Source organism: Argentina silus (assembly GCF_951799395.1).
Source record: "Argentina silus genome assembly, chromosome: 7".
NCBI classification, from domain to species: Eukaryota; Metazoa; Chordata; class Actinopteri; order Argentiniformes; family Argentinidae; genus Argentina; species Argentina silus.
Window position 1 is genome coordinate 9,754,314 of NC_139661.1, and position 58,673 is coordinate 9,812,986.

The 58,673-nt window shown below is 41.2% G+C and overlaps 5 protein-coding genes across 5 annotated transcripts; 1 reads left to right on the plus strand and 4 right to left on the minus strand.

Annotated features, from left to right (window-relative positions):
• Positions 1 to 3,505: 3,505 nt before the first annotated feature.
• On the minus strand, positions 3,506 to 6,244 carry tmem230b (transmembrane protein 230b). Its single transcript, XM_083672696.1, has 3 exons — positions 5,814 to 6,244; positions 5,177 to 5,299; positions 3,506 to 5,052 (listed from the first exon to the last, which is right to left on the minus strand). The coding sequence occupies exons 1-3, from the start codon at positions 5,907 to 5,909 to the stop codon at positions 4,912 to 4,914; spliced, it is 360 nt and encodes a 119-aa protein (XP_083528822.1). The 5' UTR covers positions 5,910 to 6,244; the 3' UTR covers positions 3,506 to 4,911.
• Positions 6,245 to 16,339: 10,095 nt separating this feature from the next.
• On the plus strand, positions 16,340 to 20,779 carry adra1aa (adrenoceptor alpha 1Aa; the record flags this gene model as incomplete). The annotated part of the gene is made up of 2 exons (XM_083673293.1): positions 16,340 to 17,237; positions 20,232 to 20,779. The coding sequence occupies 2 exons, from the start codon at positions 16,340 to 16,342 to the stop codon at positions 20,777 to 20,779; spliced, it is 1,446 nt and encodes a 481-aa protein (XP_083529419.1).
• Positions 20,780 to 23,504: 2,725 nt separating this feature from the next.
• Positions 23,505 to 34,141, minus strand: dpysl2a (dihydropyrimidinase like 2a). Its single transcript, XM_083673705.1, has 14 exons — positions 34,092 to 34,141; positions 29,508 to 29,596; positions 29,174 to 29,358; positions 28,895 to 29,059; positions 28,635 to 28,696; positions 28,066 to 28,146; positions 27,909 to 27,977; positions 27,498 to 27,618; positions 27,212 to 27,368; positions 26,930 to 27,071; positions 26,559 to 26,729; positions 26,277 to 26,456; positions 25,947 to 26,136; positions 23,505 to 25,724 (listed from the first exon to the last, which is right to left on the minus strand). Exons 1-14 carry the CDS (start codon positions 34,131 to 34,133, stop codon positions 25,633 to 25,635), a joined length of 1,746 nt encoding a protein of 581 aa, XP_083529831.1. The 5' UTR covers positions 34,134 to 34,141; the 3' UTR covers positions 23,505 to 25,632.
• Positions 34,142 to 36,299: 2,158 nt separating this feature from the next.
• bnip3la (BCL2 interacting protein 3 like a) lies at positions 36,300 to 41,966 on the minus strand. Its single transcript, XM_083673431.1, has 6 exons — positions 41,886 to 41,966; positions 39,278 to 39,548; positions 39,050 to 39,137; positions 38,830 to 38,936; positions 38,555 to 38,704; positions 36,300 to 38,330 (listed from the first exon to the last, which is right to left on the minus strand). Exons 1-6 carry the CDS (start codon positions 41,935 to 41,937, stop codon positions 38,282 to 38,284), a joined length of 717 nt encoding a protein of 238 aa, XP_083529557.1. The 5' UTR covers positions 41,938 to 41,966; the 3' UTR covers positions 36,300 to 38,281.
• A 388-nt stretch (positions 41,967 to 42,354) lies between these two features.
• On the minus strand, positions 42,355 to 50,447 carry ppp2r2aa (protein phosphatase 2, regulatory subunit B, alpha a). The gene is made up of 10 exons (XM_083673502.1): positions 50,213 to 50,447; positions 49,678 to 49,755; positions 48,326 to 48,423; positions 48,042 to 48,207; positions 47,778 to 47,890; positions 46,977 to 47,154; positions 46,563 to 46,727; positions 46,158 to 46,327; positions 45,692 to 45,783; positions 42,355 to 45,506 (listed from the first exon to the last, which is right to left on the minus strand). The coding sequence occupies exons 1-10, from the start codon at positions 50,217 to 50,219 to the stop codon at positions 45,227 to 45,229; spliced, it is 1,347 nt and encodes a 448-aa protein (XP_083529628.1). The 5' UTR covers positions 50,220 to 50,447; the 3' UTR covers positions 42,355 to 45,226.
• Positions 50,448 to 58,673: the final 8,226 nt, after the last annotated feature.

A 58,673-nucleotide genomic window follows, 5' to 3' on the forward strand; every position in this document is an offset into this window, starting at 1 on the left:
TGGTGACAGAGACAGGCCTGATAAGCAGTAGTATTACTTTCTTAGTAATCCTGGTTAATCCTGCCAGGGGGCATGGCCTTAAGAGCAGGTTGGCTGGGTTTAGGGAGGGGGGGGGGGGAGAGAACCACAAGTTCACAGGTCACAGGTGCAAAGAAGGAACACGTCTATAGTGGCATTGCTTATACAGCCTGAAGTTAAAGACATCAATCATTAGCCACTACATACAGAACAAGAATAATAGAAAGCAAAGATTTGAGCAAACAATAAAAGCCTTACTAACTTCCCCCGAATGAGAGAGTTGACCAACTACTTACAAGAGGAAGTTGAAAAGAAGGCATTGGGAGAAGAACATTGATGTGTTTTCCTCAAAGATTCATATTTCTTAAAAAGCAAGCCTCTGTGGAGTGGATGTCAGTCAAGTATGCGTGCAGTGTAACCCATTAGGTCTACGTCTAATGTACTGACATCCTGCTTTAATTCTGAGAGCCCTTACGAGTGGTTTGCCCCGCCCATGACCTTGAGTTCCAGTCCAGTCCTTACTTCTGACTCCACCAAAGCTGCTTAAACAAAGAGACTGGATGTAAGAAGAGACACATGAAGGGGTGGTTCCAATAGAAACACTTGAACATGCTGACAAGCAGTATCATGATGGTGGTGGTAAACACTGCAAAAGTGGAGATACTGTATACTGTATTGTAATTTAGCGCTGACAGGATACCCAACTGCACATTTTTGGTCGGCAATCCTTTGGAATAAAGGATGAATTTTGTGTTTTGAATTTTTTACAAAGACAAAAAAATTGCATTTTGTCACATTTGTGGCTATGTAGTGAAGACATATTCAGCTACTTTAGAAATGGGCTCGAAATTAGCTTGATTATTGAGATTCCGAAAAAACCTACCAATAAGGGACGAGTTAGTTTTTTTCCCCATTGGCAACCAGCGAGCCAAACTCCTGCCCTTGTCTGATTACCGGCCATTACAGGAAGTGCCTGTCAGAGAACACTCTCGGTTTCCATCCTCTCTGGCATAAAGACACTGACCTTTGGTGAACTGGAAGGGTCTCTTGACATAGATAACCAACTCCTGCACCTGAGTTACAATCTATATCTAACAGATATTGAAACATACATGTATAACATAGCATCTTGACTGCATGATCTTAGGCAGAGGCATGGGCAAAGACAAGGCTCAGCCTAAATGCTTTAGTTGATCCAAAGAAAGTTCATATAACACAAAAACAAACCTATCTGGTAATTAAGGAGCACAGTCAGAGTTTCCAACACAAGACTGGAAAAGCCATAAACAATGTTGCCATTTACATTGAAATACAGCTTTCCTTGCTCTTTCTCTAATCTCCTTTAGGTTTTTTCCAATAACTTTAAGCGGCTTTGTATAAAGTCCTTGCAAGAAACAAAAACTTCAAATTATACATGCTTTATTACACTTCCATGTTAAAGACAGTCATTACCAACATTAACAGTTAGAAGTTATTTTAAGATATTTGCAGGACATTGGAGCACAGTGACTGGTAAATCACTGAGGTCCATGGATGAACTGAGCTTTACAAATGGACTTTGGTCACAATAGTCAAAATCCTGAGTAAGCAATTGAAATCGACAAAATCAGCAATAACAAACAGCCCATCATTATGTTACAATGGAAGCTTTAGCTTTACTGTATTATTTAACAAAGGGTAGTATAAAAGTGTGTCATGAGACTTAGTCAAATGTCATGAAGTGCCACGATTCATGATTGACGATTCTGACTTCTATGCTCTATCTGTGCAAATCTATAAATTGTATCTGTATCAAGCAGGAGAACATCATCATGACCAGGATAAAGTCAGTCTCAATTTGCATTTGAAAAGCTGTCATGTTGCAGAACGGGCATTCCGAGGATAGAGTAAGAAAACATGCATCATATTTTGCCTCTTCTGTTGGATTTGTGTCTTTATGTTGGGGGAAGAGAACGGATGTTGTTCTCATTGATCAGTTTACAAACATGAAGAAACAATAAAGGAAATGGAGGTATTTAAATGCACATGAGTACAGGGTAAGTGTATAATCATACACCAAAATCTGAAGAACCTTAAAATTAATGTTTACTATAGAGCCCCATCAGTGTATCTAATAGTTGTTTACAAGGATGCTCCACATCACCATCTAGCCTACCTCCTATAACGCAGAACAGGTCCCTCTATTGTCTGACACGTCCCCAGTCATATGGGCTAATAGGGAAGAGACCCTGAATAAAAAATGACCATAAATATGCAGTGATTGACCAGTTCTCTGAATGCATTAGGTTAATGAACTGAAAGCACAGAATCTAACAGACTAATTTAATGTAGTCTATGAATTAACTACATTTCCAACGACTTCACCTGGCACGTGCAAAAAATAAATTGCACCTAAATCTGTAATACCTCTACCAGTGACTAAAAACATGAACAAATTTAATAAATGATAAACGAGTGAACACAATAAGTGGTGGAGTGCGTGTCATTATGTTCATGGTCCACTGAATCCCATGCAGACATAAATAGCCTTTACTACTGTATGTCATTATATTTGTTTGTCTAGAAGTAAGATGAAAGGGTAACCTTTTTTAACGACAAGGTCAGTCTGGAATTAATGCATAATATGTACATTTGCATTAAAGGTCGGTCCGTTGTGTAGCCTGTCATAATGATGTTCACGTGTTGGATGTGCCCGATTTAAAAGTCTTTACCTTACTTGAGGCACTTCTCTGAGTTGACCGAAATCGAATCAGTCCATCGATGGCCTTTTATTTTCTTTCAGTCGTCCTCCGTTACGTTATTGGGCGTATTTACGCTTTCATTACTCCTTTGGGGAAAAAAAACATAACTAATGAAAAATGCAGGTGTTCCTCAAAAAGCAGGTGGTCATATTCATGTAGCGCGCTGTCTTAAGTGATCCTCTCTTGACGCGTGGAGTCAAAAACTAATGCGTTCAATCTCAATGATGGACCTATAGAAATATCACTAAATGTTCACTGAATAATCGGATTCAACAGTATGGAATAGCCTAATGGAGTGCAATATTGGAAATCCCATTGAAAGTGTCCAAGCATACTTTCCTATGCTGTCCAGTCCATCGCGCTGCTTTGTCCAAACGTAGCCTACTCAAAGTGATGAAAAACAAGCGCTGGAGACCAACTTTAAAAATCCATAGTGCGCAAGTGTTGTTCAAAATATCCACGAAAACGTGTGCACCTTCGTTTCAGACGGTGATGATAGAGCCAATTCTCGATAGTCCAACACTAAAATGTTCTTCAGTCTCGTCCCTTCTTCGTATCTCCCTCCTCCCTACCACATGCACACACTGTTCGAGCGCCTCAAACAAAGCGCCCTTTCGTGGGAACGAGCAACATGAACTATAGGACGTTTTGGGGTCCCTGACAAAAGACAAACGCTCCGCTGTGGAGCACTTTGCAACAATGACAATAGGCATATCTCCTCAGTCATAAAAATTAAATAACACCGGTCCAGTTTAATACTGATATTTTATTTAGTCCCTATAAGTTCTAGTACATCATTTTCTCTTTTTATTACTTTTCACACAAAAATTCATGTGCCAAAAAACATAACCCTGAAGCTATAAAAATATCTGAATTCTCACTCAAATAACAAGCAAACAGGTCTGGGGTGGGGTAAACTGGTCTAAGAGCTGCGTTTAATAAACTACCTGGATTTAAAACAACCAACGGCTGCACCTGTGCTCCAATACAGGCTTAAAGTACCCAATCAGCACACAATTGATCTTTAACAAATCATGTTTTGTTTATTAGCTTTTTTTGGTTCAGACAATGTCAATAGAGGTGTGTATAATACTGTGTTTGTTTTTTTCCAAAGAAGCAAACTTTTATCATCCACAAGAGGGCATGAGTTGACCCAAACTGAATGATAATAAGTAGATATGGGCTCTGTCCAAAAACAACCCCTCTTCTCAGACACTCTACAATCAAGGTAGGCTAATCGGACTGGGGCAGATACCATGCAAAAGTGAAACTGAAGGTTGTTGATATAGTTGTTGTTTGAGCTAGTGCACAACCAGTAGGCTACACAATCATAAACGCTATTCAATTTCATAAGTGAGTACATTCCTTAGTCCATGCAAGTGACAACACTCTCAGTTAAAATGGATATCAAACAATTTGAACATAAGATTGTTGCATGACATTGTTGCTGTTCTGACTTAATTAACTTTACACTCACAGTCTAAGCACACCATATGGAGATCAAAGGATTGGCATTAATCACATAAGACACACCCACACTTCTGGAAAGCACAAGTGACATTTCAACCAAAACCAAAGTGCAAATTTGATAAACTAGCCATCAGTTGCACTGACCAGGTCTTGGGCTTACTGTTTAGCGGACAAGCAATACAACTCATGCATGCCTTCAGCAACAATGTTGTACAACAATCAGGTTGTTCAGTCAGCATAGAAATAATGTCCTTACCATTGTACAGTATTGCACTGTTTAGATAAATATACACATGAACTTAGAAATACCTCGATGCAAAAATGGACTCCCCAGTATTTTACTGCTATTTTACTGCTAAATAAAAAAAAATCCTGGGATAACATTTCATTGTTTAATTAACCGGTCAACAACAAATATACAACTTGCTTAGGAACAAAATGTAAAACAGATTTGTTGTTCATAGAAGTCATTCAATGACTTGGAGGGCGGCATTTCAGTCAGTGAAAAAAAGAAAGTAGATAATCCATGATAAACATTAGCATCAACGGTCATTTGCTTTAGGAGTAACCTGGGTGCAAGACTGTCTCATTCAGTGACACTGAAAAATTGCCAAACATGAGAACAACAAAGGAGTTGGCAAAATGAGAAAGAGACTGGAACCACAGCTAACATAGGATTGGCTCAGTCATCAAAGTCTGGGATATCATCATAGGAGTAACCACGGTAGCCCTTAGATGCATAGTAAGCTATCCGCAGGTGATAAAATCCAGGCAGGAAAACCAGGATTCCAATGATGAGGACAGGCACAGTTCTATCCCGATGCTGAAATGGATAAGAAAAACACAAATCAAGGCACACAATACAACAAAGACATTGAGAAAATGCACCTCAGTATACATCTGTTTCTCATGGTGTCAATATGGGCTCGGACATCCTTCATACTCACTGTGACTTCAAAGTATCCTGCCAAGAGGAGGGCCCCAATGGTGATTAGCAGAGAGCCAATCAAGAAGAGGACGGTGGCCAGGGCAATGGCTTTGTATGGAACTTTTGGTGGGCTCCTTTTGAACTGTGGGATAGAAGAGAAACTTTAGTGCATATCAATTCATATTTGTATTTTTTATCACCCATGTAAATCATGGCCTATTAACAGACAGTTTACAAAACTGATGTTAATTGTCATGAGGTCCCAGAAGCAAAGTACATTTTAAACATTTTACTTGAATTTCACAAATTGGGGTCACAGTTTACATTAAGTTGCCCCTATAGCTTTGTGTAATAACTTTAATTACACTAGCAACAACATTGTGTTAACATGGTGTTACATAGTACATTGTTAATTTATTTGTAATTGCATAGTAAGATGGAGATGAGCAGTTCATGTTATCACACTACTGTTCGTCTACTTGTGTAATAACACAAATCACTGAAATCCATATTCTATATAAATAACTAAGGACAATGTTAATACAGTTGTTTCTATAGTAATTAGGCTATAATGTTACTACAAATGGAATTTAACGTTAAGGGTTACCCAAAGTAGGATTCTATCTTATCTATTAGGCCCTCTTCAGCCCTCTTACCTGTAAATCAATGTAGCCGTCATCATCATTAGCTAATTTGGAATACCTAACCTTACTGTTAGGAATTCCGTTTGTTATAGTGTTGCGAGTTGGCATCTTTAGCAGGTGGAAACAAATGTATCAGACGCACTTGAAAACAGTATTATTATGTTAAAGCATTGTTTGCAGCTTTGACATTGTATCATTCCGGGAATGAATGATAGTGACGATTTGCACAGCTTGCTGCGGCTAATGTCCGTTCGTGATCAGTTACTCAGAATACAGTCTCTCAACTCTCTATAATTACTGAAACCAATAGCCCTATTCGAGTTCAAACTCGAATGACAGAAATATCAACAGTGCCTCTAAAAGTGGACAGCACGCATTACGATTATCTTCCGACAAAACGTGTATTCTGCTGTTCTCTACTTGTGCAGGGATAATCTCTTCCGTGTTTGTTTCCCCACTGTAACGCCTGCGCGATGCACTTGCATTATTTTAACGGGCCATAAACTAGCCTACTTAAAAATGCCCTCGACCCTAGTTTAGATTGATTTCACAATGTGACATGCACATTAACTGAATAAATACGATTTTATAAAACTTAAGACATTACAAGTTGATCCTGCATTTCAAGGAACATTTTATTGAATGCCTATTATGCACAATCATTGTAGTCTTGAAGTACAATTGCCACAGAGGGGCGCTGCCGTATCATACTCAAGCACAGTATGTCCTGTTGCACAAGCCAATGTCGCCTTTTTGACTGTATACAAAAAGATGCAGGTGCCTGCCTATCAAGGGGATGACGTGTGTTCATTACCTAGCCTTCTACCTGGTCAAACCAACAGAGGCCGACTGCAGGAGTTATTTTACAACAGACTGGCAGCATTACAGAAAAGCTCTCAGACTTCAAGCTATTTTACAGCCCACTATCATCTCTTGTTGAAGTGTGAGTAAAATGAAGTACATCTTCTGAAATAACAATAATAAATGGCCATGAAAGGGATCAAAATCGTTTCCATGTTTTTTTTTTAATTTGATCACATGTATGCACATTTTACTTGAGTTACTGATCGTTTCTGACACACAAACACGCACGCGCACACACACACACACACACACACACACACACACACACACACACACACACACACACACACACACACACACACACACACACACACACACACACACACACACACACACACACACACACACACACACACACACACACACACTAAAGCTCCTCACTAAACCAACACAGGCTTTTCATGTAATCAAGTCTCAAAACATGAAATAAAGACATACAGACATGCCCACACACAGAGAACATCACAATGAATACGTTAATATGGTTGTCTGAAATTGTTATCTAATATTGTTATCTAATACCAACATGCTTTGCCCAGAGGTAGTCAGAGGTACTCAGAGGCAGTCAGTGCCTCATTCTTTACATTTGTAATGTTGTTATCACTTTCTCCCTTATATTCATCTCTTGCTTAACTTACATTATGTCAGTCAGTTAAACAAAGACAAATAATACAGTATACAATTTAGAGTTCAATGTTTTTGAATGAGCAGTATATATATATATATCCACTCCCATGCTACCTGTTTTCATCAGATTGCCTCAGAATACACCAATCTTTACAGCAGGGCCAATCTTGTCCAGAACACTGTGGTCAATTTACTTTTGTTATTACATTTTGTCTCAGATTAAATGCCTCCATGTCAAAAACACTAAAGGCTATCGCCTATCGATATATTGAATACGTTGATGGTGGAGACAATGACTCTGTCTCAAACACACTGTGTTTAATAGACTAGAACATATTTAATTATTTGCTGGTGTCTGTCTGTATGGAGCTGTAGCTGATGAGTCTGCTCAGGTCAATAAAGTGAATGTAACGGATGTGGTGATTGTAGTCTGAATAGAGAAGGTAAAAGCTAGACTAATTTTATAACAGTTAGCTGATCATCTTTATCTGGTAGCATGAATAACATCAATGTCAATGATATTTTCACACCATATGGTGAATATGTAGTTATTAACAGTCTGCTTGTTTACAGTTAGCTAAAATGATCTCAAATGACATAAGAAATCCCACTGGTAATTACAGCTTGTGAACAAGTGAACAACTGGTAAACAAAACCTTGCCACTGTGTTCTCAGATTCCGTAGGCACACACAGAGCTGACACATTTGAATTGATGAACACATTGATGAATTTACTGTTATTTTTTTACATTCTTAGAAATAACAAATGATTTACTGCTATTAAACACATTTATTTTAATCTTTCGTGGATGTAGACGATGGGTACATTGTAATGTGGTGAATGGACCATAAAAAGACAAAGACAATTCGACAATGAGGATAACCATGATAAATGTCTTACTGTGAGGAAAGAATATCCATGATAATAACTATGTTTGGGAAGCCAGACACATGGGAAGTCCTCCAGGCAACTGGTCCAAAAGTTTCACTATGGGTGAAAGTGTGTGAGCAGCTGGTTGTGACCAAGGTGGCGTGAATGATTTTATGCACTTTATTGTCATCTCTCTGGTCATGCACAGCAATAACCTGGATGGCAAACAGAGCGCGGGGTGGGGGTAGGGCTTGCTATTGACTCACAAAATAATAACACTGCCTGACTTTTTCCTTCCAATAAATAATAAATGAATAAATAATTGATGCAGTTGGGGTTGAAACAGGGATATTGTCTTCCCTCCGAGTATATAATTCACAGTGCCCTGCCTGGTCATAGACACATACAGAGAGTTCCCTGTAGGCATAGGAGTCTCTGATAGCAACCTCATATCCCCCCAGAACAGAACAGGGAAGCAGTGATGTGAAAGCTCTGCCAGGGTCACACAGGGCATTAATTGAGAAAATGTTCTAGATTATGAATAATATTGTGGCGAAATGTGTTTCAGGGAGTCACACCGGGATGGTGATTTCATATCTCACCAAACCTGTTTGCAGCTGCTGTGATAAACTAATCAGTGTTGCTTTAGAACTTCCTGCCAGGCAAGGAGTCTCATTTGAATCTTTCCACTACACTTTTCCACCTTTGTGCAATTCTCCACATGCAGCTATTTGCTTTGCCATTATGAGTCTCTAGAAACATATAATGCAATCTTGTTTTTGTTTCTTTACTATACTGATTAAACAGTAGCGGGTGTATGGATGTGAAACAGAAGATAATGATAAACTAGTTATAATCTAATAACACAATATATGGCTAGAATTAACAGCAACCAGGGGGAATACATGATTATGTATTATGTATAGAGTATGTGTGAGTGGCATTTGAAATTGAATTTAATTATGCTCTAGGTTGAGCTCCTCTGTGTTTTTGGGGATGAACATTGATTTCCTGGATCAAATACTCTCTAATAGGAAAATATGATAACCAGTAATGGACATTAGATTTAGTTTTTTTTCAACTGTTATGTGTGAAATCAAGCTAAATCAATCAAAAGTAATGTAAAGTAGGGGGGGGGGGGTGCATGCGTGTGATGTGTGTGTTTGTGTTTGTGTTTGTGTTTGTGTTTGTGTTTGTGTTTGTGTTTGTGTTTGTGTTTGTGCTTGTGCTTGTGCTTGTGTTTTGTGTAGTAAGCAGTCAGCAGCCTATGCCCATGACCCTGGGGTGTGACACTGCAGCAAGAGAGCAGCAACAGGGCCATAATTAGAGTCAGAGATCCATCATCTGAAATGATTAAGCCTGACTTCATTACAGCAATTCAGATAGTGCCATGACTGGAGCTCGGCTGCAGGCCTACCCATTACACCAGTTCAACATCATGCAGTCTCCCTGTGCCGCTACTTTCACTTCACACAGGGCTACAGACATCAATCGATGTGACATCTAAGTGGTTGACTGGTATTATGCTCAATTTTTCAGTTTTTGCACATGACATGGTTTTTTTAGATTCCTTAACATTCATCAACATGTTGAATTGGATCTGTCTGGGAAATATTTGGTACAGAATCGACATTAAGCACTGAAGCATTTCTCCCGACGCCTCCATCTGTCTCTCCCTGTGAGTCCTGAACTCTGCCACTGATGCATCACCAAACATGTTCTTTTTTCCTACCTGCATCTGAGGGGAGTCTCAAGAACAAGCGAGACGTGTTTGTGTGTGGGTGGAGAATTGGTTGGTTCTCTAACACGCTTCATCAGTCTCCGTAGGGCTTCATCCTTGGTTCAAAGAGATGACTAAGGCTCTCACCTTTATGTGTGAATGTGAAGACTCTGGAAACTTTGAGTGGTTGACGGCTGATATCTGTGTCCACAAGACAAATCATAGGTTTAGATAGCTGTAGCATCAAGTAAATGTCACAGTGATCTTTGAAGCATCTCACTTTATGTTTGTACCTTCGGATGTTTCTCGGAAATCATATTATTAGGCAGTTTTAGGCTGTATTGGCTTATTATGCAAATGATTGGATGACATTTGTCCAGAGATGGTTGTGGCCCCGCTCTACTGATGACTGTGTTTAATGGAACTTATCTTTACCAGTAGGAATTTTTAAGAGTTGTCATCATCTCTAAAGCGCAAGAAAACAATCTCTGGGGATGTATCATTCAGAGTGTCAGTGTAAATGCCAACATTTGTGTGAATGTTAAAGAAGAATATCTGCCTCAATTACCTACAGTAAAATGTTTCTGACTGTCTCATGGAATTGATTTCAACAACTTCAGAACTCAGCAGTCTGCCCTATTGCATGGATGGCTCGGCCAGATAATTGCTATTCTGACAGGTCTTTTACTGATTGAGCTTGACACGATGCCAACTCAGGGAGAGAGAGAGAGAGAGAGAGAGAGAGAGAGAGAGAGAGAGAGAGACAGAGAGAGAGAAAGAAGAGAGACAGAGACAGAACCAGAGACATATTTTTGCTCATAACACAATAGTCTTAAATATATCTTGCTTCATACAATGAATATTCCCCAATTCATCGGATTTTATAAGCAAGTAAAAAGTTGGGTCAAAATCAACATGGCCAGACAATGCAACACAATGAAACATCTGTTTAACAAATCAGTAATTATATCTGAACTTGTTCATTTTCACTAATGATACCCCAACAGTGAAATTGCAGATGAGAAAGGAGCAGCTTCGATCTTGGCTAAATATAATCTTTACTGTACACCACTGTTTGCAGGTCAATTTGCTTGTGTGCTAAATGATTACCACACAAGCAAACTCAATTTTCTAAATGATTTAGGAGCTAAAGAACAATGAAGAGTTGTCATGGTGATTTCAGCTTTGGGAGGGTTAAAGTGAAGCTTCCCTAGGCAGGAAGCACTGGGAGCCGGTTTGTTAGTTTGTTGCTCATCTCTGCTCATCTGCCAGTGGGGGTGAGAGAGGATTCCCAAAGCTCTGCTATGACAGCATCCTAAAGGCTTCCTTTGATTCATTGTGGAGTGTTTATGAGTTCAAGAAAAACAACAAAGTATGAGCAGAATATTGAGCACAATGTTTGGAAGGAAGGGAGGGAAGGGGGAAAGGGGGAAAGGAAAGAGAGAGAGAGAGAGAGAGAGAGAGAGAGAGAGAGAGAGAGAGAGAGAGAGAGAGAGAGAGAGCTGAACTGAGAGAGTACAGGACACCATATTGATACAGCAAAATAGCCTCTTCATTGATAAATACTTGTAGCCAGAGATGGTCAGATGGTCTTTAAGAATTTACCCACAGTGGGAGATAACAATCATCTTAGTGTGTGTGTGTGTGTGTGTGTGTGTGTGTGTGTGTGTGTGTGTGTGTGTGTGTGTGTGTGTGTGTGTGTGTGTGTGTGTGTGTGTGTGTTTTCATCTGCTTGGTTCTCCATCTCCTCTATACATAGGGGAGGTGGGATGTCGTTTGCATTAGAGATGAATTGATCCAACTATTCTTGCATTGTGAACATATTGTTTAATTAGGTTTTAACACGTTTTACATTACATTATGCACTCTTCACAACAATTTGTTGGACATGGACCTTTCAGTAATTTAGTTCAGGTAAGCAGATGTTTTGTCTCGTATATCTCTTCGTTCTCGGTTACTTTCTTTCTTCTTGGCCCATGTTGAATGATTCATGATTTTCGGAAAACGAAAACATTCTGTAGACATATAGCTGATGTACCCTACTGATGACGTGAGAGGAGAATAGAGATGAGGTATAATGTATGGAGACAAGAGGAGGGGGTGTGTGTGTGGCGGGGGGGATAGCAATGACTCATTTGGTAGTCATCATCTCAATGGAGTTAATGCTTCTAAAGAGCAGCACTTATACTGCTGGATCCATGGGCAGGGCACTTGGCTATCAAGGTTAAATCACTTCAGTCGAGATACCGGAGCACATCGCGAAAGTCCGCAGTCATTACCAAGCGGTTGACAATACTTTTGTTCCCACCTGGTTTTGCTGCTCCGTAAAATGCTTGAGATTTGTTGTTATATTATTCATTAAAACTATCGGGATCGAAAGGTAACGACGGTAAAGTCAGGTGAGTTATACCGGTAAAATTGTTTCATTGTAATTAACTATAATTTTTAAATGCGGTCATGAAGGAGTAGATTAATTTCAGTCTTTGATATTGCATGTTTTTTGCTTAATTTGCTGAACACAATACTGCGTTGGAAAGGGCTGGAGAAATGTAGTCTTTATTCTAGGACATCCATATGTGACAAATGAGAGGCTACTCAGTCACTCAGAAAATCGAGTTGACCACTTATTTTCTAATTTGTCATGTCTGTGAACTGTCATTTTCGATTGCATTTCATAACTATGCGCACTTTTAGCTAATGTGCTGTGAAGTAGGCTCTATAATTTCTAATGGTCAACTTTACATAGTTATTTGCCTCCCCATGAATAGGCTGTATTTTGCGCGGTGACTGTGAAATCACGGGGATGATATAACAAGTAAACTCTAGTCTTTTAGCCTATATAACACCGCAAATGTACTTTATTAATTTCCTAAGAGCAGTAAGGATAATCGGTGAATTATTCTTATTTAGAGTTACACTCACTGAACACTTTATTAGGAACATCTGTACACCTTCTCATGGTGGAGGTGGTGTAATGGTGTGGGGATGTTTTCTTGGCACACTTTGGGCCAGTTAAAACCAATCAATTATCGCTTGAATGCCACAGCCTATTTGAGTATTGTTGCTGACCATGCGCATCCCTTCATGGATACAATTTACCCATCTTCTAATGGCTACTTCCAGCATGGATAATGCACCATGTCACAAAGCAAAAGTCGTCTCAAGCTGGTTTCATGAACATGACAATGAGTTCAGTGTTCTTCAGTGGCCTTCCCAGTCACCGGATCTGAATCCAATAGAACACCTTTGGGATGTGGTAGAACGGGAGATTCACAGCTTCAAAGTGCACCTGAAAAATCTGCAGGAATTGTGTGATGCAATCATGTCATCATGGACCAGAATCTCAAAGGAATGTTTCCAACATCTTGTAGAATCAATGCCACGAAGAATTGAGGTTGTTTTGAGAGCAAAGGGAGCTACCCAGTATTAGTATAGTGTTCCAAATAAAGTGTTCGGTGAGTGTATATAATAGTAGGCCTATTATTTGATTCTTTCTTTCATTCTTTCTTTCTTTTTCTACAGAGGAAATATAACGTATCTTGCTAATGATGTACTGCATACTTTTCGATATTTTTCCAAGACGGTGTACTTTTCTTATGTTTTTTAATCAAAAGTAATTGAAGTAAACAATGCATTGATTGGTGGTAAAAGAGGCGAGTGTAATCATTGAGGTTTATAGCTATTGGTCAGAGAATACCACTGAAAGAATGTGATAACTGTTCATTAAAGCACACCTGTAATTGCTATTAGAATCTCGGACCAAATGAATGTTGCTTCAGGGCCTGTCATGACTGCAGTTAGGCGGACAGTGTCAGGCTCAATGGAATACGTTCACCTTGACTTATCTGCAACCAATCACGGCAGGATTTGAGTATTATGCGTATGGGTATATGGTGTTCATTTTGGCATTTCAAGAGAATGCTTGCATATGTTTATGTGCACCCAGTTCCAAACATTTCCATATGTTGCATATTCTACGTTGCAGGGCAGTTCTAAGTTGCAGGGCAGTGGAGGAATGCCAATGCTCTCATGGGTGAAGATCATGCAACTGTCACATTTCATTATTATGGAGGAATGAACCTAAAAATGCAGTTTCATGGCCTAGGGTCTTTGTCTCTGTTATCTTTGTTTCCCCATGCATTAGTGGTTGGGAATCAGATAACAGTGTTAGTAAGCATCATTTAATCACCATGGGAGAGGTCAATCTGAACTTAATAGTGTGATAGTGGAGGAAAGGTCTGTAGGGAGGGACAGTAGGGGAGGACAGTAGAGGATTAGATAATGCATTTGCCCCATCATTACTCATGTGCTGTCGTTCCACCCAGAAAGGCCATTTTGCATGTTTTTTATTCAACTTTCACCTTTTATTGTATACTACGGTATGCCGAGTAATCCTAACCCTAACCATAACCCAATTATAATATTGATGGTGTGAGAGCTGAACTCAAACAAAGCTGCTGATCGTAACCCAACCCATACTGTAGCAAGTTCCCTCCACTTTCAGTATTCTTGTGTCACCATTTAACCTTTTCTCTAATCTTTATTCTCTCTGGAGAACTTCTGAATAATATCAGTGAGCTGCACAGACAAGATTAATTTTTCATTTAATCTGTCAGACAGTGGGAGCTTTGTATGGGTCAATTGGAAAAAATACGTCCTCTGTCATAAAGTAATTGTTTTGAAGTCAAAGGTGAGACAGACAGACATGTTTTTTTAATCACCACACTACATCAAAGTCAAAATGAGTGGATATGAAAGGATCCAGCTGCAAGTCCTAAGAAGGCGGAACAGACGTCATTAACATCAGCAAAGAAATCCTATTTGGCATGGAGGCATTCGTCTTTACTTTTATACAGATACATTTAAGCATAAATGCATGCATAAATCATAAAATGCAACTTAGCAATATACCTCTTCATTGAGCATTTGAACAAATATCAGAAGACCATTGCCATTTTGAATTGTATGTGGCACTATTCTTAACGCAGAAACTACTTAACTCACAAACCTTCTATCAAAATATCAGTACTGACTTTATTTTAAGACACAGGTCAAAACCAAGCATTTTCAAATAGTGCATTGCATCGTGTTCTAACTAATTGTGATGATAAGAGCAAATTGATATCAAACAAAGAAACAGTGTGAATAAAGACTCATGACATCCACCATGTAGAGGCCAGTGTGTAAAGAACATGGCTTACAGAAGAGTGATGTAGTGACAAATCAATTAATTGTAAGATAATTGATTTCTAAAAATGTCAAGGACAGACTGACCATACTGTTGGCTACATTTTGTAGCCTTTGCCACATTTCCATTTATATTTCAAAGGTTTTTTTCTTTCTGTTTCTTTGACATGCTTCATTGGGCAGCCTTTGGCTGGGATCTCTTTCTGTATTCCTCAACCCCACAGCATGTCCAATCAATACAACCAAGATTATGATACAGTCCCATTTATCAGAGGAGAGGGCGTTCCTGAGACACTATTTCACATAGTATGATAGTATGGACATTGAAAGGAGCAAGTTGGGTGATTTTGTCGAGCTAATGATATTGACACATGCTACAGAATGCAATATTATAAGTGATGTTCATTTCTGTCAAATTGTCTTGCTCTATTGAGATTAAGATGAGTTATATTTCCTTTGAAAGCTGTTGTTGTGGTTGTCTGCCCTGCCAGTTGATATTTTGGTCATCCTCAGAGAAAAGCGTCACTGTAATTGTTATGTCTTCGTTACAGGGGGACCCACACCACAGAAAGTGACTGCACAGTGACTGTTCCTGTACTCAGCACATCCACGTTGGAACTGTCCATTCAGCAGACAAATCCTGGGATTGGATTGTCCTCTAACAAACTGTCCCCCCCCACCACCTACCCAAACAAGGTGTCTGTACTGTACCTTAGGCGTACTGTTTTCTATTTCGACCTTTAGCTAGACTGGGATAGAATATCACTTAACCTGCATAATATTATCAACCTTTTTGCACTAGTACACCTGATCATAAGAGAAGGGAGAGAGACCAGAACTATATTTTTAACCACTCTCCTCAGTAGCCAAATACGACTCTTGGCCAGACAGAGTTGACACTTCCTCCTACACCATCCTTTTTGGTCTCCAGCTGCATAATAACTGGTGGTTTAACATCAGTGACAATTTCAAGATGGATTACCTTCTGTTTGTTAATTCGTCTGCATGCACCATGTTTGGCTCTCTCAGTATTTTGTGCACATGTATATAGTTTTCTTTTTTGGGTGCATCGTCAATGTAATGGCCCATTCGATTGAGGCATCATCAGTCAAATTATGCTTTGACATGACAGCCTTAATGTGATCATTATTCTAATGGCTTTCACGAGTGTGCTGTGATGTCCTTGTCTTCACTCATTGAACATAACTGGTGTCTGTCTACCATTGCTGTACAGCACAGTGCAGTCTATCAGTCCTGTAAAGACAACAGATGGTTCCTGTAGTAGACAACATGACCCCAGAGCCTCTGAGCCAAAACTGCTCCAACTGCAACCAGGCACTTGTCCCAGAGCTCAGTGTCGTCAGGGCTGCGGCACTGGGGCTGATCCTGGGGATCTTCATTGTGTTTGGAGTGGTGGGCAACATCCTGGTCATCCTGTCGGTGGCCTGCCATAGACACCTACGTACAGTCACACACTATTTCATTGTCAACCTAGCAGTGGCAGACCTTCTCCTGAGCTCCACAGTGCTGCCCTTCTCCGCCACCTTTGAGATCTTAGGTCGCTGGGTGTTTGGACGGCCCTTCTGTAACGTATGGGCGGCCATGGACGTGCTGTGCTGCACAGCCTCCATCATGAGCCTGTGTGTGATCTCCGTGGATCGCTACATCGGGGTCAGCTACCCACTGCGCTACCCAGCCATCGTCACAGAGCGTAGGGCCCTGCTGGCCTTGGTGGGCCTGTGGGTTTTCTCTGTCACCATCTCCATCGGCCCTCTGTTTGGCTGGAAGGAGCCGCCTCCCGAGGATGAGTCCATCTGTAAGATCACAGAGGAGCCTGCTTATGCCATCTTCTCTGCTGTGGGCTCCTTCTACCTCCCCTTGGCCATCATACTGGCTATGTACTGCAGGGTGTACGTGGTGGCCCGCCGAGAGAGCCAGGTCCTGAGGGAGGGTCATAAGACTGACAAGTCAGATTCAGAGAGCGTGACGCTACGGATACACCGTGGTAATACAGCCGTATCGGAGGACGAGGCCCTACGCAGGCACACACACTTTGCCCTGCGCCTGCTCAAGTTCTCCCGTGAGAAGAAGGCTGCCAAGACTCTGGGGATTGTGGTTGGCTGCTTTGTGCTCTGCTGGTTGCCCTTCTTCCTGGTGATGCCAATAGGTGAGTGTTTCGCAAGCCCCTTAGCTTGTAGAATGTGCTCCACATGTGCCTTATCCTGCAATCAATACCATGTCCTCCAGCATTTATTTTTGGCATAGGAACTTTTTAAATTGAATTGCAACCCAGAGATAGTGGTAGAGGTGGTTGAGGGGGATGGTGGGTGATTCCCAAAATAGATGTTCATTACAGTCTGAGGTGCCATCATTAATCAAACATGTACATCTCAAGCGATACCATGACAGTAACCATAGCAGTTGAACAAATAGAGTGGATTCACATGGAGAGCAGTTAGCATTATAGCATTATCATTACACAATTGTTCAAATTCTTGGTTGTTTTGAACTACACTTTTATTTTTAATTTGTTTAGCAACTTTAACAATTATTTGAGGTGGAGGCAAGTTCATACATTTCCAATTTCTTTTACTGTTTTTATTTTCGGGATCTCCAGTCATATCTGCTCTTGCTGCTTACTGATATCCTTTATCACATGTTCCCTTGAGTCTTCCACCTCTCAGACTTCTTTTAGAAAGCCTATTACATTTACATTTACATTCATTCATTATGTAGACACTGTTATCGATTTCTTAGCCAACTAGAGTTTTAAGTGCTTGCAAAATTAATCGTTTATTATGTTAATTGAATTGCTTTTTCAAAGGGGCACAGAGAGATTAGTGTAATTTGGGCGAATCTAGTGGTGTCTTTGTGATCTAGTAAAGGTTCTGGTCTAGTGGTGTCTTTGTGATCTAGTAAAGGTTCTGGTCTAGTGGTGTCTTTGTGATCTAGTAAAGGTTCTGGTCTAGTGGTGTCTTTGTGATCTAGTAAATGTTCTGGTCTAGTGGTGTCTTTGTGATCTAGTAAAGGTTCTGGTCTAGCCAGTAGCCCCTCTCATAGGGCTCCTCTGATTAGACACTCTGACATGGTCGGTCCCTCTCAGCCAGCCTCTGTCCCCGTGCTCCCCCCCCCCCCCCCTCTCTCTCTCTCACTCTCTCTCTCTCTCTCTCTCTCACTCTCTATCTCTCACTCTCTCTCTCTGATCAAAGAGCTTAAGGCTTAAGGCTGAATGCACACTGCCTGACCTGTCGCCAGCTCATATTTCAGACACACACTTGAGCTCACACTGTGAATCATTTTGAAATGTCTGTAATTTTTAGAGCAAGAACAGATGATCTTTGATTTTCTCCCACTTTCTCTCTCTCTCTCTCTCTCTCTCTCCTCTTTCTGTATCTTTGCCTCTTGCTTGGGAACTCACTTAACACTAAGACGCCTACTCATCAATGCCATCACCGCCAGAATGACAGATAAAGTCATCACAACACTGTCAGGGATTATGTTTATTTCCCCCTCCAGGACACCGTGGTCCCCTTTGTGACTGTTTAGAGGGCTGGAGTAGGGGACATCACAGAATGTGCAGAGTGTGCACTCACTGCTTGTTAGTATCATCATTTCAGTATAGCTATGTTGGAAGGAAATACAAATCAAGCATTTTTTAGATCTGGCAAAGCCCTTACAGGGTTGAAGTTTATTACACGCTCTCATGCTAGTAAATATAGCAACTGCAACAGAGGCTGAGAGGGACTTTTTAAGGGTGATCTTGATTCCTTACCATGGCTGGATGCTCTCCCTAACAAACTCATCAAGGACATGTCATAATGTTACATATTGTGTTATACTGTAGGCCTCTGATGGGTATTTGTGTTTGCCTTGGTCAAACAAAGCCATGTGGGAATTTGATCAGGTCAAAAGGGTAAGGAGAGCTATCTCTGTCTTGGCCCTACATTTATTTTGAGACTGGTTTGCTGTTGTGTCTACTCATATTTCAGTAGTGTGGTTTACAAAGACATACCCAAGAGCAAGGTAAGCTTGTTGACACGTTCCAAAGGGTTGTTTGTCTTTCTCCTGGGTATATGGCTCACTCGTGATTTGAGCACACATCTAGTGGTCATATGCTCCTTATCGATCAGTCTATCATTGTGCCCTTTGCTACAGTATACCCTCTAAAATGGTTTAGCTGTCTCAAAAAAGCATGAATTGCATCACTGACTTTTTATGGATTTTCTAGGAATTTCCAGCAATGAAGTTCTCTCTTTTGCATTTCTTGTTTCCAAAAAGCATTTAGTTGTAAGAATGATAAAAGAGTAGACATTGCACAGTTGGGGATTAAATGGCTGAGGTGTGCTGCCTGTGGCTGAGGTGTACTGCCTGTGGCTGAATTATTTCCTTTCAAACCCTCCCCATCTTCTCTCTCTATCTATATCCACATCCCTCTCTCATTTTTCAAGTCTCCTGTAAACTGTCTCCAGCTGACTCTCCAATAAAGAATTTCACAAGAAAATGCCCCCCATCCTACCTTTCCAAATAGACACTCAATTTCAATGCCATCCGACACCTCAGCAATTTCATTATTTTAATGTGCCAGGCATTGGGTGTAAAAAGTCACTGGCATTTACAGTGACAACAGGGTCTGAATTTAATGTGCACGTTAAACCATTTCCTTCGCTGCATTATTAATAGCGCTGCTCATACTCTCTCCAATGACTCTTCCTCTAATCAGAAACCACAGGATTTATGAAGGCAATTTCAATAAAATTATTAACCTTGACGTCGAGTTGTTACATTGGCATGGAAATCAGATAAAAACTATAAACTGACTCAACTGGAAATAAATGTGTGTGATGACACAGGATATTTTTCTGAATGGCCTCAATATGGAGCCTTTATCTGCCTCTTCTAAATGGGTTCACCATAAACCCTTATTGGCCTTACAGTAATTAAATTCATCAGGAAACATCTACTGTATATCAGAGAATGTTAATAGATAGATATTTTTTCTTCAATTGTAGTTGTTTTGACCTCATGTAATTGACAATTCGGTTTATCGTCTTTATTGAGATAAAGATCAGGGTTCATTGTTTGATGTTGTGCGTTGTGTTGTGAAAAAGACATGAAGTATATTAACCACAACTTTCTTCCCTGTGTTGCTGTGTCTATATAGGCTCCATGTTCCCAGCATACAGACCTTCAGACACAGTTTTCAAGATCACCTTCTGGCTAGGCTATTTCAACAGTTGCATCAATCCCATCATCTACCCGTGCTCTAACCTGGAGTTTAAGAAGGCCTTCCAGAGTTTGCTGGGAGTGCACTGTCTGAGAACCCAGTCCAGACCCCCTCACCATCTGAGTCCATGCCAGAACCAGGGGCAGGTCCAGGGTCACCCTCTCACTCTGAGCCCGGATGGCCGAGGGGACTCCTTCCGCCTCAGTCAATCGTCTTTAGCCCTGTCTCGCACACCCTCCTCTAGGGACAGCAGGGAGTGGAGGGTGTTCTCTGGAAGCTCCACTGCAGGGGCAGGAGCAGCCGTTGAGACTGGACGGGCTAAAGTGGCCCAACTCTGCAGTAAGAGTCTGCTGAAGACTTGCTGTTGCATCAGGAACAGAAGCCTCACCCCAGGGCCCAGCCATCCCCAGCCCACTCCACACGGGACCCTTCCAATCATAAAGATCCACAAACTGTCCCTGTGTGAAAATGGAGAGGCACTATAATCAACACAATCCCTCTTCTTTTAAACAGACAATGGTCTACTCCCTCAGGTCCAGTCCAATCAAAGTAAACTGAAGAGGACTGATTTTTACATTTGTGGAGAAGCCAGGGATGGACTAATAATGTCTGGACGGGTTGGTCGATCACACTCTGAAACATCTCCAAATACATTTTGACTGCAGTTACAAAACCAGTCATTTGGAGTTAATGACTGAAATATAGCTTTTGCACACTAAACCAAGCTAATATTTTAAGATATATTTTGTAATTAATGTTTAAGGACTTGAATTATCCTTTGTGCAATTTGCCTTGGTCCTAGAACCAGACTATGTGGAACTGTATTGTATTGTATATGCCAGGACGTTTTTCCATATGCAGGTAATAATAGAGGTTGTGAAGGCATTCCCTGAAACAGACCAAATAGCTTGTTCTTTGTTCAATGTTTACACGTTTTATACTTCAAATTAGTACTATATAGAATATGTCAAAGCTGTAAGCACCTGGACAGGTTTTGATATGTTTTCAACAATCTCAACATTGCTCAGCAGCTCTCTTGCTCCCAGTGTCTTACCATTTGCCAAGCTGTCTTCCTGCTGTGAGAATTGTGCTTGTGACGCTGTGGCACTGTGACGTGTCCCCTAGTCTCCCTGAGGAGTCTGAGGGCAGGCACCATGCCCATCTCCAATGAATCACACCACTTCCCCTCTGTCCACATTGGGAATAATGACAAATATTTAAATAAAGCGTTGCAAGGGAGTTGCAAGGTCACTTTCACAATCTTTTTTTTTTGTGTGTACATTTCTCAAACTCGCATGCACAGTTTTTGCTTTGTACTCCACTATTCCCACGATTCACACAAGTTCCATCAGCCACTGCCAGTTAGAGGATGAATATCCAAGACAGTTTAATGGTTTTCATGGATTTTGAACTCATGACTGCCCTCCAAGCCTCAAAATCCATCATGATCCAGGGAGAGATGAGCCCTCTCTTACTGGGACTGAGACATTCTAACTTCAGGGGACCATATACAGATGGTGTCAGCATGTACTCGCATGCACAAGCACACATTGATCATTTGGATATGCATAAGGATCAGCATTGGTATAATAACAATCTCAGCACAGGCATACTGTATCAGTGATTTACGGTAAAGCAGAAAAACACTAGCCAAGGGGATAAAGGGAGCAGATAGTATTGATTGATTTCCTTGAGGTTATTTTCTCTGGACAGAGTTACAATGTACTCCCTCTGTGCACCTCAGTGGGGTTATTAGATGCGGCTAGCATTGCAAAGCCTAATCCCCTTTCCCAGCTTTCAGATGTGTATCTCCAGAAAGAGCTGGATCCCAAGTGGACAGCCAGTCCAGAGGGGAGGGGCCAAAATGGTTCAGCCAGCAGACGGTCTGTCCCCTTGACATTGACTGGCATGTCTGGGATCGGTGACTCACACTGTCTCAGTACTGACGTCATCCAGAGGCCACTTGCTGCGGTCATTAAACCACAGATGGTATCGATGTCTCTCTTTTGCTCTCTGTTTATTTATTTATTTATCTCTTGGCTGCCGACACAGAGCGATGCACGTGGGGACTAAGTAACTATTAGGCAGGTAGCAGCCAAATTTGAACTATTATTCAAACTGATTTTCAAAGGAATGAGGAAAAATCTATTATTGAGAAAAAATATTTTGAAGTCTCTTGGTGCTCTACCCCTTGCTGTTCTTCAATATGAAAGGCTGCCTCTCTAATGAATCCCATTAAAAGAGCTTTTGCTAAATGTGGATCAAAGAGTGGAATAATACCAGTATCTTTATTTGGTCCTTGATGTGGCCCAATTTGATGTACTGGTGACACATGAAGCCTAGACTTCTCTGAAAACAAGAGGACATGCTGTTCATTCATTCTTTCTGTGAGAGAGGCTCCAGAATAGCACACAACTTAAGCCACAAGTCAACCCCTAACCTCCACAGTTCCTCTGAACTGAAAAATAAAAATAACCAGATTATCATCAGAGGGAATTAGGGGTTGGGGGATTGTGACCAGATTAATAGCTCCCCTTGTAGCTGCCGGTGTCATATTCTCATGTCCGTGGAGGACTACGCTGATGACTCATGCTTAGATTCCCCCAGGATTCCCCAAGTTTCTCTTCTCTGGAAATTCTTCCAAACTGTTTGTTTTCAGAAGCTCCCATGTGTGGGATGATCGACCTGTGTGTGGAATGATCGACCCAATGCTCTCCCTTCTCCACTACTCCTATCAATTAGTGTGCCATCACATTAATAGATACAGTAATTGGACAACTGTTTAAATATCACCGCCTAGGGCATTGTTCCACATGGTTACAAAACATTTGGAGGACTAATTAGCCAATGTTTTTGGGACGACTGACAACCTCTATCTTGATCATGAGGTAGCTCTGACACAAGTCTTGCATTAACAGTTAGGCTGTGAGAAAATCGAGCCAATTCTGACGCTGGCCGCACAAAGCAGACTTGCGTTGAAATGTCTCCATCTAGTGTGTGTATGCTTCTATTTTCGCTACAGCTTGTCTTTATATCAAAGAAAAAACATCTGTGTTATCAGTTGTTTTAATTGTATTTTATTTAATTCATTTAATAATGAATCAATAAAGGATGGAAGAAGGAAGAAAGAAAGAGACAAATAATTTTGTTAAATTTTTTTAATGTTTAAAACCATTGAAGTCAACACCGATGGGATTCAATGCTGTCAGGAATAAGTGTCCCAAAATCCCAGTAGCCTACAAAACATACATGGGCAACAGTTTACCACTAGATGGGAGAGGGGCAACCACAGTGCTAAACGTCCAAAAATAAAAACAAACACGAATAAACCTCCCCATCTGCAATTCACTTACATCACATACTAGCTTGGCATAAATACCTATACCTGACAAGGCAAGGAGGAGGAAAGAATACAATGGCTGTACAGTACTGTATGCAGAAAACTGTCTGGATGAATACAGAGTGCAGGTCTTTACTGTGCCATTACAGTGCTGCATGATTAACATGGGGTTGTGGTCTGGTGTACACAGTTTATACCTCAGATGAGTTGGACAGAGTGGCACTAAGAGTCTAATGTGCTCAGGTAAGGGGTGGTAAAGAGTGAGGATGGAGTACCTCTTAAAACTGGTTCACACCAACACTTCTAGCGTTAAGAGGAGGTGCTATTCTAGAACAACAAGAGCAGGAGTCAAATGTGGCCATGTCATCATCATTAGCACACTGTAATTCATGGGGCTCATTTACATAGCGCTTTTCACCAAGTCTCTGACAGGGCTTCACAGGTACTTTTCATAGATACATGGTTCTTTAAGTGTGCTATATCAATACTTTTATAGAATAGGCAGGCAAGTGATATTGAACATTCTGAAATAACATAAACATACATCGCTAATACAAATAAACATTGCATTTCCACAGATTCACCTTTTACACCTTAGCAGGCGGAAAATGAAACAGTTGTCATAAGACTATGATGAAGGAATGGTAATAGCTGACCCCGTTCCTCGTATGATGTGGTTTTGTACAGAGCTTCAATTGCTGTGCTTAAGTGGAAAAAGTAGGCAGTGCACCACCAACTGCACGAACACAGCATTGATCAAATAGCACCTGGTGCAGAGAGGTTGTTAGGGGCAACCTCTGATCCAGCATGGCTGTCAGTGTCATTAACAATGAACAGCAGTGTGATTGTAGGAAGCCTATTTTCCTGGCAACCTTTTAACTTTGGACAGCTAGAGAAGAAAAAAGGATGAAAAAGAGGCATTTGTGTGCCTCGTCTGTTTTTTTTGGTGAAGGTTCTCCATGCTGCCAAAATGTAATGTTCATGCTTTTTTTGTCAAAGGTGCCCCAACTGAGGGGAGGGAGAATAACCTCTCTCCTCAGTTCTGTGCATTCATCAAACAAGCTGAAAACCAAGAGACCATATTTCAGAGCTTGCAGTTTTAGTTCTAGAAATGATTAAACATGAAAATATTAAAACAACAAAATAATAGTGATACAAAAAAGAAAAAAGTGCAGCGATGAGTGTAAAGGAAGACTGAAGTGAATTTGTTCAGCTAAAAGGTAAGTGGTAACACTGACTAGAAATACCGCTTAATACAAGACTACACTGCAAGTAAAACCCTGACAGATCAAATACTGCAAACTGACTTGGAGGTATGAAACAAACCTCGGAGTTCCTTCAACAACACTATTCTACGACCTCAAAAAACATCAAAAATGTGTGAAAACTAATGTATTACAGTAAGTGAAGTAAGTTTCGACAAAACGTTTCAGAATGACATTACCACCAATTCATTCCACTCTCTAATGGAGAGGGAGAAATAGGATGGACAATAACTGGCTCCCATAGTTCATAAATACAACTTATACCACTTCTTGAAATCAATGTGTGTCTGTTGTCAGACCAAGAAGGCATTTAAATAGTACATACACAAAATCACACTGACTGGGCTGAAATCTACAGCTCCTTTAGCACTATCAATACCCAAAATGTAAACAAAGACTAAAATAAAAATTTAATCAACAGTCCTATAACAGTAAAACAACAACTGCCACCTCAATTCACTTGATTCTTCCTTTGAAAAAATGAAAATGGTGTATGGCATGTTGGTAGTACAAAACAAAACATGGTGCTTTCTTTTTTCTTTTCTTTGTATGAGATGAAAGAGCTGTTATGCATGGAGATGGACGGAGTGTTTTTGAGAAGGGTGCAGTTGAGTCAGGGAGACAGACTTTGTTGCAGGGACCACATCAGATGAAGCTCCATTTGTTGTCATGGTCTGGGATCTGACATGGTGTGTCCTGCTGCCCTCAACCCTGGCTCAGCTCAGAGGAGAGCTTAGCCCAGGCTGGTGATGTTGGCCTTCCCACCAGGGGGCGCCACAATGCGCTGAGTGTTGCGGCGAGGAATGTTATCATCAGTTTGTGCACCTAGGCATGACAGATAAGTCTGTTATCTTGAGGGTCAACTCAAATGAGAAATCTCTGATTTCATACACTGAATATCTTTTTGGATTCGATTAAATGAAAGCAATGTGTTACAGCTGCTGGACAAATGATAATATTTATCCATGTGCTTGGCCTACTACTATGACGTAGTAGAGTGAATTACAAGCGTTGTCCCTTTCAGAGTGGTGCTAGACGTGTACTCACCAGACAGACTGAAGCTAGACTGGTGCAGGTTGCGGACTGGCTGAGGAGCTTGCTGCTGCTGCTGGTGCTGCTGGTGCTTGGCAGGAGAGGTCTTCACCGAGGAGACGGGGGTCATGACCTTGGGTGTCGCAGTCACCTCACACACGGGCCCATCGTAGAGACCCCTGGGGACCCCCCGCAGGTCGGTCAGCTAAAAGGACAGACCCCCACACAACATCAGTGAGGCTGTTCTAATACCACTGTCCAACATCTATCTGAATGCCCATAGACAACCAACAATACCTTCAATGTTTACCACTGTATGCTACACCAACACTGGTAGAAACTTACCCTGCTGCGAGCCTTTATCCTCTTGTAGACATTGTCTGGGAAGGGCTTGCGGATCACGTAGCGTCCACAGCCCTCAGTGGTGTGGAGGTTGCCCTCCTCCAACACTATTTTGCCCTGGCTAATCACCACTAGGGGAGCTCCACGCAACTCTACGCCTTCAAAGATGTTATATTCCACCGCCTGGAGAAGAAGAGCTCTGATGAGAATAGTGTGAAACAGACATTTAAACAGGACAAAAAGATGTGGATGCGCCTCGATGCTAATGGCAGGCCAGGTTCTCACCAGGTTGTGGTTCTTGGCTGAGATGATCTTGCTGATGTCCGGGTCCCACAGCACCAGGTCAGCGTCCGAACCCACAGCGATGCGGCCCTTACGGGGGTACAGGTTGAAGATCTTGGCTGCATTGGTGCTGGTCACTGCCACAAACTGGTTCTCGTCCATCTTTCCAGTCACCTAAAGGAAATCAGGAGATTGCGACTGTCTGATGCAACACCTGAAAGTGTTCATTTGACCAACTTAGCAAAAGCCCCATGACGTCATTCATGACTGAACACAAACAACGAGAGCTAAATTATTACACATAAACAAATATATGTTTTATTTGTGAACACACAGCAGGCTCAGGGGTGTGTGTGTGTGTGTGTCTCCCTCACCACACACTTGTCCCAGATGAGGGACAGTCTCTCTTCAGTGCCATTGGTGCCCTCTGGGATGAGGGTGAAGTTGTCCTTGCCCACAGCACGCTGAGAGGTTTGGAAAGTGCAGTGAGCACTACCAGTCACCTGCAAGTCCCCACTGGAGAGGAACAAAGGGAGAGATAAACAGATATAGTAGATGGCCAGGGCATACCGCCATCTAGTGGAAGATGTATGTACAGTACCACGCCACTAGAGTCCTAGAGTCTTGAGTAGTTCTGTCAGAAGTGGAACACCTACCAGGAGAGTAGAGAGTTGAGATAGTCAGGGGTGGTGGGATCAGGGCTGAGGGGTGGGGAGGTGATGTAGGCAGCTGCCTTGGCCCAGTTCTTACTCCAGTAGTGGGTACCATCTGTGCCCAGGCTGGCAGAGATGGGCTCTCCATAAACCACAGCACCTGCCAAGAGGGGGCAAGACATCAGTGTTAGTATATTAGTAAAGGTGACAGACTCTTATTCACCTCTGAGTAATGATACACAAAACGACAATCAAGATGCACATTTTTTAGAAAAAGCTGCATGTTTACCCTTTTTCCTGGCCATGGCGATAACATCAGCGGCACTCTTGCTCATCACCTTGGTGATGTAGAGGGGGCAATTGGTCTGATTGGCCACCGTGACTGAACGGTTGACTGCCTCTGCCTCCACCTACAAAACAGACACAGACAGAGTGAGCTCAGTCCAGACAGTGCAGACTCAGTGACCTTTCATGTTGAGTTACTGGGAGCTTCACTGCATTCACCAAAAATGGTGACTAGGGATCTGAAAGCAAGCTTTGGAAAGAACACTCTGATTCTTGATCTTTGGGTTACTTGTGTACAACATGTAGTGAGTGCTCTTGATATCACACAGCCTCCATTACTAAAGCTGGAGCTGTTAAGCCACCAACACCACAGTGTGCCTGGTGAAGGTGAAGGTCTAAAGGTCAGAGGTCATACCTCCTCAGGACGGCTCAGGACATGACCCTCAGGCCCAGTGATGCCCAGCTCCAGAATTCTCCGTTGCTCCTACAGACATAGAAGACAAGAGCTTTAATAGCCAGACAAGTAGACAGGGCCAGCAGGGAAGAGATTGGATTGGATTAGAAAGAGTTACCTCAGCAATGATGTCACCATTCTCTGCGTGCACCTGCGCAATGGCTCCCAGATCTCTGATGACACTGAACACCTCATACATCTACAGGAAGAGGAAATCAGCTGGTCAACACACAAAGCCCTTCTTCACAAATGTAAAAAACGGCTTTATTAAGGACTTTGGCCAAGAGAATGATAGTGGAAACATGCCACATCAGCATTATGTGTTACAGGAATCAGCCCAGTGGCAGTCTGACCCAGTCAGTGCTGAGCGGGAAATATATTGTGTATTTACAAACCTCTACCAGAAAGACAAAATCCTTGGTCTAGCAGTCAGTTACTGCTAGTACTTGATTTTCCAGAGAGAAAATGTGCCCATATCTAGTGAGAATGGCTTAAAGGGATGTTCCACTCCATTTACATCTTATAGTTGTTTCTTCTAAAAGCAATCTAATACAAAATATAATTCTGAAATGCCATGCAAGTGATTGTAAATCAGCCATGATTTCTATGGCATGTGCAAGCCTCCGCAAATGTTTACTCTTTCCAACGGCTCTAAATCATAGCAATCTAAAACGCTACAAATCGTACCTGGGAGTCGGAAAGTTGAAAAACATCCTTATAAGCCAAATAGACCAGGAAAGAGTTGACACCTAAAGATAGAAAACTTGTGAGAAAAAGTAGCAATAGAAAAGGGATAGCAAAAGGGGGCAAGACGAGAGTGGAGAGGAAAGGACAGTCAAGGAAGGGAAACAAACCGCGAACCAAGAATTGATATAGAAGTGATTGATTTAGTCCCCCTCCCCTGGAATGAGAGAAAAGTGCTGCTGAGAGCTGTCAGTGTTGCGTACCGTGGTCCTTCACCAGGCTCTCCATCTCATCCTGGATGCCCTTATGCCACTCTGTGATGTCTACGTGCAGAGAGTAGTCACAGCAGGACTTGCTGTCAGCCCATTCTCTCCATTGTTTGAACGCTGCCACAAGGCTGCCACCAGGCTCCGGAACCACATGATCAACTACACACACACACACACACACAAACAAATTAGTGCCACACTTACACACACACACAAAAAAAAAAAAGGGATTTCTATAAAATGTGCTTTAGGGTAAGGCAATGTGGTACATACTGATCATGGTGGTTCCACCAGCCAAAGCAGCGCGGGTGCCCTGGTAGAAGTCGTCTGCTGCTACCATGCCCCGATCGGGCATCTGGAAGCGGGTGTGCACATCAATGCCACCGGGCATCACCATTCGTCCATGGGCATCAATGATCTTCACCCCGCCAGGAACAATGAGGTTCTCTCCGATTTGCCTGGGAGAGGAGGAGAAATGAGAAACAAGAAATTACTGAAGGACAAAAAGAGATATGTACAGTAGGCCTACTCTTTTCTTTTTACAAACAGCCAATATGCAATAACTCAATGCAGTTAAAGACAATAGCCAATAACTGGGTAGACTTACTTAATGACTCCATCCTCCATGTAGATATCAGCCTGGAAAGACTGGTCATCATTCACAATCTTCCCTCCTTTGATCAGGAGACGATCGCTCTGTGGGAAGAGACATCATTTTACATCACTACATAACTCCTGACAGCTGTGTCCACCTGCTCATACTGTAACTGTAGCTACATTCACAACTCTGGACAAAAGGAACAACGCACAGAAACACGTCTATACTGTCCATAAACTTAACAGGTAAAATGTCCCACAGTCAAACTATAGTTTAAGCCTGGATTTATTAATTGTTCTCTGACATCATGCTGCAGGCCTAGGTGTTTAAAAAAATGTTACTATGAGTTTGCTTCCACCCTTCTTTATTGTTCCTCTTGTAAACATGTTTTTGCATCTAAAACATTCAATGTAGCAGCCTAAAGTGGCACCAAATATTGTATGTCTCTACAGCATGAGTAGGCTGACAGAAAAGCACTAACTAAGATTCATAATCTACTGTACTCAGCCAGCTCTTTAATTCTACATTTGCACAATATTGCAATTAGTAAAGTATTTTATATAAGGCTTTATCCATGTAGACAGGAGACCACAGCTATTCCACTGAGGTTATGCAATGAGGTTATGACATCTCAGTCACCATATCAACTGCTCTAGTGTGCAGAGAACCATACAAATGTGATCAACATAAGATAAGAGGGGTAGTTCAGTCAGAGATGCAGTGGACAGCTTTGCTTTGTAGAGCATGAGTTCGGTTAATGGAAGAACAGGAGCACGCACTTGGGAGTAGGACACATAGCCTACCGGTAACTGCATTACCATCTGAGTGGAGGTTGCCTTATTGGGCTGGCCTACTTCTCATCAGGTCTTCCTGAGGGTCTCTGGGGACTGGGGAGTGTGGCTGGCTAACGAGGCCGATAGAGGCTCACTCCAGACCCCACAGCAACCCACAGGATGTAGGATGTCCCCTAGCACACTGACTTGAGTAGTTGCAGAGAGAGACCAAACACTAATGGCCATAGTGGTCACAGCAAGACTTTGAACAGATCACATGACAGGATCTAAAAGGCAATCCTAAAACTGCATTCTTATAGTATGCTCTAACAACTAGTATTCTACTATGTCGGTTAAATGACTTTCTGCACTCAACCTGAAAAATTCAAATACCATAACAAGAATGTAATAAGGTAGCCTACATTGGTTTCCATGCATGTGTGTCCTCATTAATTTTACTTTTAGGGCAATTCCACGGTAACAGATTATAACAAAAAAGTACTTTTGGCACAAAAAAACAGAATTTGAAAACTAAATAAATAACTGTAGGCTAATGCCATGTGCCTTATTAATGTGACATTATTCTCTGCAACCAGTGTTGGAAGGGGCCTAAGAATCTGTGATGAAGACAAATCCGTTGCATGTCATCATTCTCAATGGCAGTTACTTGCGCTACTGTACATAGACTCACCGAACACTTTATTAGGAACACTATACTAATACTGGGTAGAGCCTCCCTTTGCTCTCAAAACAGCCTCAATTCTTCGTGGCATTGATTCCACAAGATGTTGAACATTCCTTTGAGATTCTGGTCCATGATGACATGATTGCATCACACAATTCCTGCAGATTTTTCAGATGCACTTTCAAGCTGTGAATCTCCCGTTCTTCCACATCCCAAAGGTGTTCCATTGGATTAAAATCCGGTGACTGGGAAGGCCACTGAAGAACACTGAACTCATTGTCATGTTCATGAAACCAATTTGAGACAACTTTTGCATTGTGACATGGTGCATTATCATGCTAGAAGTAGCCATTAGAAGATGGGTAAATTGTGGCCATGAAGGGATGCACATGGTCAGCAACAATACTCAAATAGGCTGTGGCATTCAAGCGATGATTGATTGGTATTAATGGGCCCAAAGTGTGCCAAGAAAACATTCCCCACACCATTACAGCACCTCCACCATGAGAAGGTGTACAGGTGTTCCTAATAAATTGTTTTGTGAGTGTATGTGTGTGACTTGCTGGCTTTGCTTTCCCCAGTGTACTCAACAACAATGAAGTCTAGATTTTTTGGAGCAAGAGGTGAGGATGTTGATGAAGTGGTTTGTAACTACTAATGTAATGTTTCCCACTGTTTTCCGGCTGTCTCTCTCGAAGAACCCTTTTGAGTTCCATGTAGAACCTTCTGTGAAAGGGGTTCTACATCAAACCAAAAAGGGGTCAGAGTTTTCCCACAGGGACAGCCGAAGAACCATTCTAGGTCATATACAACCTGTACAAAAAGTGAATGTAACCAATTCAATTTCAGTAATTCTGTTACAGATTTGATTTGGTCATTCTGTTAACGACTTGACCAGTTGTAATCACTTATTAATTCATAACCTAAATCGATATATCAGTAAAAACACCACAAGTAGAGTACTTGGTAGGTCTACCTATACTTCTTACTTTTGTTAACTTTCATTATCATCGCTCCTCTTGAGGCAGAGGAATTATCTTACAGTACACTTTTGTGGGTTTTTGGTAAGGGAATGACCCAGAGACTGGGCAATAATTCTTAAACTTAAGGAGCCAAACTAATGTTAATATTAGTTGACTAGGGTCTATACTTGAACATTAATGAGGTTTGATTTTATAAAGGCCATTAAATACTTTTTTTCTGGTACACCTTAGATGCTTTTCCATATGTTTGACCAGAAGTCAAAGCCTTTGCTTATCCCTATTTTTATGTTGGAAGATGGTTGAGAACTATATTTCTGACTTAATTTCCCCAAAATATAGACTCTTAGCTTTCATTTGACAGCCAATTTCATATGCTCTGATTCATTTCACATTTTGGTCCTCATGGATCCTTTTACACAGAACTGGCCCTTAGTAAATTCAGCACTCAGCATATGAACTGTTCATATTGTAGGCTATATTGTGAAATAAGCTGGAATCAGCACTTTAATGTCTGAAATCAATGCAGGTACCCATTATGGCTGGATGAATATGTACGATCACAAGATGGAGAATAATCGTGGAACACACAGACTTATCAATAATGCACTCAGTAGACAATGGGTTAACCTACCTAGGCCTATCCCTTTGGTGATCTACTAAACAAAATAAATAATTAATGCAAACATTTGACTAGTGTCTTCAGGGTCTTAGAGACGTGAATACAAGACTCATAAAGACCACACAAACAGAATGGCTTGTCCCTGTCCCAGAGCCAGGTTCAGAAATAGAGTCAGTAAATCAACTTCATTAAAAATAGAAATGGGCTATGAAGAGAACCTTGAGAACAAGGATAGACTTTCTCTACTTCACTGACATGTTGACAATTGGGCTATAATTGTGAAACAACTCGGTGACTCTGAGAGGTAAGCTAATACACCTGAGAGAGGACCACAGGTGAGAAACCACAGCTAGCTTTAACAAAGGCACATGCATGATCAGCATCTCATCACTCTTGGCTTTGGGACAGGATGGGCTGAGCCGTGCATGTGCAGGTTCTGATACAATAGCACATCAACCCATGATGCTGTGTACAGAGTTGTGGACTGACAAAGTGAGCAACATTCCAAAGAGGTGGTAGGGAGTGATAGGACAAATCTAAGCCAAATCAAGCTGTCATTGGAGGCCCCGCGGGATGCTGGGATTGAGCCGTCTGTATGCAATGCCTGAGATGTCAAGGGCTTATATAGTCTTCCTCCAGTTGTGAAGGAGATCCGACAGCTGCCTTAAAAATACCACCCCCTCAAAACCAATGCTCCTGTGTTGTCCTTGCAGAAACAAAAATAAAAAATAAAAAAAAAACGTTTTTCCTTCAATAATTCATTTTAGAGAAGAAAAGATTATGTGTAGTTTGTATTTCATTTAAAACATTCCACGCATATATTGCATTATACTATACGCTTCGGCATGCAGGCCACAAAAGCTGCATGATCACAGCTTAGAGCAACCAGCTAGGGTGGATTTCATCCAATGACCTACTTTTCAAAAGAGGTTTTCGCCCTTTCAACTATCAAGTCCCTCCCAACTGTACAATGTCATGGCAAACCAGCCCATGCATGGCATGTCATTGCTGGCATGGCATTGCTGTTGTGTGAGTGGACTGAGAGTCTTTGTTTTATAGACCTAAAGTCTTCACATTTCCCCACCCAACCTGGCATGCATCAGGCCTAGATAATAAAGAAAGAAGAACATTGCAGGGGATTTTCTCTTATTTGTTTGAAATGATATAGGCTTGTAGGCCTATTGAAGCATAGTTGAGAGGCGAGCTTTTGCAATATCTATGGCAATGGATGGCTAGAGATCGGCTCCTGTCTACATCAAATAACTACATGTATAAAATAAACGTAATCAAATCATGAGCATAATGCATGATCATCAATAGCCGTGCTGGCTTTGTTTACACTAAAAACCAGTGCAGGTGGACGGGTGACATAATTGCATGGGGTGTGTGAATGAATGGATTCCCTCTTGACTGCTACTGTCTACTGTCTAATCCCAGTTGCTAGCTTCTTCAGCCACATTGCTAGCTCCAGATTTGAGGAATAACACGACAAGCAACCAAATGTATTTACTTAAAAAACGCGACACAACTCACTGTAATTCGTGGGATGTTTTTCTTTCCCTGGTACCCGGACATTTTTGCGACGCGTTGACCACCTCTCCAGCAGTTGTCACCTCACTGATGTTAGCTAGCTAGCAAAAGACGGCTAGCAATGAAAGGAATGGATGCTCAGATGCGCTGACACCAGTCGACGCCCAGAGCAAATTCTCTCTCCAGTTATTGCTTGCCACAGAATGAGCGACTGAAATTGGGAATAGCTTTCACCTCTAAGGTAGTCGTTGCGAATTTATCAATAGAATATTGTGGCTAGAGTGACAGTGACAGCCTGTCCTTGCGTTCCAGTGCTGCGCAAATCTGTTCCAGACAGTCACCAAAAGGAGGGAGAGAGACAGACAACCAGTGAGGGCCACAACAGCCACCGTGCATGCGCAACGCCCCGCCCTGCTCCGATAAATCGTTATCCCTCCGTAGTCCTTTGATCCTTCATTCATTCCATCCCTGTCACCTGCAGATCAAGTTAGTTAGTCTGACTGAAGGATGGGATCAGTGTCACTGATGCTCATGTGGCAGTGCAGTTGCATGCCATTCATTTACTGTAGGTCAAAAAAAGAGTAATACTGGAGGGTAAGCAATTAATGAAAGAGTCAAGAGACAAGTGTTTGAAGAAAAGGTTTTTAATTTATGTAAAAACGTTCCCCAAAACATATGCATGCTTGTACAATAATTAAGCCAGTCAGTCTGTCAGCCCCTCTGAAATTCCAACACACACCACCCCCTCCATATGGATCCTCAGAACACCTGCTACTAGCCAATCAAACTGCTTAAAATCCCCAAACCACTCCCACTTCAGCCTCTGTTGTCATGGGTTACATTTACAGTGGGGCATTTGTATCTGACAGACAAAATCCTCATCATAATCAAAGAACTCAGGGTAGGATTTATCCCCCCCAAAAAATCATAGAGAATTACATCATCCGTTCTTGAATAGATCACAAACGAGAGAGAGTGTTTCTGTTTCAATGTGCAGAAATATTGTGCTGGCAAACACAGACGCAACAGATCAAAGAAATTAGATTCTAAAACTTACAAACAAAAGAAGATATGTCTCAATGTACAAATGCCAGCTCATGTCAAGACACAAACACAGCTATGCTCATGTAAAAGTGCTTCCAGTTAGGGGTGCTTCAATACATTTTGAACTGGTTATGTTGATTGAGCAAGCCTTTCTTTCAGTAAGGTAGGGTACCAGTTTTCCAATCGGATAAGTATCCAGTTAACCTGGCTTGTACTGCCTCTACTCCAGTGGACAGACACAAACCTGATAATCTTCTGTAATAAGTTTACACCATCACACTGGATTAGCTTGGAGAGGGAGAGGGAGAGAGTATTGAGATATGGATGGCAATTACACCCAGTCCATGCTCTCTGGGTACAATTATACTTCTGACCATGCCAGATCAGTTCTCAATATTTTCCATGCATCAGGTTACAAAGCACATGCTTCCCTGTCAGCAATGCAAACCACGAGACCCTAATTCACACTACAAAGCCAAGCTGAACCGAGCTGTAATGGGCTGGTAACTCATCCACCAGTTGCTGAAGCAGTGCTGGAAAGGACAAAGTGAAAGGAAAACACCAGAGCCAGCACACTGCAGATATGGTTAGGGTTGGCCCTGTAGTGTGTAAAGGACATCTAGATAGTGCTTAATCACCCTGGTTCCTCCTTCACAGACATGCATTCACATTTACTGAAAACTCAGGTCTTTTCAAAACATCAGTACTGCACTACTCAGTCACAGATGCACAAACACACTTCTTGCTTCATTCACAAAGTAAGCGTCCATTTGATATGGTGAGGTTAGTCACTTTGTTTCAGTTTCTCATTCACTTCATACTGAAAATGGTTTGTAGTCTTTCCCATCATATCAAATAGGTCCTAATGTAACACCAGATTCTCAAACATTAGCGATTAACATCTCCAAACAATGTTACTCTTTGGCCATGATCACTTACTAAAAGGGCAACTAAACCACGTTACAACCCTTTGAAATTATTTAGCATTAAAATCCATATGGATAAAAGTTACAGGTAGTGACTTAATGTAAGATAAATAAATTGTTTGATATTATGAATTGATCATATTTATTTTTGATCAATCGGTCCATAATGGGTCTTCTATATACATAATCAATATTTTGACATAAAAATGACATGAAAAAACACTTCTTGAGAGTATTGTGGTGAATTTCACATTTTAATGTCAGTTTTTTCCAATATGATAAAATAAATCCAACTTAATTACTGAACATTTCTTGCTACTATAGAATCAGTACCATTGCTTACTGTAAATGAAATGTGTCCATGAAGGCTACATGGAATTTCTAAGGGCCCTGCCCTCTATACAAACAAGCAAAGCATTATTATGTTTGTATTTTGGATTATCATTAAAAAAAAAAAGACATGATAGCAATGATAATGGGCATACTATTCTTCTGTCTTAAATAAAATGTTTTTTAATTAAGCTATGTCTTCCTTAGCTTTTGATTAAACCTATTACAGCCTTAAACATCTCAAGAATGACATTAACAGCAAATCAATGCCAATTACAAACTCAAAGGCTTGCATGCAATGGGAGTTACTTCAAATAGGTGCAAACCAAGAACAGAGGCACAATTAACCAAATCCCACTCAGCTAAAGAAAACTAGTATTAGCATCAAGATTTCCTAGTTATTATCTTATATTTTTACCATGGCAAATATGGTGCTTTATCATCAGGTTGGGTCACTATGGTCACTGTTCAACATATATACACAAAACTAACATTATTACATTGCAAAGGGGATTGGATGAATGTCATTCACACATAGAATATTCACCATTAAAAATAATAATACAAAAAAATCTAAACAGATCCCCAAAGAAAATGTCATAACATAAGTGGATGACTTGATATAATGGCAGGGCACTGCTGAGTATTTCAACATGTCAGATAAATGTGGGATCTGTGTCTGTGTGATACCTTTCCAATGTAGGCGCTGAGATGAAAACAAATATACATTTGGCACTTTGCAGTAGTCATTGAGCGCTGAAGAGGATATGTACCAAATCAAACCAAATACAAATCTGTGGGCAGTTACACTGTCAAGCCACAATATTAAGCCTGTCTATTAGTACATTTTAAATCATGCTACATACTAGATCTGAGTGTGAAAAAAAAAATATTTAGAACAAGCTTGGAGAAAATAAATATGATACAACAAAGAAAGGATGTGTGGCATTTAAATAGTTATTCTTCAATCAACCGGCCCCCCTCTCCCCCATATCACTATTTTACTTCACCCTGTATTGCAGAACCTGTTGAGGGTACATTTGGATGCTCTACCCCTGCGTCAAACTGTCCACTACTCTATTCATATTGTTTCAAACTGCATCAATGGGGTGCTTTTCTGATAGTCGATGGAAACAAAACCTGCAGTAAAGTTATATGATGTGATACCCTTATACCACATCAAGCTATTCCTCTCAATAACTGCAACATGACTGTGGAAGGCCCATGCAACAAAAACATCAACACAAAAATACACAATAACATTTGATTCACAGTCGTGTATACTCTCAAAGGTGTACTGCAGATATGGGGCTCATTTTTGGTTCAGTATTAAAGGATCTACTGTGAGAATGGAGGGTAATTACTGCAGGCCTCCATGTAGCTGATTCACTCAGTAGGACGCTAACAGAGAAACAGTCTAAAACAATTATCTCTCACAACACAATCTCTCTGTCAAAGGCATCTATATGGAAATCTCAGAGAGATACCAAAACTCCAGGCCATCTGATACCAACCACTTAATGATGTGTGCAGTAGGGGATATCACAGCTGAATGATGTGTCCCTAAAGTAATGTACTCATATACAGGCAGGGGCTGTGTTCTATCATGGATTGTGGATGGTCAGTACTGTTAGATGCCCTGTCCCAACTGTGGCCACGCACCCTGTGTCAGAATGTAAAGGAGCACAAATATATATATGAATTATAAACTTTTGAGGATCAAACAGAACAGAACAGATAGAATATCAGTGGCTGAATAGGATGGTGAAGGGACAGGGAAGCTTAGGAATACAATGGAAGCAGATTTTGGAGGGGAATTTAGCACATGGGGTCGTTTTAACACAACTCGCCGACAATTTCGATATGACTTCCAGGCACTGCTTTAGTTTGTGTTTAGAAAGAGCTGGTGGAAGGTGTGGTGAGTCTCTTCCCAATGTAGACCCTAAGGAGAGAGGAAGCATAGTATGACAATGATTCCACCACAGACAGTGTGACTCAATGGGTGAAAACCCAAGCAAAAGCAAAAATACTTTCTCTAATGCAATCGTTGGTGGAGATGGTGGAGAACATTATATTATTTACAGAAATTTACAAATGCTTCTATCAAGATGGTGTAAGGATATGATTTGCCAATTGTAATTTGTGTAAAATGGTAGGGTCACTCACCCAAGGCCAAGGGCAATGATGTGAGAGAGGAGTAAGGAGGGGATGAAGACTTTGAGGAACTCTGCAGAGAAGACCCCCCCTTTTTTCATGGCCCCACTCTTTCTCATGCTGAGAGATACTGAGCGTCGGGGATGTCTGAAGTGGAACTCCCTAAAAAAAAAAGAGGTTACAACAGTCGGTTTAAACAACCATAATGGAATGAGTGTGAGGGGTTGACACATGCTACCAGTTGCCCTTCAATGTAAAAATGCACTCAGTGTGTGGGGTCTCCTTACTTCGGGGGAATATTTTCGGGCCGACTGGACCAGTCCGCTACCCAGTCTGCCCCCTTGTTCATCAGGATATCTTCCTCCTGGTCTTTCTCTGGGCCATCCTCCTCTGACTGCAGGTGTGGAGCGAGAAAAAGAACACAGGTGAGCAAGGAGATACCGCAACAGCATAGACAGCAGCAGGCATGGAGGAACAGACACATGTGAGCAGACTGTGTTGCTTTACCTGGCTCCCTCTCCTACTGGACATGTCCACATCAAAGGTGATCTGGCCCTCATCCTGATCTGGATCTGGACTGGTGGGTCTATGAGGACTGAGGTACAAGAAAGAAGGAAAACACAAAACCAATTATACAAACATATCAACATGGGACATTCTGAGTTCAAGGAGCAGTCTAATGCCATGACTCTAGACTCCCCCTGCATTCCCCTCTACATCCCTGTTCCTATCTACCTGTTGCAGGAGGAGCTGCTCTGGCTGGACTCATGCTGGGCATCAAGCAGGATCTGCTCCATGTCTCCATTGTGGATAGAGGATGATGAAGGCACGTGCTCCAGACCCCCTGTCAGACTCTCCTCCACTTCCTCCAGCACAACCTCCAGGGTTTGTGGGGCCTGACCATCCCCCTCGTTCCCGTTCTCCTGGTCAGGAGAAGGTGCTGTGGGGTTTGGCTGTGGGGCTTGGGCCCCTGTGTTTCCATTCATCTCTAGCTCCACCCACGACCCTGAAAAACACAAACATAAGCAGTGGAGTGGGGATTAGAGGGAGTGTGTGCAGTAGTTCCAATCGTGATCATCGGTAGGCTAGATGCTGTAGCCAATTTAGTTTACTGTTGTACCTCTGTAGCCCCGGAGAGAGCAACAAATCCCCACTGCTGTTAAGCATCTCTCAGATGCATAAGACATCTGTCTATCCTCTGCCTGAAACTTATAGCACTGAGTTAATTTCAAAATGTGGACAAACATGGTATTGAAAAGAAGCACCACCTGCATGGTAGAGCTTTCAACATTTTCAGAAACAGTCATACTCTCTCGGCACAAATTGAAGTGACTTCAAATACAACAGAAGATGGCAATCATTTTTAGAGCAAGCCTCAACCCCTACCCTGTTTTAAAGCTGCAACTTTGGAACAAAGCAGGCTCTGAATCTGAGCCTTAGCTCACAGCCGTAAACAGCTTCCCATGACAGTGCCTATTAGGCAACACATTCCCCAGACCTTCCCTCATGGGGACAACTATTGCAATTGTAATGCTGTTTCCTAAATACAGTGTGTCAAAGAGGTTATGTCGTCTATTTTCCAGTCTAGACCTTCCCAAAATGTGCATCTTTAAACTATAACTGTAGTACATTGGAAAAAAAGCAGTTGCTTTAAAGGTAGACTCTGGGATATGACGTCAAGCCTGTGAGAACAGAGCAAATCTCATCAAATATATTGTAGTGAACAAGAGCAAACGATAATGTCCACTTGTTTCACTGCCCTCTGCCCTGCCAATCACATTACAGTTCTACAGTGTAATCTTTTCCTCCCTTCTCTGAAATGTCTTTGGTTTGGATTTGGATATTCAACCCATTCTACTCTCTGGTCTATTGCATTTCCGTTTTTTTTTTTTAAGTCTCTCACAGTGCCGTCCCACTCATTTTGCTATGACATAATTTCCCAGAGTCTACCTTTAATTGTAGGCCTATCGCTATCCCTAAATATGTAATGTAATATGTGTCTATTGAAAAAGTAATTAATCATTTACCATGCATAATCTATTCTAAGTAATCCATTATATTGTGCACTGCATCCAGAGGATAAACTTGTGCTACTGCCCCTCGAAAGAGCCAACATGAATTTGAGCTGCTTCCTGGCTGGAGGGAGTGGAGTTATTATGGAATCTCTAGAAGCTAGGTTAAGAACTAATCAAAGCAGCTCCTAGTCTCCCCCTACTCCTGTCTGCTAACCAGTTTGACTGTGTTACGTTTAAGGCTAACTCCACTCAGTTGACATCTTCTGATCTAGAACCTCCCACATTCATGCCACCAGCAACTGTCAAACCTCTCAAGCACAGTAGGCATATTGTAGGTAAAAGCCCCTAAGCAATTGAACTTTGCAGTGCTCCACATGACAGTGGTGGCATCATTGTTGTCTTTTTTGGTGACCGCAGTGCTGTTAGTACATGTCTTTGTACACCATATCCCTTTTTATGAAAGAAATGCATTGACTATCCTTAAAGGAGCATACACATTATGGGCATAGAGGGTGGAAATAGGCCTGTACCTGAGAAATCTTTTGATAAGTACTTAATCAATGGAACTACTTTTTGCTGTCCAAAGATCAATCACCATCTATGCCATGCATCTTTGATGGTGTGAACTGCAAATAATTAAAAGAGTAATTTGATTATTCTTGTAGAGTTAAATTCAAAGATATTCATCTGCCAGGCCTATTGAATATCATTATTCAAATAACAAGGATGCAAAATAATTTCCTCTTGGAATGAGGTATCTTCAACAAACATATATTAAAATGTTTCATGTTGTGAATTAGGAAGGTGTACGTAGACTTGTCAACGCTCTCCAAAGACAAGAGGGGCTATGAATCAGTGGCTACGTGTCGACAGCGATCCCCTTTGTTGTGACTTCGGAAGATCGAGAGGCGAGATTGCAACATAACCTGCTGGTAACTGTGTTAGCAAAGTAAATCGTTACATATCCCAAGCAACGCCTTGACCAGGCTCATGAAAAAGAGATGCGAATTTATAACAAAAGCTATTTTTTCCAGGGTTTTTTTCAGACTTGTTTTGGTAGGGCTTCGGCCCTCCCATTCACAAACGTCTACCTCTGGTTGGCTGTAATTCTGTCAATCAAATTTAAAAGGAAACCCATTGGCGCTTTAACATGACGTTACATCAACATCACGCCCTCCTCCCCGCCCTGAAGAACAAGAAATTCCAACCTCGAGCCAAGTTTTACAATATCCTTCATAATAAACTCTTCCAGTGAAAAATAAAACAAATTAGTTGAAAAATATGCACAACTCCTGTTCAGCAAGGATCCAGTTAAGGGCGACACTTACCGTTGAGTGCGGGTTCTTCGTTATTGTTTTGCTGAGCAGCAGTGGTGGACATGTTGCCTGCTCAGTTTTTAGCAATCGTCAACATAACACGAAGACGATGGAACGCGCATGCGCATCATAAACCATTGACCAACCCCCTATCAGTAGCTAATCACTTCAGAAATGATCAATGGTCAGTCGTCAATGTCAAATATTGTCAAATGCAATAAATAATTAACATATTACCACAGATTTATACCCATATGTATCCATTTGTCATTGAATATGACCGTTATGTTACTTGTGCCCATATCTTATTGCCATCATGTCTGATTTTGTGTTCTAGTTTAGTCCTTTTGTATGTCTTGTACATCTGATTTAGGCAATAACCTTAGATACAATTCCTTTTGAAGAGCAAAGTCCATTTCTATTTCTACATGGCCCATGAAAATGCAACACTGGTCTCAAAGAAAATAGTCAAACATGTTAATACAATTGTTTTATTTGTTGTTCAGCTTTGAAATTCTTTAATATTCATCAATCTAAACTGTACTTTATTCCATTTGACAAAGGCAAAGAGAACTAGACAGTCAGTGAACCTTTTTAAAACTGTATTGATTTTCTGCAACAGATCACCCAAAATTTCCCACAATCTTTATTCAAGAGCCCCATTAAACAAATAAACAAAACATACAAATCAATGAAATTCACAAAAATAAAAAAGTGCATTCTGTTGTGAGTCTTGTGAATACATTATATTTAAGTTCCCCTGAGCAGTCTCCTGCTTGGCATGTCAGTCACTTCAGGAAACATACTTGATTATCTCAATATTTCCTCTCCTATGCTATGAAAAAGGCAATTAGGTCCTTCTGAACAACAGTTGGTGGCCTTGCACAAGTGCTGTGAGGACAGGAGTGTGTAGGGAAAGTACTACTTTATGTTGGTTAGTTGTCGTCAAAAATGTATGTTTCAGTATACAAGACAGAAATCACTTGAAGTTATTTGTGAAAAATGTCACACCAACAGAGCCAATCTGTCAGTACGGTCTTGATGTCATGAGTGTGATGGTGGAATGGGGTCAGGGGTAAAACATGTCTCCTCCTATCAAGCATATAACAGCTTAACCATCCTTGATCTACTCCTGTTCCCTTTGACATGTTCTCACAACAGCTAAAGAAAGAACCATTATCAATTTTCCACAAAACAAATAAGTAAAACAAACAGACATACTGTACACAAAGCCCTGAGGAAGTGACACTCACACCAGTAGAGCTAATGACCATTATTGCAGTCTGCAATTACTAGTGAGTGAGAATCAATTCTTCAAAATAAGTGAATATTACAAAACCCTTAATCTTAAATCCAGTGGCTCAAAATTGGTATCTTGCCATTCAAGTGTTGACAAATAAAAACAAATTAATGTTCTACTGACACAACAAAATCCACCTCCATTTCCCGAAGTATCATGGACAGAGAATGCCACTTCAACTTAATATAGTATTTAGACTGGGAAGGCTGTATGTTTGAAATGGAGCCTCCAATGTCTGGAGCTGACATCCAATGATATCCACACACAATGTGCTTCATTCAATTTCTTTCCAAAGTCTTCTGCATTAAGTTCTGTACCATACAAAAGATAAAGTATCTTGTTTCACACAATAATCCAAGTAAGCAATCCTGTCTACTCAATCAACCTGTCTTTCCTTAGATTGACAAGATTAAGCTGCAATACATTCTTCTCTTCTACCAAATTGAAGCAGAGAAAAAAGTTGCCATTCACATTATCTGTATGATTCATTATCTTTCATTCAGTGCACGTGTTTCAGAAACAGAGCCATGGCACACAAACAGATGCACACAGATCTACTAGTGAAGAAACAATTAGCACAAATTAACTTGCCAAGTAAACTCAGAAGCACCCTAATCAATTCCAGTCAATCAGTTACAGTAACAAACAAAATGCATCATGAAGTGTTCAGAGCCTCAGACAATGACCTCTGTCCATTCAGCACTGACACCTGAACACTTCTCTTTGGACAATGTGCATATAGTCTTTCTATGGTACATACATATGCACTCTTCTGCCCACTTGAATTTAACTAAATGCTCATATATCACATTAAGTATCACCAGTCCAAGTGACCCTTCACTCTACAAATCAGTCCAAGACCTACAGCAAACAGACTACAGTGATCAGACTACACCAAGTAGTGTGAGAGGGGTTTTAGGGTTATCAATATTCCTGTGGTCTTCTTAATCATACAAAAATAAACCAACTATAGTGATTATTACTCATCTCAAGTACAAAACATCATTAAAAAACATACTAACAAAAACTTGATCCAGAGGGAAAACTGAACAATTCATCAACATATGCAAAAGTCAAGACACATGTATGGAATTTAGCAGCAGAGGTACAGATTGGCACCTCTCACAATTAAACTGATCCAAGCCATGCGTGTCAACAGCACAGTATGCCAACAGGAGGTTTCTGCCTGAAGACTCAGGTGCAACAAATGCACTTGAGCCCCTGTGCTGAGCTCAACATGGTGGCACTCTAAGTGCAAGAGGGACCGGTCACTTCCGCGTGAGATGGAGCTGTAGTGCCACTCACTTCAATCCACTAGAAAAAGCAACAGCTTCAAAGGTTACCCTGAAAAAGGGCACTGTGCTTACCAGGGTGTGTGCTATACCGTGTCTGTAGTCTCGGGCTAACAACAACGGGATATTTTCACATACAGTAGTAGTCTCTAAATTACCCCTGAACCCCAACCATCCCACCAACTGAGTTGAGCTTTTGTGCGCGCGCGCGCGTGTGTGTGTGTGTGTGTGTGTGTGTGTGTTAAGAGTGTACGTGTACTGCATGTTATTAGGAGGAGGGTGAGCAAACTTGGCAACTTGACTAATGCCTGGGGGCAGAAACAGAGCTGACAGTTTGCTGTGTTTGAAGGCAGCACACTTGGCCAATGCAGACTGGCATTTTGTGATGTATTAAGTATGGAGGGGGGGAAACCTAGTTGACATAACTCCCTATTGGAACAAATTAAACATGCTCGTATACAAAAAGAAATGCATGTCATAATGGCACCAAACCATGAAATTAACAACAAAGGAAATGTTTAAAAAAATACAATATCCCACCAAAAAGACTAGATTGTTCAAAAACAGTGTTCCCTTTGGGATGTAGTGGAAAACAGTTGCAAGGTGACAGGAGAAGTGTGGAAGGAGCACCCTTAACAGGAAATTAAGATTAAGAAAACCATCAACACAGAGCCGTTTCGCTGCACTTCTCCAGGTGAGGTGTTGGGGACCAGAGTAGTGGGGCTAAAGTGGGATCTGGGACATGAAGGGTTCATTGAATACTAGTTCAGTTTGTCCTGAAATATATAGAGGTTGTTAGTGGTGGCCACTGCAATGATGTTGTCCTGGGGGTGCCAGGCTGTGTGGAGGATCTTCTTGTTAAAGTCCAGGCTATCTACACTGATCTCGTCCTTCTTGCGCTTCCCACCTGTGCACACCTTCCGGGGCTTCAGCACCGAGCGTGGCTTACTGCTCTCGCGAGATGCCTCCAGGGTCACGTCCTGCCGATAGCCTCGGTCAAACATCCTGAAGAAGTTATTGTAGGAGCCGGTCATCACAACACTGAGGAGAAGCAAGGTGGAGAATGAGATCAGTGGCTATACACAGCAGCATACAGTCTCAGAGACTATACATCAATCACACATCCAGACTGTACCAATTTCCAGATCAAGGACTGACATCCACAATCAGAGAGCAATTCTATACCTATCCGTGTTCAATCGTATGCAAACCCTAATGAGCCTCACCTGTCGTTTCCATTCCAGCAGCACTCAAACTTATCAAAGATGCAGTCGTTCTCATAGAGTGAGCACAATTTACTCCTGAGGTATTCATGGACCTGTTTGGGTAGAATAACATTCAATAAGACAATTTACCCAATGTTTGCCCTGTAAAAAGCTAAAAGATTTAGCTCAAATGAAAATCAATGTTACAACAATCTTGATGATCTTATAAGAAAAAAAATGGTTTCCATGTGGGTACCCCTTTGAAAACACAAGATCTCCCCCTAGTGGAGAACTGAACTGGACAGGTGGATTTTCTACTCAAGAGTTTGAATTTCTGATAAAACATCTGTGGTTACACAGCAAGGAGGCACACACACACACACACACACACACACACACACACACACACACACACACACACACACACACACACACACACACACACACACACACACACACACACACACACACACACACACACACACACCTGATAAGTCTCTACTGGACGGCTCTCCATGTTGAGGTCCCAGATTTTGACAGACAGGTAGTCTCGGGTCATCATATAGCGTCCACTGTGGCTGAACTTGACATCAGAGATGGAGGAGATTATCTCAGAGAAGAAGGAGCGGTTGCTCGGATCCTCAGGCTCTTCAAACACTGAATGAGACAAGGATGAGCAAGTACAATGACGGTTTACTCTGGCATGTCAATGTACTACAATAGTCAACACAGGAATGTACTGCTTCAGGGGTCTCTGCAAGACCTTTTCATTTAACACAGACCAACATAGTTTAAAACTGGTTGTGGGTCATTGAATATCCCCCTTCCAGGATCTCAACAAGGAGCAGCATGTTGCCTGAAATCATGGAATGCACAGACACATGCCGCTCACGTTTGGAGTGCTGATCACACAGAGCTGAAGCCCTCATGTCACATAGGCGGATGGTGCCCTTGCTGCTGCTGTAGACAAAGGTGTTGCACTGGTTTGGGTGGAACTCTGCTGCCGTGATCACCTCTGTCAGCTCCTCCATGTTGGCTGGCTTTATGTCTACAATGTCTGAGGGGGTCAGGGAGGTCAAGGACAACAACATATCTGACTGATATAGCAGCGGCTGAACTACCCTGATTCTCATCTTATTGGTGCTAGGACACAAATGCCACGCCTATGTAATTTTCAGATTGATCTTGTTCAAATTGGATACAACGCTATCCAAGCCAACTAAATTCGGACAAACTGACACCATGGAGTCTACAAGATCACAACGTGAGGCTCAGTCATCAGACATATAATAGACACAGAGGATACTAAAGCTGCGGTCAGTGATCTCCAGGTTCCAGAGGTTGATGCGAAGATCATCGGCGGATAGGTACGTCTCACAGTCGCTGTTGACTGAAATGGAGTTGATGTGGTAGGTGTGTGCATTAGCAAACACTCGTCTGGGGCTGGCCTCCACCATCAGGTCCATTGGCAGAAACACTGGTACCTACAGTGCAGGGGGGTGATAGAGGACAGACCAATGTGTCATTTTATTAGCTGGACAGATAGTCTTGCGTTGCCAAACCTTCAAGTCTCATTGGCATTCGTCTTTTGGCAGTCTGGTGAAATCATTGGTTTTAATGGAGCATGGGCTGCGAGTGAAGACATTTTGGCTCTGAGCAGAAGTGATGTTTTGAGCACAACAACCCACTTCCCCTTTTCCCTTGAGAACAGCAAATTAATCAGTGTTAGCCAATAGACTTAGCTAATGGTGCAATTTTTTTTTAATTGACTGGGGTTGTGTTCAGGTTCAGCTGAGGTAACAACCAAGCACATCAAAACTATAGACTTTTAAAACTATAGAGTTTTATTTTTTTTCTGAAATTGTAATTTGGTTGTTAGAACACTACCCACATGGGCACCAGTGAAAATTACTGATTGTTCCGTATCCAATCCCGCCTCTGTTTTTACTGCCGATTGACTGGTTGAGGAGTGTGGTAACAGTTACAACAGTTGCGCTAGGGGGGTAAGCAGTTCCTCTAACAAACTGTATTTGAGTTTTGAGCCTTACTTTTGTGATTGGGAAATGTAGTAAGTGTGTATGGGAAAGGTCTGTGAATAACTACTTACGCGTAGTGTTGTGACGGTAGTAGGGTCTCTATAGCGTCCATCCTCTTCCTTCAGGTTATACCCCTCAGGTCTCTTGTCTCGCTCACTTATTTTCCACAGCTTTATAGTTTTATCTGCAAATGTCAAACAAGCTTGTACATGTCACACTGCTTCTGCTGTGTTCTATTACTGTTGTTTTACATTATGGAGAATCATCTTATTCCAGTCATTGGTGAGAATGCACTCTGTTTAAGCTAGGCTATATGCACACACCACTTCACCAACCATTTGTGGACAAAAGGAACTGTGCAGCATTCTTCTGAGGTAGCCACCGGATCTTGTTGATCTTCTCCTCAATCTCAAGGCTTTTCAGGTAGTCAAACTCTGGCTCATGGCTCTGGAAGGTGCTGTAAACATTGTACTCTCCGCGGCACTGTGGCTGGTTCTTACTCTGTTCAATGACAACATTGCACAGCAGTTTCTGGGTCATATCATGGCCAAAATAAGCACCCTGATTAGAGATGTTGTCATGTGCTTGTAGTGGCATGTGTTGAGCCACAGTCCCTTACCTCTATCTCCTGCTGAAAGATGACCACACGGCCTCCCTTGTCACCAGTGGCTAGTAGCTCCCCAGAGTGATTGAATTCAACAGTGGATATGATGTCGGCTGTCACAAAAAAATGAAAATAAATAAATAAACAGGGCAATTAGGTTGATTTCCAAAACGATCAATGCAGATGAATGGAAATGTGTAATGCGTATGGTTTGTGGGATAGGCCTATTATTTATCAATCAATCCATTATGCCATGAATCAAGCAAACTATGCTGTACTGAATTCACTATGCTGTACTGAAAACACTATTGTCAGCCTACATCTGACTTTGTGAATCTGAGCTTCATGGCCTATTGTGAAGTAGGATGTGTGTAGTATAGCCTAGTGAGCTTAACTCCAGTGAGAAAAAAAGAAACAAAGCATAGCATCTGCAGCTATTCAGCATGATGGCCTGGAGAGTGTCGACTAATAGACTCATCTATAGCCACACAATACAACAATCTCTCCCTTATCACTGAGGCTGGCACAAGCCTGAGTGTGTAGGGCAGTGCTGTCTCTGAAATAACACTGTAGAAGGTCTACAGCGATGTACTTGACGACTGCTCCTAACAACCACACACGGCCTTCAACATTTCTCCACACCTCAAATAGTACCAAACAAAGGGGGAAACAGGCAGAAAGAGGTATTGACCTTTGTAGCATAATGCCAACTGTTGTATAGACCACATAACCCTAATATTTGAGTCTTGCTTTTGCATGTCTGACAGCCAAGGGCCAGGCACACACATAACTTGACCTCCACTGATTTGTTATGCCTGTTCTTAGGTAAGGCTTGTCCTGTAAACAGAACACTGTAATGTGCACAGTGCACACATGCTTACACATTGGGCTCAAAGCAACCATCAACAACATAGAGGAGGCCAGGCAATAGCACTTAACAGTCCTTATATGTGCAACTCTACACACTCCTCCTTGCAGCCCAGTAACCTAATTACTAGATCTCAATCTAAAGAGATAAAGCATGGTTCCAACAGTAGAGAGATATCAGGCACAGAGCAAAACAGCATGCCATGGCTGAAGCTCAGTCACCAACATCACCTCATCTTACCTCACCTTTACTACTGGGAAACTTGTTTTTCTCCTAAATCTATTTATCACAAATATGACAATACATGTGGAAAGCCACACTATTTATTATATGGGTGAGTAGACAATAGGCCAAATGTTGAAAAGAGATGAAAGGAAGTCATTGACTGAGAATTATAGCAGCCTGAACAGAGGACCATTATTGCTGAGTGACAGTATCCTGCATCTCTAAGTTAGTCTAAGTCGTCATCATAGGCATCTATTTTAATTATGAGGCTTACCTTCAGCAACATCATCATCAATTGCCCCTTTAACTTGAGAAAAGCACCATTGCACATCATTGCCCCCGCCACCGGCTCCTGGAACCACAGAAACAGTAATACATCAATAATCTGGGCTGACATAACATAAGCATGCTGGCTAGCTATCTTATCTGCAAGGATGTGACTAGCTGGCTAACTTTCATCATGTAAATTAAAATATTCACTAGCTAGCGAACTATCTAACTTAGCTAGCAAGCTACTTAGCTAGTATTAATCTTTCTATGACATCAGGACAACCCTGAGCTCATTCATAACATAAGTTAGCTTCAGCTAGCTAGCAGAGAGAGGAAGCAAGTCTGTTGTTGATTTCGGCTGAGCAGAGCACTAGCTAGCTAGCTAGCCAATTAGCTTCCACACTTGAACTTGTAGCTAGTCCCGCTACTCTAAATGTTAGCTAGCTACATAATAATCGAAATCATAAAAGTGGTGGTATACACCCATTTATACGCTCCCCCTTGATATTACCATTAGCAATTTAACTAGTTCACTTTACCTGCCATGGTGAGAGGGGGAATATCTGTCGCGGGTTTGGGCCCTTGCTTATCTTTCCAATTTGGCCGGGCTAACTAGCTGCCCAGGATGTGGCCAAGCAGAAAGTCTTTCCCTTACTATTCGTCAACTTATGTCACTTCTCTTAGCAATGATTTGACAATCAGCTACGCTTCCTCTGATCACCTTGCTTGTCTGGTTTAGCTGGCTACCTGACTTGCTAGAAAAATTTCCCTCTCCCTGCTCCTACTTTCAAAATGGCGCAAGACGTCACAGACTGTGCAAGAGACGGGCGCACACGTTCCAATAGTTTTGAGTGGTTCACTTTCCTCTCCTCCGGGCCGCGTACCCTTTCCTGATTTCATTTCCTATCCTTATGACTCAAATAAACGAACGTAGGTCTTCCCTAGTGTAGTTACCTAGCTACAAGATGTGAGTACCACATAATACTGTGCCAATCAAACCAAGGGCCACATGTACTGTCAACAACGTAAACAAAGAATCTCATGCCATTTTTTCAAGCAGATCAGCTGATTTTGACTGTAGAATGACATTTCAGGAGAGCATAACACTTTTTTCAAACACTGTAACATGTTACAACAAACAAAATTGATTAGGTTCTCGTGTTTTGCAAATTAACTTGGTGTTATTCTTCAAAAAACATTGTTGACATTACTGGAAATCTTACAGCCTGCCTTACTTTAGGTCCATAAATACATGTATTTGAGAGCAGTGTGTTCACTCATATTCCTCAGTCAGTTGTCATCCTTATATAATTCCAGGTGTTTATATTCATAAAACTGAAATGGTATGGTGTGAAAGACAAAGACAACATGTTTCTCAGTGGCTCTCAGGGAGAAAAGGCACAACTTGAACCACAAGGTGGCAATAGTGAATCATGTAATCATCATGTGTCTCAGAAATGGTTCGACATGCCTTGCAGACAACCCACAGATTTGATAGAAGAGGGATAAACAGTACTACTACACCTCTAGCTTCCCTCAGTACATAAAAGCTGTGTGCCACAGTAACAGGGGCAGCAGCCAATACCCATAAATCATATGCTTTTCTAATCCAGGAGGCTCTCTTTGATTAAAATGTAAATCATATCCTGCTCTATAATGCAATTTTACGAAGGTTATTAAAGAAAGAATGTAAAGATTTGAAAAATGCACCCCTGCCTTATGTCCTCCTTCGTTTGAATCCCCCCTATTTGATTGATTATATGTGTTTTTTAAATGTGTTTTAATGCTGGTGGTGCACCTCCTGTGTTCAAGTCTGACAGATAATGTCACCCTTTGACTGCTGTCTCTTCTTTCCTGCCTGAGGTAGACATTGTTATGGTTGCATAATGTTTCCTCTGCACAATACCCCTGATTGGCTGTTATCTGCAATACCTCAATCTCTCTGTGTTAGTGAGGCTATTCATTAGCCTGATCTCACCATCAATGTGCAAGGCATTACATCTTCAAAATGGGAGTTCATATAGACCTGCAGGCTTGGAATGATATGAAAAATTAATGTCCAATCTGATTTGATTGAACTTTTGATAACTTTGCAAGGTAATGTGATAACTTTGACAGATGAGCCACTGGTGAACTGTTTTCTGCAGGAAATTGTGTCAGTGCAGTATCACCTATCTGTGTCTACCTGATCTGTGCAACCAAACTAGCTATGATTTTATCATAATGATGGGATGGTAAAACAACACTGCTGTTTTATTTCAATTTGATTATTATCTATTTTTGTTTAGCTGTTATGTTTTAAAACTGTTTTGTCATCTGGTGTTGTGTCAGACAGTGTTCCCTTGTCAGATAGTGCTCATGATCTGACAGAAAGTGTGTTTTTAAGAGTAATTTAATGACAATTATTGTAAAATAACAATGATAGTGGCTTACACTTATGACACTTGGTCCTCCAAAGCATGTTGACTAATTATAGTTATTGATGATACCATGAATATTTTTGGAAATATTATAACAGTGATTTAGATATTCCCATGCACATTATGTGTGCTGAATGATTATACTTATCATTCAAAATATCATATCATTCATTGGTAAGACTTTGCTGATGCTTGCAGATGACATATTATTGATTAAATTGACACAGTTTGCAATAACATCAATTAATGTCCTGAATTAAATAATTAAGTAAGCCATCATCAATTACGTTTTGCATTGGATACCTTTTAAATTAATAGAGGGGAAACACTGTCTGACAAGGGAGCATATACTGACATCACAGTCATCTTGAAAAATATACATTCTGTCTTTGAATACTATACGTAGGCTTGACTGGCTACATTGACTTTCTGAGTTCCAAACACAGTTACTGTATGAGCAACAGTAGGGTTGGTGTTTGGGGGAGTACATATCCAATCGTCCAAGCCTTTTTGATTACAGCAGTTAGGGGCTATGCTTCGTCTGAAATGCTAATTCCAAGATACAAACAGCTTCAGACCAGAATAACGAAGATGTCTCTCTATATGATTAGAAAAATGAGACGATGAGGCTGATAAGAATGTAGGCAGTCATAAGTGTAATTGATATCATATGCAGTTTCAAAGATGTGAAAACCCCATATGCAATTATAGAGCTGTTACATGTGCCAAACCCTCATCAACGTTATATCCAGAGCTTCTAACTGTGACAGAGAGATGTCTCAGGGGAACTAAAAGCTATCAAACCTTGTCAATAAAATGTTCATTAATTTGTATAAACTATGCAACAAAGCACACCATCATATCCTAGTGCATTGTTAAGATGTAAATTAGACACTACAGAGTAATCTTTTTGGTCTTCCACAGATTACAATGGACTGCATCTAAGTGAACTAAATTAAGAAATCTTAATGACACAGCTGTTGTCTTCGGTGACGTTGCCTCTGGAGACCAGGGGCATATTTCGCAGGTGAAACCCAAGAAAACACAGAGATTTCTCATCAAAAATTGAAGCTTGAAAGCTGTCCTTCTCTATTAGCAGAAATAGTTATTCTCTGTAGCCTCAATATCACTCATCAATGAGAGATTAAACCAAGGAAATCAACCTAAAGGCTAGAAATGGGTGCCACCTACAATGTAATTTGCATAATTTTGTTATTATTGTAAAATATGAATATACAGTATGGAAACATTTATTGCAATAACTGTTCCAATGCTAAATGGTTTTTGCAATTCTTTTTAGCACATTTCATCTCGGTATTCCTCCAGCCTATCCTGTGTTTTTTAATTCAAACTCAAAGGACTTGCTTGGTTAAACAAGACTTCCTTGTCTCATTGAGAAAGGAGAGCAAAATGAATTTCTTTACGACAATCTGTTTACCAGATGGCTCTGTGGAAATGTGTTCACTTTTGAATAGGTCTGCTTATTATAGGACACCTTTTGACAGTCACATTTCCTTCTCCATATTCAGTACACCGATTTTTTATTTTACTCTCCTTGTACTGGGTGTGAGGTAACACGAAGGTCACCAGAGACTCTTCTGCCCCCAGCCAATCTCTCTGTACCCTGTGATATTAGAATATGTCCTTATTAATTACCATATTGAGTTGCTCCATTTTTTAAAAAGGGTGATTTTGTCTGCCCTTGACCATGAGAAGCTTTCCTTTGCATAACTTTGTATTTGAAAGTGATGCACGTCAGTAGACTATAGTAAATGTCCTACCAGAGTCCTTTTGTGATGGCTTTAAAAATGCATGTTGCAAATGCATGGATTTTGAAATTCACATCCATAGCTATAGCTATGTGCTGAACAGCTTAAAAATATCCCATAGTGAAACTGGTCATCCATAGCCTCAAGAAAAAATTGTAATATGAAATTGGAGTGTCAAGTAAGTGTAGTTTGCTTAAATAACACACCTTACAGCTATCCTCTCACAATTCAATCTGCTGCCAGGGATGGTACCATTCATCAGGAGAAACTTTTCTATGTAAATGACGCAAAAACATCCAATCACTTTCAGGAGTTGCAGAACTTACTTGACATGTACTCAACCCCGTCTTGGGAATTCACATTTTCTAATCTCACTGCATTTATTTCAAGTAAGCCTGCACCACAACCAAGTTCATGAACATAAACAAGGAAGTTACAACGTATCATTACTATTTACATATCATTACATATTATGCAACAACACAGTGATCTGCATATGTCTATAAATCAATGGTATAGCAAGGTCACAAGACTGCCAACAGGGTTTGAGTATTTTAAATTCAATCGTGTTTGTTTAGATGAGCTCTGTGCTCTGCACGTGAGTGTGTCGTGTAGGAGATGCATGGCTCATTGTGATCTTATTGCAGAGGATATTCATATTAGTGTGATATCACACTCCAAGGAATTGCTATACTGCCAAACTGGCTCAGTTTAAAGGAGGATTTATTGCCTGAAATAGTAATCTTGGCTGAGATTGCCACTTGAAAACGAAGTATATTCCCATGGTCATTTATACAACAGTTACTTAAAGTGGGAGTTTATTTGCTCTGATGTCATGTGAAGCTTCAAAATGCTGTATGCGTGGTATCTATTTCGATAGTCTATTTCGATTGTTTAAAGTATGGTCTGTGAGAAGCTCTCTTGTGCCTGCATTCTCTACCTGGAGATATCTGATACACAAGAGACAGAGAGCAGATGTTCTGTGAAGGTTTTCATAGCATTCTCCTTCTGGTCCATGTACTCCCCAATGCCACATGGCAGTAGTTGATAATAGTGCTGTAAAGTGGACTGTCTTGAGGGGGAGAGTTTTAACTGACATCCTAACTACTTCTAGTTTATCATGTTAAGAAGATGCAAATGATAAAGAATGGATTAGAGAGCTATGAAGATCATCCCTCAGTAGATTACACTGTGGCTTGTGTGAGTTATGACAGAACTCAGTGCACACTGACCCTGAATCAGGTTACTGCGACTCCTACCTTGGTGGCTCTAAATGGATTAAAATGTCAGCTGGACAGCAGAACATCTTAGGTTTTTAATATCCAGCCTGAGGTACCCTGAGGCCTGCGACAGATATCAAAGGAATTCACCTCTGTTTCATCACGTTAATTTTCATTTCCAACATTTCTGTCTCCCCTTTTCCCTTCAAAAACACATACTTCCGTCTTCCATCAATCCATGTGCTTTTTCACTTTTACGTTTCTATGACTATAAACTATAAACTACTATTGATAGGAGTAGATACTATTGTTTACGGTATGGGTAAAGTATATGCCAATACATGATTATGATATAGCTAAACCCTTGCCTGATGCATTTACTTACTGTCCATGGTGCTGGACAGGCTGATGGAGCAGGTCTTGTCCATGGTGCTGAAGCCTTAGCAAAGGGATAGAATCAGGAGTCTGTAGGTTATTAGAATATGTAGAAATATGATGAGCGATCTGGAGAAAGTGTTTTTTGCCTAGATAAGTAATGCTTTAGCTGGAAAATGCATTTTTTTTTCTTTTGCCATAATAATTCATTTTGGGTTTTTTATGTAGGTTATTTGCTCAACATCTATGCTCATGGCCTTGTGTGTTTTGCATGGTAGAAAAAAAGCTATGTAATTGTACAATGTGATGTGGAGAAATGGACTATATAAAAGCATAGTATCCAAGTGGAGCTTTTCAAGATGCTCAAGGAATTCAAGCTTTTCATGGAATTCAAGTAACCTTTGTGCTATTTTCTTTTTACATTAAAAGCCTCAAGGACACCTTTCTAGAACTCCCACCCACAGTTCTTGTGTCGTGCTCTCTTAGTCTCGCCATACTCAGAATAATTGATTTCACAAATTGCAAGCCATGTATCATTTTAAGGAGTGACAAGAACAAAGCAACAACAAAGGCTGCACGATTTTGTATGGTAATGAAGCTTAGACTGATTAGCATCTCCTGTCTTGTAGTTTAAAGCAGAATGTATTCAATGGGGATGAAGAAAACCATCAGGGACTCCAACCATTCCAACTATTCCAAATAATAATACATTGTGTCAGGGATGTGTTTAACTGAGTTTGATGTGGCTGTGAATGCAGCTTTTCAGACCTTTCACAGCTGGATGTTTTGCACACTCCCAACAACCCCATTCTACCCCCAATCCTCGCCCACTCACGTTGCCTTTTTGTTATGCCGGAATTTATGTCAACTTGACTCATTTAAAATACCATTAGGAGTGACTTGAGGATGGCTTGACACCTGAGTGTAATTGATGTTAGTGAATAGGTGATTATCGCAGTGGCTGTACATCATCCCATCACAGGGCACAGCGACACAGAGATACATTCACACACATTAAGGCTGCCTGACAAGTGAGCCACATCAGCTGCCTATTGTGAGTTTTTCATAGGTTGTGTTTTTTTGTACTATGAGATAGTGCCCTTTGCATAAATCATCTGTACTGTGTACAATTACGAATTGTATGCCGTCATTTATGGAACAAAATGTTACTTGAGTGTTTTTCCAGTGCACAGCATTTTCCTACTGTGCCAAACTCCCTTCCTGTCATTATATGGAGCTGAGCCATTTGGAATTATCTCTCTATTCTGCTGATGAACTAATTGTAGTCGCTTGCTGTAATAATGCCATTAAAATGTAATACCCAGGGGGTCATTACTTGGCTTTTGATATAGTTGTGCTGTGCTGGCTAAGCCATCAAAATAGCTCTTCAAATGTCACCACCATACACAATACACCTACAAATACAAAAAGGTTTTCTGTGCTGCTCATCATAGAATTTACACTTTAGATTAGAGCAGGACTCAAATATGTGATCCACATGAGTAGAGATGGGTGCCTCATGTTCATTATTGATAACTGCTCCCCACATAGGTGGTGTATTAACTAACAGATTCAACAGAATTAGTTTGTTTTAAAAACAAAAGATAAGCTTCAATCCTTGGTTCACGCAGAAAAAGACATACAGTACTGCTGCCAGAGGTGAAAAACACAGCGTCATCACCCTCAGCTTTGATGAAAGGTCTTTAATTTTCCTGGCCACTAATAGAAATTCTCACCGTGTCAGCAGAGCCTTCATTTCAATCCCTTTATTTTCATTTATTGGATAATTTCTTCAGGGCCAGGATAATGAAATGTTTGCCAATATATTCCTCCATTTGCTGGGCTTTCAACAGAAAATTAAATTCACTCATCATAGCTTATTCAGGAAATGAAGCAGGGGTATTTAAAAAAAGAGAAAAATAGGGCTGTCACGCACGCACGCACGCACGCACACACGCACACCCACACACACACACACACACACACACACACACACACACACACACACACACACACACACACACACACACATACTAGAATCAATGGAAATAACACCCACACATATATACACTTGTGTTTCAACTTGTGCTTTGTTGGATAAAATCACAAAAAAGGCAGAAAGAATTGATCATGTGTCCCAAAGCAAAACCGATCATCCAGTTACCTCAACATGCTGTTCTTTTCTTAAGCGAGATCTCTCCTCAGCAAGAAATTGACTTATGAACCTTTGAAGCAGCTCTTTGCCAGAACACAGAGACGGTGAATGTGAAAAGAGTCCAGCATTTTTCAAGGTGAGGGGTTAGTTAGCAGATGGGAGGTAGAGTCCCTGCCAAGCCTTTGATAGATTTAACTTTGATAGAGATGTGTTTTTTTATTTTTTTTTTACAATTAGGCAAGTGGCAAGATAACAGCATAACCTTGGATCAAACTTATTTAATATCACACCTGACTTATAAGTGATCAAAGAACCTATTGAAAGAGGCATGGCTCCCATGAAAGAGGCATGGCTCCCATGAAAGAGGCATGGCTCCCATGAAAGAGGCATGGCTCCCATGAAAGAGGCATGGCTCCCATGCACTCTAAACCGCATTGATGAAAGAAGGTTGGATTTCCGAATGTCCTAACCGAGGCTCATTAGCACGTTTAGTTATAGCCGCGTGGACACCTGAATTCATATCTCTGACATCACATACAGTACATGTGTACGAGTGTAAGTGCTGCCTAGACCTCAGTAGAACAGCCAGAGTGTCACTTTCTAAATGCAAGAAAGCAAAGACCTTTCAGAGACAGCATAAAGTCCACATTCACATTGTGTAACCATTTGTATGAGGAAAGCAGTGGTGGTGAAATTGGAGAGGCAAACTGGCCTCAATGCAAGGCTCAGGGAGGGGACGGTGGTCATATCTTGAGAAACACCTACAAATGAGTTTCAGGATGTGGTATCTGCTAATCTGCAGTGTTTGCCCCAAACATCTATTTCCTGAAACAAATTACTGGCAATGGTGACCTTACAAAGCGCCAAAACATTAAGACCCAGAGGGACACAATTCCACTTGAGTGGAATTTATTAAGAGTCAGTTATCATGTTTGATATGTTATTTACCTATTTGGGGAATCCAGGTGCAATCACAGAAGGGGGTGGAAGTGAATCTGTTTCTTAATTTATTTATGTAAACTTGGCCTCCCTCCAGTTGGAGCAGATTATTTCATTTGTCT

What these genes read in the sequence shown, in the direction of transcription:
- tmem230b (XM_083672696.1), bottom strand. Translation starts at nt 5,909, where the DNA reads ATGCCAACTCGCAACACTATAACAAACGGAATTCCTAACAGTAAGGTT. An exon ending in ACGGCTACATTGATTTACAG is followed by an intron (nt 5,300 to 5,813) that starts GTAAGAGGGCTG and finishes TCTATCCCACAG; the next exon opens with TTCAAAAGGAGCCCACCAAA. An exon ending in CAGGATACTTTGAAGTCACA is followed by an intron (nt 5,053 to 5,176) that starts GTGAGTATGAAG and finishes TATCCATTTCAG; the next exon opens with CATCGGGATAGAACTGTGCC.
- ppp2r2aa (XM_083673502.1), bottom strand. An exon ending in TCTTTCAGCAGGAGATAGAG is followed by an intron (nt 48,208 to 48,325) that starts GTAAGGGACTGT and finishes GTCATTGAACAG; the next exon opens with AGTAAGAACCAGCCACAGTG. An exon ending in GTGTGATCAGCACTCCAAAC is followed by an intron (nt 46,328 to 46,562) that starts GTGAGCGGCATG and finishes TGTCTCATTCAG; the next exon opens with TGTTTGAAGAGCCTGAGGAT.
- dpysl2a (XM_083673705.1), bottom strand. Translation starts at nt 34,133, where the DNA reads ATGTCCGGGTACCAGGGAAAGAAAAACATCCCACGAATTACA. An exon ending in ATGGTGACATCATTGCTGAG is followed by an intron (nt 27,978 to 28,065) that starts GTAACTCTTTCT and finishes CTATGTCTGTAG; the next exon opens with GAGCAACGGAGAATTCTGGA. An exon ending in CGCCATGGCCAGGAAAAAGG is followed by an intron (nt 27,369 to 27,497) that starts GTAAACATGCAG and finishes CCCTCTTGGCAG; the next exon opens with GTGCTGTGGTTTATGGAGAG.
- bnip3la (XM_083673431.1), bottom strand. Translation starts at nt 41,937, where the DNA reads ATGTCCACCACTGCTGCTCAGCAAAACAATAACGAAGAACCCGCACTC. An exon ending in CCCGAAAATATTCCCCCGAA is followed by an intron (nt 38,705 to 38,829) that starts GTAAGGAGACCC and finishes TTTTTTTTTTAG; the next exon opens with GGAGTTCCACTTCAGACATC. An exon ending in ATCATTGCCCTTGGCCTTGG is followed by an intron (nt 38,331 to 38,554) that starts GTGAGTGACCCT and finishes CTCTCTCCTTAG; the next exon opens with GGTCTACATTGGGAAGAGAC.